Source organism: Nicotiana sylvestris, chromosome 10, assembly GCF_000393655.2.
Source record: "Nicotiana sylvestris chromosome 10, ASM39365v2, whole genome shotgun sequence".
Classification (NCBI taxonomy): domain Eukaryota; kingdom Viridiplantae; phylum Streptophyta; class Magnoliopsida; order Solanales; family Solanaceae; genus Nicotiana; species Nicotiana sylvestris.
In genome coordinates this window covers 32,617,247-32,689,335 of record NC_091066.1, presented here as the reverse complement: position 1 = coordinate 32,689,335, position 72,089 = coordinate 32,617,247, and the positions used below count along the sequence as shown (strand labels likewise).

General features: G+C 40.1%; 1 non-coding gene across 1 annotated transcript; it reads left to right on the top strand.

Moving 5' to 3' along the window:
• Positions 1-52,823: 52,823 nt before the first annotated feature.
• Positions 52,824-52,930, top strand: LOC138880597 (small nucleolar RNA R71). Its single transcript, XR_011403326.1, has one exon. It is a non-coding gene; the product is annotated as a small nucleolar RNA R71 (small nucleolar RNA).
• The last annotated feature ends 19,159 nt before the right edge of the window (positions 52,931-72,089 follow it).

The window sequence follows — 72,089 nt, the reverse complement described above, 5'->3', positions numbered from 1 at the left end:
TAGTGAAGAGCTTGGTGAAACCTATCCAACCTCCACAAAGCCTCCGAAGACGTAGCTGATCTATCACTGGTGCTGCTGTTCGGCTGAAGAAGCGGTACGTGACCTCACCATTCGCAAAAGGACAAGAGTAGAGGTTTTAATTTAGCATTGAGAGATCAAAATCGCACGACAGGAAAGAATAGATGTGAAGTTTTTCCTAACTTTATAGCCTCTTGGGGATAAATACAAACGTCTCCGTACCAATCCCTTCGACTCTAATAAGCTTGTTTGTGAATTGTGAGACCATGTAACCTAGAGCTCTGATACCAACTTGTCACGACCCGGATTGCCCACCCTCGGGAGTCGTGATAGTGCCTACTAATGTGAGCTAGGCAAGTCATTCCTTTGAACTAATTTACCTTTTTACCAATTTTATTCTATTTATCATCATATAAACAATAGCGGATAAATAGCGAAAATTTAGAATAAGCGAAAGAAAACAACAAAAATATCTGAATACGTATCTATTACAATATTTTAAGCCTTAATCACCCAAAACTGGTGTCACAGTACCACAGCCGGTCTAAGACTGCTAAATACAAGGTCTGAAAATAAAAGACACATTGTTTCTGAAGCAAAGAGATGAAACAGGAAATAAAGGATAGAGGAGACGCCAGGGCCTACGGACGCCTACAGGTGTACCTTGGATCTCCGCATGGACTGAATGTAGCCTCCAAACTACGGTCCAAGAGCTGCTCCGGGATCTGCGCATAGTGTAGAGTATAGTATCAGCACAACCAATCCCATGTGTTGGTAAGTGTCTAGCCTAACCTTGGCGAAATAGTGACGAGGCTAGGACCAGACTACCAAATAAACCTGTGCAGTTATATATTAGACAACGGAAAGTGAAGCAGGAATAAACAAGTAAAGATGGGAGGGGGAAAGCATGCTTCAGGGTATAACAGGTAAAAACAGAATATCAAGAGAATTATAAAGAAACCAAAATCCAAGTACTAACAAGGATAAGGGAAACAAATGCAGAATTCACTTTCATTTAACATCTTGTTGCAGGCGTGCAACCCGCTCCCATTTTATATATCTCGTGGCAGGCGTGACACCCGCTCCCATTTCGTTTATTTTGTGGCAAGCGTGCCACCCGCTCCCATTTCATTTATCTCGTGGAAGGCGTGCCACTCGCTCCTTTTTACAAATCAACAACAATCACAAAGAATCCCAGCAAGGGAACAAGAGCAATATAACCACATCCCGGCAAGGGAACAAGAGTAATATAACAACATCCCGAAAAAGGAACAATAATATTTTAATAACATCATGGCAAGGGAACAGTAATATTTTAATAACATCCCGACAAGGGAACAATAATATTTCAATAACATGTGAAGTGCAATAATTTACAACGGAGTTATAACAATTACAATACAAGACTCACGGGCATGCTTGACACCTACGTATAGATACTCATCACCATGCTTATTCGTCGTACTCCACAATTAACACTTAGCAAATAAGACACAACTCCTAATCCCTCAAGCTAAGGTTACACCAAACACTTACCTCAAAGCCACGAGCACAATTCAAGTCTCTACTATTGCTTTACCTCTTGATTCCACGACCAATTTGCTCATATCTAGCCACAAGTTACTTAATTACATCAATAAATGTTAAATGAATCAGTTCTAATGCATGAAAATGAGTTATCTAAAGTTTTACCCAAAAAGTCAAAAATCACCCCGGGCCCACATGGTCAAAACCCGAGGTTCGAACCAAAACCCGATTACCCATTCCCCCACGAACTCAAATATATAATTTGTTTTGAAATCGGACCTCAAATCGAGGTCCAAATCCCAAATTTTTTAAAAACCTAGGTTCTACCCAAAACACCCAATTTTTCACATGAAAATCATTGATTTTGAGTTGAAATCATGTGAAAAGATGTTAAAGATTGAAGAAAACTAGTTACAAATCATTTACAATCGATTTGGAAGAAGAGTTGTCTTTGAAAAATCGCCTCTTATGTTTTTGGATTTTTGAAAAATGAAAAATAACTGAAAAATCCCGTTTTAATATACCCCTCTCAGACCCTCTGTGCGGACCGCACAAAATCGAGTGTGGCCGCACAGCTCTCATGTGGACTGCAGTGACATACTTTAGTAGTTTAGCCATAACTTTCTCTACAGATGTCCAAATTGTGATTTCTTTACTTTTCTGGAAACTAGACACGAAGGGATACAACTTTTGTTTTTGAATCATCTCGCAATTCCTTGTATATCAAACGATATAGGCTTCCGAAGTCAGACCAGTAAACTTGTGCGGACCACACAAAATCGAGTGCGGCGGCACAACTCCCACCGCGAACAGTACCAAAACCAATGCGGTCAGCACTGGCGGGTTCAGAGATTTGCACTTCTCTGAACTTGCAACATCCATGTTTTAAGCCTAATACATCCTGGAACCTACCCGAAACTCACCCGAGACCTCGGAACTCCAAACCAAGTGTGCATACTAACTCAAAGACATCATATGGACCTACTCGTGCGATCACATCACCAAAATAACATGTAAAATCATGAATTGAACCTCAAAACTCAACATTTTCATCAAGAACTCTCAAAGTTCATAACTCTTCAACCAGAAGTCCAACTCACGTCAAATAAACTCCGTTTTCACCAAATTTTACAGTTATCTTTCAAATACCATAATAAGCTTGTACCGGGATCTGGAACCAAAATACGGGCCCGATAACAATGGTTTCAAATATTAATTCTTTTCTTCATTTCTTAGATAATTCAGTAACATAATTTCTTTCAAAAATTGATTTCTATGGCTTGGGACCTCGGAATTCATTTCCGGGCATACACCCAAGTCCCATATTTTACTGCGGACCTCCCGGGATTGTCGGAATACGGATCCGGGTCCGTTTGCTCAAAATGTTGACCAAAGTCAACCATTTAACTCTAAAAATTTAATTTCTCATATTTTCACATAGAAGACTTTCCGGATATATAGGTCCGGACCACGCACGTAAATCAATGTGAGGTAAAAATGAGGTTTTTAGGCCATGGAACACTGAATTCACTTGCAACACAAGTGATGACCCAAAGGTCATCACATAAGCTAATCAATCGTTAACATTTCTTACTGATATTACAAATACACTTCTACTTAGTGTAATTCTCAATGCATAAGCTAATTAATCAGTAATAGTTCTTAAGACTATACTAATACACTTATACTTAATTAGTATAATTATCAATGTATAGGCTAATGAATCACTAGAATTACTTCAGGATAGCACTAATATTACTTAACGATACCACTAATAAACCTCTACTTACTTTAGTTATCAAACTAAAGATAAACAATCACAAACATTTCTCACAAATAGCATTAATACACTTCTATTTAGTATATAATTATCAATATATAGGCTAATCAATCTCTAGCGTTACTTATATAAGGATGTCACTAGTTCACTAATACTTAGTGCTATTATCAATGTATATAGGCTAATCAATCACCAACATTATTTACAGATATATTTTTAATACACCTATATTCGCGTAATTATCAATCTACAAGCTAAATACAACTAATACACTTTTGCTTAGTATATTATCAATGTGTATGATAATCAATTTTTAACATTACTTAAGGACACCATTAATACACTTCTACGTACAATAATTATCAATTTATAAGAAAAATCATCACTAATACTCCCTCTGTTTCAATTTACGTGAACTCATTTGACTGGGCACGGAGTTTAAGGAAAAAGAGAAGACTTTTGATCTTGTGGTCTAAAATGAGGCACATATATTATGTGTGGCTATAAATCTTTGTGTAAAGGTAAATTGTTTCCAAATAAGAAAAGTGGTCATTCTTTATGGCACGGACTAAAAAGGAAATAGGTTCATATAAATTGAAATGGAGGAAGTATTTCTTATGAAAACGACTAATACACTTCTTCTTAGTATGTAATTATTAATGTATAGGTTAATCAATGTAGTTAAGCATACTACAAATTCACTTTTATTTTGTGTAATTATAAATTACTAAGCTAATTACCACTAACATATTTTTAAGTAGTGTAATTACCTCCACCTAGTGTAAATTTCAATAAATAGGCTAATCAACCACTAAGATAATTAAGTAAATACTTACCAAGGGACTTACCGACGGCATCCTTCGGTATTGTATGATAAAAAATAAAAAAAATAACTATGTATAAGATTATATATTTAAATTACCGACGGAAGACTATCAGTACTGTAAGAACAAAATTCAAAATATTATGTAAATGCAATAGCGATTTAGTACGTCGACAACTTTATTTTCTTTTTCATTTTTTTAAAGCACCAAGAGACACCGTCGATACCTAAAAAGATAATTCAAAAAAATAAATATCATTATTTACCGATGGAAGTCCGTCGGTTCTTTTTTAAAAAAATTAGAAATTAAAAAAGTTCAAAAGCATCGAGAGACTCCGTCGGAAAGTCCTTCGGAATACCGACGGAAAAAAGTCCGCCAGTACTGTTATGTCGGTAAACAGATATTTTTTAGTAGTGCCACTGTATAGATATATGATAAAATATGCAACTTTATTTATCATTTCTTAACAGGAGTACGATGTCTATTGTGGACAACTAAAATGACACAAAGGGAGTACATAATATGTTAACACCTTAGATTTTTCATGCGCAATCATGCATGGAATTTAAGAGTCAATTTAATTAATTTTTTCAGAGTAATGCACTATCTTTCAAGCATATAGACAGCTAGGTGTTGCAGAGAGGTCCTTGCTTCTCAAAACAACAAAGCAAAATGATACATTGATAGGTGTTACAATAGCTTTACACTACGTACATCTCAATAAAAGGTACTCCCTCTGTTCAGTTTATGCAAGCTTGTTCATTTTTTAAGAGTCAATTTAATTAATTTTTGAAGCTAAATAGAATCAGATTAACTCAATACTTTAAAGTTAAAGTTTAGTTATTCAGAAACTATACAAAAATTATATAAGTTGCAATAATTCGTCCCATGCCGATATGATGAAAATATTTATTTCAAAATTAATCAAAGTTTACATAGTTTAAATCTCGAAAAGCGAAAAGATTCACATAAACTAAAACAGTGAAAGTATATATCAACTTTACCAGATCTTTTCTTTGTGTTACACTAATATCATTTCCGTTTAATCGGTTTGTAGACAATAAATTTGCGTCAAGAAAATAAAATCAAGACCGAAAGATATTGCAACAATCATAGTATTTTATTTCGAATATTTGAGTGTTACAAACTCTATGAATCCTCTGATTCTACTTTTCAACAGTAAATACAAGAGCCTTCGAGCTTAATCTTGAATTTTATTTTATTTTAATCCAAATGCTTGTGGCCTGATCTTGATCTTGACGTATTTTTAATCCAAGGGATTTCATCTTGTTCTTGAATCTTCGTCTTGATCTTTTAAACCTTAGAACACTTGAATGCTTGTAGCTTTTAGAGAAATCGGCAGCATTTGATCCACGACGTCTCTCTTGCTTCTTGTTATAACTTCTGGTGTCTTTTCTGAGTTATGAAGACCCCTATTTATAGTTGTGGGAGGGAAGAGTTATGATAAGAACAAACTCTTTTCGACCAATCAAATTGAAGTGTGACAAGGCTGCATTTGATTAGCCAGAACATGTCACTTGCACACGTGGCGCGATTTCATTGGCCCTTTAATTTGACTTGGCATGCCTTGTCATTTTGACAAGTGGCACGATCCTATTGGCTCTTCTGTTTGACTTGGCGCGCCACGTCATTTGACACATGACACCAAATTGGGCCTCTAGGAAGATGACATCTTGGGCTTAATGAAGCGGGCTCATCACTTTATCCCAATTAAATGGGCTAATCCAATGGATTAAGACTTATTTATTTAAGGAATTTTTACCTCCTATAGCAAAGGTTAACACCTTATTTATTTTAAATAAATACTATTTAAAAAAATTATAGCAGATACTTACCCATTTCAGTTTTTTAATAGTTAAACCATAAGAAATAAGTCTAAAGCATAATAAATAAAATCTCAATGTAGCAGATAATAGCATAATTTGCGGAACACAATCCAACACAGCCTGATACAAAGGTGTCACTAGTCATGAGCATCTATCAATCTAATACAAGTCTGAAAGTCTATAAGCTATTACAAAATATATGATATATAGATAGAAATGATAAAGAGGGAGAAACACGGGACTACGGACACCAAGCAGCTACCTCGTGGACTCCGAAGTTTGTCGGGAGCTCTCAACTCGCACTTGCAGGATCGCCTAAATCTGCACACGTGGTGCAGCGAGTAAAGTGAGTACTCCAACTCAGTGAGTAATAATCATAAATAAAGACTGAAAACAGAAAATCACGTAAGGCACATTACAGGCTATAATGAAGCAATAAAACTAGTAAAAACAATAAATCAGTAAAATATATGCGAAAGTCATTTAAGTTTAGTTTAAACTTTAGGAAATTCCTTTTCAATAATTAAACAGGTAATGACAGACAAATAAGAAAGATAAACACATAAAGGCTCACCCCTCGGGCACAATGTCAACAACTCCGCCCCTCGGGCAATATATCAGAACAATACCAGCCCCTCGGGCTACATCTCACATCACAATGGGTACCCGCGCTCACTGGGGGTGTGCAGACTCCTGGAGGGGCCCCTTACGGCCCAAGCGCAATATCTAGCCATCTCGTGGCATCATCACTAGGCTCTCGGCCTCATATCAACAAGCCACCTCGTGGCGTACATATCTCAGGCCCTCCGCCTCAAATCATGATCAATGTTTCCTCACAACCTAGGCCCTCAGCCTTACTCAGTCTAAAATCCTCACAAGCCATCCGGCGGTAGTAAAACATGATTCTCAGCCCAATTACCATTTAAAATATCATTTAAGTATTGAAACATAGCAAACATGCCTGAGTATGAAAACAGTGAAATATAACATGACTGAGTTAAACTATAAAATCAAAACAGTGAGGATGTATCAATAAAAATCCCCAAAGGGTTCAAATAGTTGGCACGAGGCCCAAATATAACATTCAGCCCAAAATCATGATGATAGCAAATAGATTTCAGTCAAATACGCGGAAAAATAGTCATTCGAGACAGACTAAGTCTCAATCCCCAACAGTGCATGACCCCACGCTCGTTATCAAGCGTGTGCTTCACCTCAATATAACACAACAATGTGCAATCCAGGGTTTCATACCCTCAGGACATCATTTACAATCATTAGTCACCTTAATCCGGTCAAATCTCTAGCCCCCGGATGCCTTTCCCCTCGAATCGGCCTCCACTCGCATCGAATCTATCCAAAATCAAAATCATGACGTCAAAATATGTTAAGGGAACGAAGCCCAAGCGAAAATAATCAATATACGACACAAATCCTGAAATTGTCAAAACCCCGACCCTCGAGCCCACGTCTCGAAATTTGATAAAATCCACATCAATAGATTCCTTATCTCTCCCACGAGTTCATACATATCAAAAGCACCAAAATCAGACCACAAAATGGTCCCTCAAATCTCAAGTCTAGGTCTCCAATATCAAGCCCCAGTTTCTCCAATTTTAACCTTTAAATTCCATTAATTATAGCTCTAATCCGTGAAATAGTACCATAGGAACGAGTTTCAGGTCCAAAATCTTACCTCAATGAAGTTCCATTGAAATCCCTCTTCAAAATCATCCAGAAAGCTCCAAAGCCGACTTAGAAATGGTGAAATAGCTCAAAAATCGTGAAGGAAACAATTTATACCTTCTGGCCCAGGCATTTTCACATCTGTGGCCATATTCCCGCTTCTGCGAAACCGTATTTGCGGCCAAAGAACTGTTTCTGCGGTTTTCACTTATTTTGCCCCGATCCGCATCTGCGATGCACTAGCCGCACCTACGTCATCACAGGTGCAGTCCACTAACCGCTTCTGCGGTTTCCTGCCTCCATAGCTCCATTCCTCTTCTGCAGCTCCCTTCCACGCATCTGTGAGATCGCACCTATGGTCCCCAATCCGCAGGTGCGGAAATACTAGAAGCAGCAAAAATCTGCAGTTCACCAAAATTCCAAACTTCTCCGTCAACCATCCGAAATCATCCCGAGGCCCGCGGGACCTCAACCAAAAGCACCAATATATCCCAAAACCTTAATCAAACTTATACCAATCCTCAAAACACCTCAAACAACATCGAATCAACAAAAACACATCAGATTCAAGCCTAAGTTTCTAAAAATCTTCCGAATTCCGCTTTTTTATAAAAAAAACCAACCAAACCACGTCCGAATGACCTGAAAGTTTGCACACACATCCCAAATGATACAGCGGAACTAATGCAACTTTCGAAATTCCATTCCGACCCCTATATCAAAATCTCACCTACCAACCGGAAATCGCCAAAATATCACTTCGCCAATTCAAGCCTAAACCTACACCGAACCTCCAAAAAGCATTCCAATCACACTTCTTAGACTCAAATCACTTTCCGGAGCTATCAGAACCATCAAAACTCACATCTGAGCCCTCTAACACACAAGTCAACATCCAGTTGACTTTTTTTTTTCCAACTTAAGCTTCCTTAAAAGAGACTAAGTGTCTCAAACCTTACCAAATCCTTTTCGAACCTAAGCCAACCAAACCGATCACGTATAGAACCGATAGACAAAGAAACAAGAAGTAGAAATGGGGGAAACAGAGTAGAAACCCATGAAACGACTGGCCGGGTCATCACATCCTCCCCAACTTAAACAAACATTCGTCCTCGAACGAGTCAAGAAACATACCTGAAGCCTCAAACAGGTGAGGATATCTGCTCCGCATCTCCCGCTCGGTCTCCCAGGTAGCCTCCTCCACGGGCTGACCTCTCCATTGCACTTTCACTGAAGCTATATCCTTTGACCTCAACTTTCGAACCTGACGACCCAAAATAACTACTGGCTCCAAATTATAGGTCAAATCATCATCCAACTAAACAGTGCTGAAATCCAGAACATGAGACGGATCCCCAATATACTTCTGGAGTATAGAAATATGAAATACCGGATGTACACTCGACAAGATGGGTGGTAAAACAAGCTCATAAGCCACCTCCCCAATCCTCCGAAGCACCTCAAAATGCCCAATGAACCGAGGACTCAACTTACCTTTCTTCCCAAATCTCATGACACCCTTCATGGGCGAAACCTTCTGCAGAACCTTCTCGCCAACCATGTAGGACACATCTTGAACCTTCCTGTCAGCATAACTCTTTTGCCTCGACTGCGATGTACGAAGCCTCTCCTGAATCACCTTAACCTTTTCTAAAGCATCCTGCACCAAGTCTGTCCCCAATAGCCTAGCCTCACCTGGCTCAAACCAACCAACTGGAGATCTACACTGTCTCCCATACAAAGCCTCATATGGAGCCATCTGAATACTCGACTGGTAGCTGTTGTTGTAAAAAAACTCTGCAAGCGGTGGAAACTGATCCCATGACCCTCCGAAATCAATGACATAAGCACGCAACATGTCCTCCAATATCTGAATAGTGCGCTTAGACTACCCGTTTGTCTGAGGGTGAAAAGTTGTGCTCAACTCAACTTGAGTACCCAACTCTCGCTGCACAGACCTCTAAAACAACAAGTAAATTGAGTGCCCCTATCTGAAATGATGGAAGCTGGGATACCATGCAAACGAACAATCTTCTGGATATAGATCTCTGCCAACCGCTCTGAAGAATAGGTAGTACACACAGGAATGAAGTGCGCGGACTTGGTCAGCCTATCCACAATCACCCAAATAGAATCTAACTTCTTCAAAGTTCGTGGAAGTCTAACTACAAAGTCCATAGTGATCCTCTCCCACTTCCATTCTAGAATATCCATCCGCTGAAGTAAACCACCCGGTCTCTAATGCTCATATTTCACTTGCTGGCAATTGAGACACCGAGCTAAAAACCCCACAATGTCCTTCTTCATTCTTCTCCACCAATAATGTTGCCTCAAATCCTATTACATCTTTGCGGCACCTGGATGAATGGAATACCATGAGCTATGGGCCTCCTCCAGAATCAACTCCCGAAGCCCATCCATATTGGGCACGCATATCCGGCCCTACATCCTCAACACCCCATCATCACCAATGGTCACATCTCTGGCATCGTCATGCTGAACTCTGTCCTTAAGGATAAGCAAATTTGGATCATCATACTGGCGCTCTCTGATTCAATCATATAAGGAAGACCGAGAAACCACACAAGCCAATACCCGACTAGGCTCCGAAATATCCAACCTCACAAACCGATTGGCCAAGGCCTGAACATCAACTGTAAAAGGTCTCTCCCCAACTAGAATATATGCCAAACTCCCCATACTCACTGCATTTCGGCTCAAAGCATCGACCACCACATTGGCCTTTCCCAGATGGTACAATATAGTGATACCATATTCCTTAAGCAACTCCAACCACCTCCGTTGCCTAAAATTGAGATCCTTCTGCTTGAACAAGTGCTGGAGACTACGATGATCAGTAAACACCTCACAAGACACACCATACAAGTAATGCCTCCAAATCTTCAACAGGTGAACTATGGCAGCCAACTCCAAATTATGAATGGGGTAGTTCTTCTCATGGGGCTTCAACTGACGAGAAGCATAAGCAATAACTCTACCCTCCTGCATCAAAACACATCCAATAACAACTCTCGAAGCATCATAATACACGGTATATGAACCTGAAGCTGATAGCAAAACTAGCATTAGAGTTGTGCTCAAAACTATCTTGAGCTTCTGAGAGCTCTCCTAACACTCGTCCGACCATACAAATGAAGTACCCTTCTGAGTCAACTTGGTCAAGGGCGATGCGATAGACAAAAATCCCTGAACAAACCGGCGATAATAGCCTACCAAACCAAGAAAGCTGCGAATCTCTGTGGCTGAGGACGGTCTGAGCCAACTCTAAACTACCTCTATCTTTTTCAGATCAACCTGAATACCCTCGCTGGACACCACGTGCCCTAAGAAATCCACTGAACTGAGCCAAAAACTCACACTTGGAGAATTTTACATAAATCTTGTCCTCCCTCAACCTCTGCAACACATCTCTCAAATGCTCCGCATGCTCCTCCTGACTACGCGAATACACCAGAATATCATCAATGAAGACTATGACAAACGAGTCGAGATAAGGCAGAACGCGTTGTTCATCAAATGTACTAACGCTGCTGGGGCATTGGTCAGCCCAAAAGACATAGCCAAGAACTAATAATGACCATATCGAGTCATGAAAGCCGTCTTAAGAATATCCGAGTCCCTGATCTTTAATTGATGATAACCTGAACAGAGATCAATCTTGGAGAACACTCTCGCTTCCTAAAGCTTGTCGAATAAATAATCAATCCGAGGCAAAGGATACTTGTTCTTAACTGTTACCTTGTTCAATTGCCTATAATCAATGCACATCCTCATAGTGCCATCCTTCTTCTTCACAAATAGAACCGGCGCACCCCAAGGTGACATACTAGGCCGAATGAACCCTTTTTAAGGAGTTCCTGAAGCTTCTCCTTTAACTCCTTCAACTCTGCTGGTGCCATACGATACGATGGAATAGAAATGGGATAAGTGTCGGGCACCGGGTCAATACCAAAATCAGTATCCCTATCCAGTGGCATGCCCGACAGGTCTGCAGGAAATACATCGAGAAAATTCCTCACAACTGGAATAGAATCAATATTAGGAGTCTTAGCAACGACATCTCTCACAAAGGCTAGATATGAAAGACTACCCTTCCCAGCCATACGCTGGGCCTTCAGGAATGAGATCACTCTACTAGGAACATAATCAGTCATACCTCGCCACTCAATCTGTGGCACACCTGGTATAGCCATTGTGACTGTCTTGGCATGACAGTCCAGAATAGCACGACACGGAGATAGCCAATCCATACCTAAAATGACATTGAAATCCACCATACACAATAATAAAAGATCCACTCGGGGCTCCAGACCACCAATAGTCACCACACACGATTGGTACACACAATCTACAACAACAGTATCGCCCACCAAGGTAGATATGGACAGGTGAAGCAAGAGAGTCACGGGGCATACCCAAATAACGAGCAAAATATGATGACATATAAGAAAAGGTGGAACCGGGATCAAATAATACAGAGGCATCTTTGTGGCAGACTGAAACAATACCTGTAATAACAGCATCTAAAGCAATAACATCGGGTCTAGGTGGAAGTGCATAGAAATGGGCCTAACCGCCACCTGATCAACCTCCCCCTCTAGGGCAACCTCTAGCTAACTGACCTCCACCCCTAGCTGGGTGGGTGGGTGGTGATGAAGTAACTGGGGCTGAAGCTGATGATTGATCCCTCTGCTGAGATGAACTCGCAAGATTACGAGGGCACTGCCTCCATATATGACCCATCTCTCCACACTCATAACAACTCTCGGGTGATGAAGAAGGGGACTAAAGGGAACCTCTCGCACCGAAGTGACTAGCAGATGCACCTGGCATAGAAGAGCACTGAACTGATAGAGCACAGGACGAACTCTAAGCTGGAAGGGCACTAAGTGATTACTGGCCCTGATTAGAACTGTGAGAACCATGACCCGATGACGCCCCATGATAACCTGGGCAAGCTGGCTGAGCATGCCTGAATGGACTGCATCTGCCGTGCTGAAACTGACCTCTCGAAGGAGTACCACTATAACTACCAGATCCTCGAGGCCTCTTGGCCTCCCTTTCCTCTCACTCCTGGCAACTAACAGACTCAATCTCACGGGCAATATCCACAACCTCCTCGAAAGCAGCACCAATCACCCTCTACCTAGTCATGAGAATACGAAGCTGATAAGTGAGGCCATCAACAAACCTCCTAATCCTCTCTCTATCTGTCAGAACCAACTAAATGGCATGACGAGCTAACTCAGAGTACCCCAACTCATATTGCGACACGGTTATCTCGCCCTGATGCAACCACTCAAACTGCCTACACAGCTCCTCTCTGTGAGACTACGACACATACTTCTCCAAGAAGAGAACGGAGAACTGCTTCCAGGTAAGGGGTGCTGCTCCAACAACCCTACGCCTCTCAAAATCTTCCCAACAAGTGAAGGCAGCTCCAGAAAACTGATAGGTAGTGAAAGTGACCCCGCTGGTCTCCAGAATACCTGTTGTACGAAGCATCCTCTGACACTTATCCAAGAAACCCTGAGCATCCTTGCCCTCTGCACCAGTGAAGGTCGGAGGCTGAAGTCTACCAAGCCTCTCCAACCTATGGTGCTCATCCTCTGGCATGGCAGGAACTAAATAGTCCTGAGCAACTACAACCGGCTGGGCTGGATGTGCCCCCGGTGTTTGAAGTTCCTGCACGACCTGCTTAGGTGTGCAAGCGGTGGGAGTCTGATTGCCTACCCTGGCATGAGAAGTAGCTGCGGCTGTAATGGCTGAGATCGCCTGAGCTAGGCCAGTGCAAACTAATAGAATCTGAGCCAAGGCCTCTGAAGACCCGGAATCACAATATGCACAACTGGAGCATCCATAACTGGGACCTGATCCTGGACTAGGGTAGCTAGTGGATTTGCAGGTGCTGCCCTAGCTGCTATGCGGGCCACAGCTCTGCCCCTACCGCAACCACGACCGCGTCCTCGACCTCTAGTGGACACAGCTGGTGGTACTGGTGGTTGTCCATCCTAACCGGTAGCGCGCGTCCTCACCATGTATGAGAGAATAGAATAACATAAGTTTAGTACTCGGATCAACAAATTTGCACGATAAGAATTTCAAGAATATGAAGTTTTCCTAAAGGTTCTGCAGTCACACGAGGATAAATACAGACGTCTCTGTACCGATCCGCGAGACTCTACTAAACCTGCTCATTACTCGTGAGACCTATGTAACCTAGGCTCTGATACCAACTTGTCACGACCCTAAATCCGAACCCGGTCGTGATCGCGCCTCTCGTGAAGACAAGGCCACCTGACACTTACCCATTTCAGTTTTTAACAGTTAAACCATAAGAAAATAAGTCTAAAGCATAATAAATAAAATCTCAAAGTAGCAGATAATAGCACAATTTGCAAAACTCAACCCAACACAGCCCGATACCGGGGTGTCACTAGTCATGAGCATCTATCAATCCTAATACAAGTCTGAAAGTCTATAAGCTATTGCAAAATGTCTGATAAAGAGATAGAAATGATAAAAGGGGGAGAAACACGGGACTACGGATGCCAAGCAGCTATCTCGTGGACTCCAAAATCTGCCGGGAGCTCTCAACTCGCACTGGCAGGATCAACAATGCCTGAATCTGCACACGGGGTGCAGGGAGTAAAGTGAGTACTCCAACTCAGTTAGTAATAATCATAAATAAAAACTGAAAGCAGGAAATCACGTAAGGCACATTACAGGCTATAATGAACTAGTAAAACCAGTAGAAACAGTAAATTAGTGAAAGATATGCGAAAGTCATTTAAGTCCAGTTTAAACTTCAGGAAATTCCTTTTCAACAATTAAACAGGTAATGACAGAAAAATATGAAAAATAAACACATAAAGGCTTGCCCCTCGGGCACAATGTCAACAACTCCGCCCCTCGGGCAATATCTCAGAACAATACCATCCCCTCACTGGGGGTGTGCAGACTCCTAGAGGGGCCCTTACGGCCCAAGTGCAATATCAAGCCATCTCGTGGCATCATCACTAGGCTCTCGACCTCATATCAACAAGCCACCCCGTGGCGTATATATCTCAGGCCCTCAACCTCAAATCATGATCAGTGTTTCCTCACAACCTAGGCCCTCGGCCTTACTTCGTCAAAAATCCTCACAAGCCACTCGGCAATAGTAAAACATGATTCTCAACCCAATTACCATGTAAAAGATCATTTAAGTGTTGAAACATAGCAAACATGGCTGAGTATGAAAATAGTGAAATATAATATGACTGAAGTCAACTATAAAATCAAAACAGTGAGGATATATCAATAAAAATCCCCATAGAATTCAAATAGTTGGCACGAGGCCCAAATATGGGAGTCAACCCAAATCATGATGATAGCAAATAGATTTCAGTCAAATACGTAGTAAAATAATCATTCGGGACGGATTAAGTCTCAATCCCCAACAGTGCACGACCCCACACTCGTCATCAAGCATGTGTGTCACCTCAATATAGCACAATAATGTGCAATCTCGGGTTTCATATCCTCAAGACATCATTTACAATCATTACTCACCTCAATCCGGTCAAAGCTCTAGCCCGCAACGCCTTTGCCCCTCGAATCAGCCTCCACTCGCGTCGAATCTATCCAAAATCAGAATCACAGCGTCAAAATATGCTAAGGGAACGAAGCCCAAGCGAAAATAATCAATATAAGACACAAATCCCGAAATTACCAAAATTCGACCCCCGGGCCCATGTCTCGAAATTCGATAAAATTCACATCAATAGATTCCTTATCTCCCCACGAGTTCATACATATCAAAAGCACCAAAATCCGACCACAAATGGTCCCTCAAATCCTCAAGTCTTGGTCTCAAATACCAAGCCCTAGTTTCCCCAATTTTAGCGTTTAAATTCCATTAATTATAGCTCTAATCCATGAAATAGTACCATAGGAACGAGTTTTAGGTCCAAAATCCTTACTTCAATGAAGTTCCCTTGAAATTGCTCTTCAAAATCATCTAAAAAGCTCCATAGCCGACTTAGAAATGGTGAAATAACTCAAAAATCGCGAAGGAAACAATTTATACCTTCTAGCCCAGGCATTTTCGCATCTGCGGTCATATTCTCACTTCTGTGGTACCACATTTGCGGCCAAAGAACCATTTCTGCGGTTTTCACTTATTCTGCCCCGATCCGCATCTGCGATGCACCAGCCGCACCTGCGCCATTGCAGGTGCGGTCCACTAACCACTTCTGCGGTTTCCTGCCTCCCTAGCTCCATTCCTCTTCTGCGGCTCCCTTCCATGCATCTGTGAGATCGCACCTACGGTCCCCAATGTGCAGGTGCGGAAATACCAGAAGCAGCAAAAATCTGCAGCTCACCAAAATTCTAAACTTCTCCGTCAACCTTCCGAAATCACCCCGAAGCCCCCGTGACCTCAACCAAAAGCACCAATATATCCCAAAACCTTATTCAAACTTATACCAATCCTCAAAACACCTCAAACAACATCGAATCAACCAAAACACATTGGATTCAAGCCTAAGTTTCCAGAAATCTTCCGAATTCCGCTTTTGATAAAAAACCCAACCAAACCACGACCGAATGACCTAAAATTTTGCACACAGATCCCAAATGACACAACGGAACTACTGCAACTCTCGGGATTCCATTCTGACCCCTATATCAAAATCTCACCTACCAACCGCAAATCGCCAAAATATCAATTTCGCCAATTCAAGCCTAAATCTACTCCAAACCTCCAAAACTCATTATGATCACACTCCTAAGTCCCAAATTACCTCCCGAAGCTATCCGAACCATCAGAACTCACATCCGAGCCCTCTAACACACAAGTCAACATCCGGTTGACTTTTTTTTCCCAACTTAAGCTTTCTCAAAAGAGACTAATTGTCTTAAACCTTACCAAATCCTTTTCGAACCCGTGCCAACCAACCCGATCACATATAGAACCGATAGACAAAGAAATAAGAAGCAGAAATGGGGAAACAGAGCGGTAGCCTATGAGATGACTGGCCAGGTCGTCATATCAGTTACACTATTTTCTTTCTCTCTCTACTTTGATACATGTCATTCTCTTCCCCCATTCCCTGAAAACACTACTAAGGGCTTCGCTCGTAGCCAACTTCCTCTGTTTCTGTTTGTTAAGTCTCCACAATGCTCTCTCGTTTCATCTCCAAATCCTCTCACCTCCGACTCTTAACCCTGCTTTCTTCCAAAACCCACTTCTTAAACCCTAAACCCATTTCCACTATACCCTCTTTTCCCATTCACAAGCCATGTTTCTTCCCCAACAACTCTCATTTCTTCTCCATGGGTAACAACAACAATGGCAAAGATTCAGAGCCATCATCTTCTGATTTGTGGAAACTTTCTTCTGAAACTGTTCAATCACTGTTCAATGAAGACATAGAAAGTGTTGAGGGTATACAAACTTAAGTTCTTGATGATGGGTCTTATTCTAAACAAGAACAAGAAGAGAGTGGTGATGTGTTTAAAGAAAATAAGGGTGTTGGTAGAAGTGGGGAGGATGAGATTCGCCGAAAATTAGGGTTTGTTCTTGAACAAAGACGACGGAGCTTGGGGCCGATCAACTTGATTATCTATTAATATATTTCAATGTATTTTCAACGTATCACACTGTATTTTCATGTGTTTCATTATACTCATTGTCTTTTTTTTCATTGTAATTCAATGTATCTAGTTGTATTCCATGTATTTCATTATATTCACTATCTTTTTTTCATTGTATTTCAAGGTATCTCGTTGTATTCTATGTATTTTATTGTATTCACTGTCTCGCTATATGCAATGAATGTATTCATATGTTTTTTTTAATTAATATAATTTATGTATTCAGATGTATTATATAATTTCTCTGAAGATTGCTATGTTTTGGGGGTATTTTTCGGTTGAGAATCTTTTTTATACAAGGAAATACAAAATTTGTGTGTTATAATTGAGTTTGTTGAGTTGTATTAGGAGTCTATCATGTTAATTGATTCACTTTCCGTTTAAAAATAGTGTAATCCCCTGTTTCACGCCGTGAATACAGTCGAATACAATAATCTGTCCAGCTGTAATCCCATGTTTCACGCCATGAATACAGTCGAATACACTCGAATACAACAACTGATTAGCCGGACTTCCCTGATTCAGGCCTATTTTTGCTACTGTATTCATGAATACAATAGCTTAAATACATCTAATACATCTTATAACAACAAAAAACCGTATCTACAATCCGTAATATAGTAAATAGTATCTATAGATAGCTAATTACCACTAAAAGATAGTGCTTTATGAAAATTTCTCAATATTTAATCCATATATGTTGGACTTATATAACTAATCCAATTATATTAGCCCAAACTAATATATCTTAAATTTAAAATATAGTCCAAATTATTTTACGGATTTAATTCCAATAAAATTTATATGCGTACACGGTTATAACATGTAATTGACTTACCATATTATTCAGATTTTCAACTTACACTTGTTACATATGACAGTTATCATTAATTAGCTTTAAACATATCTAATAGTGTAGAATTACCACTGCAATGCATAAAAGTTACAGTACTCTTATAATATTTGTATACGTGTATATAAGATGAGGCCACTTCTTATGCATTTTTTAATGTGACTAATGAAGCTTAATCACTTATGTAGTTGATCAATAATTACCTTTTGATGAAATAGATTCTTTAATAATCCTGTAAATTATAAACACATGAATCTTGATGATGTGCGTTATCAGCGCTCTGTCGTTGACAATTATACGTTGCAGCTCTACTAACAGACAAGCCAACGTACTCAGACCGTAATATAAAATATAATAAGCATCAAAGTTTATAGATTAAGTAAGTAGGTAGACAAGTTTTAGACACTCTTAAATTACGCTAGATATTTCAAATGATTTTCTTAAATTAAAATTGCCTTTACTAGCAGGTTAGGCAGACCCCTATGTGTATACTAAAAGGGGAAGAATATTAGGGTGAAATCCAAAAATAGCCAAATCTACAAGTGATAATTGAAAAATAGATACAGTTTCAGAAGTAATAGAAATTTAGTCAGTTTTCATATAAAAATAAATCTGAACGAAAATACTGTTTAAAATCCAGAAAATATTCCGGCATAATATGCTGGAAGTTCATACACATGTGCTCCAATCTCTAGTATATTATGCTGGAACTTTCTGTATGTTGGAGTTCCAGCATAATATGCTGGAAGTTCATACACGGGTGCACCAATCTCCAGTATATTATGCTGGAACTTTTCATGTAGCAAAATAGTGACTATTTTTTTAATGACTTTGCAAACGCTGGCTATTTTTCAATTACCAGTCCGAAGATTGGCTAGCCCGTGCTATTTCCACTCTCAGGAGAAATTCAAAAATAGCCAAATTTACAAGTGGTCATTCAAAAATAGCTATAGTTTCAAAAGTAATCGAAATTTAGCCACTTTTCATGTAAAGATAAATCTGAACGAAAACAATGTTTAAAATCCGGAAAATACTTCACCATAATATACTGGAGTTTCAACATAAGTATACTGGAACTCCAACAAACTATAATGGAGTTCCAGTGTAAGTATAATGGAATTTCAGCATATTATAATGGAGTTCCAGCATACGTATACTGGAAGTCCAGCATAATATGTTAGAATTCCAGCATAATATACCGGTCCAGTATAATATGCTGGAAGTTCATACACAGGTGCTCCAATCTCCAGTATATTATGTTGGACTTTTCGCATGTTGGAGTTCCAGCATAATATGCTAGAAATTCATACACATGTGCACCGATCTCCTATATATTATGTTGGACCGATCCCTGTTGCAACAAAATAGTGACTTTTTTTTAATGACTTTGCAAACGCTGGCTATTTTTGAATGACCAGTCCGAAAACTGACTAGCCCGTGCTATTTTAACCTCAATTTTGGAACATGACTTCTAAATTAGATTTCAAACTAAAGGATGTCCTTTTGGCACAACTAGTGGTTGGGGCACGATAATAAATTGAAGAAAACTGCTTATTTATTGGGAAAATGACATTGTATAGCCGCATGAGCATAATCTATTTTCTAGTTAAATACATTACGAGATGTTTTTCCATACTTTCCGCATTCAGTTCTAGCTATTTCTGCACCTTCTAATCGACCTGAACAACATATACGGATCCCCTCCATTCTCAAAATAATAGTCGAAAAAATATAATATTGTTTTGTATATATATACATTCTCTATGTTATATATAAAAATTTGTACACTTTTTCCACTACCGAATGTAAATAGTTTCTGGCGTGGGCTAAAAATAAAAATAAAAACATTATTTATTTACAAATTAGCTCTCAATGTATATCCCACATAGGTCACAGATTCGAATCCTGGCGCCTTGGAGCATCGGTGAAGTTATTTCTGTGTGACCCATAAGTCACGGGTTCGAGCCATGGAAGCAACCATTAATACTTGTATTAGGGTAGGATGTCTACATCATACCCTGAGGTGCTGCTCTTCTTCGAATCCTGCGTGAATGTGAGATGCCTTGTGCTCCGAGCTGCCATGTCTTCTCAATATATATTTGCACGTTCACTAATTTTACGTGTAATCAACTGTCCCGCATAAGTTTGCTATATTATAACCGGGAAAGTGCAACAGACTTGTATGTCCAATGCTACATACTTATTACTTGGCGTGATTATCTACCTTGATTGTGCAAAGTCTTTTTTAGCATTATTACCTGGCTTAATTGTGAAAAGTGTTTACTTTATAACTTGCACTAAATAAATGTGCTCAGTTTTAATCTTTTCAATATTACCGGCCTTACGGGCTCACATATATTTTGGTGTGATCTTATGATTTTCAAGGGCAAATAAAGACCTTTTTTTTATAGATAAATAGGGATAATATATATTAAACTTACGGAATATCGTCATTTACAACATTCAAAATAGAACAGGCCTTAAGGACACTGGTATTGCCCAGGTCGGCTAACATACAACATGCATCAAAACTAATATTCTTAACAAGATAAACCTAGGTCACCCTATCTGTTTCCAGATTATTTATAACAAAAAGGGGGTGGTGTAGCTAGTAGTTGATAAGCAACTGCTTGATTGAGTGCATGTCGTGCCAGTTTATGTGCCACTTTGTTCCCTTCCCTGAAGTTATGGATGATCAATGGCTCCTTCAGCTGGTGCATTAACCACCTGCATAATTGGATGATAGAATTATGAGGAACAACATTTGACATCAGAAGCTTAATTACCTCAGTTACATCCGTTTCTACGACTAGTGGAGTTAGTCTATGAGTTAGAGCTAACTTGAGACCTTCCTTGAGAGCCTCCAGTTCAACTTGTAATGGGGAGCTAGCTGGGACAGTGTTTTGGAAACCCAAAATTCAATTTCCTGCCTGATTCCTAAATACCCCTCCAATACCCCCAAGGTTAAAATTATTCTTGAATGCACCATCAATATTAAGTTTTAAGAAAGATTGATGAGGTTTATGACATACAACACTTATTGCATGGAAATGAACAGTGGCTTTTTTCCCATGAGTGAGAAGCTTATATTCTGTCGCTACATTCAGAGCCTGTTTTGGATTATAAAATGAAGATAGCTTTTCATGGTTGTTTTTATTTCTGTTTAGACAAATCCCCCAGAGAATAAAAGGGTAGAGTTCATCCCAATTAAGGTGTGTAGAATGACTGGGGTTGCCTAGTTTCTTTATCTTATCAAGCCAATGTGAGTCATTATTTAGGGAGGACCTATTCAATCCACTCAAATTCCAAAAATTGAGGACAACTTTGCAATTTAAGAAGATATGGACTATGATTTCATTTCTTTTTTACACACATGGCAAATAGGATCAATGTTAAGGCCAATTTGATGAAGGTAGGACCGCGTTGGTACTCTATTGTGGTAGCATTTTCAAAGTAAGAATTTAAATTTGTTAGGGCATTGTAAAGACCAGATCCAATTGAAATCAGTTAAGCTCATTGAACTAGTTCTAATTAAATTATAGCAGTTTTTTGAGGAGAAGTTTTGTCACGACCCAATCCCGGAACCGTTCGTGATGGCGTCTCTCGTGAAGACAAGGCCAGCCAGACCAAAACGGAACACCTCTTTTAAACAGTTAATCATCATAACAGTAATAACATATAATATAATACTCATAAATTGCGGAATTTTAACGTTAACAACAGCAGGAACCATCCTGACACAGCCCAAACCGGGGTGTCACAAGTCATGAGCAACTAAGAATTCCGGATACAAGTCTACTGAACACAAAATCCGATATAATAATTCAGAAAAAAAACATGGAAATGATAGGATAAGGGAGGCACGGGGCTGCGAACGCCAACAGCTACCTCGTAGTGTCCAAATCACTACCTGGACTGGGAGAAATCAGCACTCAAGAGCGGACTCTGCGATGCCTGAATCTGCACACATGGTGCAGGGCGTAATGTGAGTACTCTGACTCAGTGAGTAACAATTATAAATAATGGCTGAAAGTATGAAAACACGTAAAGACACAAAGCAATTCCATATTAAGTAGTAAAATCACTTAAAGCAGTAAATCAGTGAAGAATCAAATGATATTCCTTTTTAAAACAAGTAAAACAGGTAATTTAACAGGTAAATAACAAGTAAAAATCCGCCTCTCGGGCACAGTATCAATCGCTCAGCATAGTATCAGCCCCTCGGGCTCACTCTCAGTACAGTATCAGCCCCTCGGGCCCACTCTCGGAATAGTATCAGCCCCTCGGGCTACCTCACAATCACTCATATCAGCCCCTCGGGCATAGCATCAATCACTCAGAACAATGGGTACTCGCACTCACTGTGGGTATGCAGACTCTGGATGGGCCCCTTACGGCCTAAGCGCTATATCAAGCCACCTCGTGGCATCATCACTCAGCATATCCTCACATCACTCAAGCCACCGCGTGGCATATAAAGTATCTCAGGCCCTCGGCCTCATATCACTCGGCCTCACATCACTCAAGCCACCGCGTGGCATAAATAACTCAGGCTCTCGGCCTCATATCACTCAGCATATCCTCACTTATGGCCCTCGACCTCACTCAGTCCGAAAATCATCATAAGCCCCTTGGGCATTAGTAAAACAGTAGTCCTCAGCCCAAAACATGATGTAGAAATATCATTTTAGTTTCAAAACTGAGTAAAAGTGGCTGAGTTGGTAAAACAGTAGATATCAACAGGACTGAGTTCAAATAATAAGTCAAGTAGTGAGGAAACAGTGATAAAAATCAGCCCAAATATGATATTCAAATAAAAATCTCTGAAGGGTTCAAATAGTTGGCACGAAGCCCAAATATGGCAATCAACCCAAATCATGATGATAACAAATGAATTTCAGTCAAATATTCGGTAAAATCATCAATCGGGATGGACCAAGTCACAATCCCCAGTAGTGAAAGACCCCACGCTCATCATCCAGCATGTATCTTGCCTCAATATAGCACTACGATGTGCAATCCGGGGTTTCAAACCCTCAGGACATCATTTACAACCATTACTCACCTCGAACTGACTAATTCTCTAGCTCGTGACATCTTTGCCCCTCGAATTGGCCTCCACGCGTGTCGAATCTATCCAAAATCAGAACGAATACATCACAATATACTAAGGGAACAAAGCCCAAGCAAAAACATTCGAAAAATATCAAAAATCTCGAAATTAGCAAAACCTGAGCCCCGGGCCCACGTCTCGGAATCGGGTAAAATTTATATTTACAGAATCCTCATACCCTCACGAGTCTAACCATACCGAAATTATCTAATTCCGATACCATTTGGTCCTTCAAATCATCATTTTACATATTTGAAAGGTTTCACAATTTTCTTCCCAAATTCCATCTCAAATCACGAATTAAATGATGAATTTAGTGATAGATTCATGTATTCTAGCCAAATCTGAATTAAAATCATTACCCCGATGAATTTCTTGAAAAACCTTCGAAAAACGCCAAAATCTGAGCTCTCTAGGTTAAAATATTAAATAAAACCCGAGACCTCGTATTTATAGGTACCCCTCAGGTTTCAGCTACCGCGGTCCGCGCAAGCTAGTGCGGTCCGCGCAAACGCCTACCACGGCCGCGCCCGCTTTTGTGCGGTCCACGTGACGCCTACCGCGGCCGCGCCCACTTTTGTGCGGTCCACACAGCACTCAACGCGGGCGCACTTATTTTTGTGCGGACCGCGTGAGTGAGTTCCGGGGCCTGCAACCCCTGTAGACCTGCTACAACTATGATTTTTGCACTAAAACATCCCGGAACCTACCCGGAACTCCCAGAGTTTCAAACCAATTGCACCAACACATCCCATGACATTGTTCAAACCTGCTCAAAATTTCGGAACGTTCACAACAACGTAAAATCACCAATTTAACATAGGAGTCAAGTCTATGAACTCCAAGAACTCTTAAATTATGCTTTCGATCAAAAGGTCTATCAAATCTCGTCTGAATGGCCTGAAATTTTGCACACACATCCCAAATGACACAATGAAGCTACTGCAACTCTCGGAATTTTATTCCGACCCCTATATCAAAATCTCGCCTATCAACCGGAATTTGCCGAAATATCAATTTCGCCAATTCAAGCATAAATCTTCTCTACAACTCCAAAACCCATTCCGATTGCGCTCCTAGGTCACAAATCACCTCCCGAAGCTAACCGATCCATCGGAACTCACTTCCGAGCCTTCTAACACATAAGTCAACACCCAGTTGACTTTTCCAACTTAATCCTTCTTAAAAGAGAGTAAGTAACTCATTTCTTACCAAATCCTCTTCGAACTCGAACTAATCAACTCGATCACATAAAACACGGATAACGAAGCGTAAAGAAGCTGAAATGGGGGAAACGGAGTGGTAACTCATGAAACGACTGGCCGGGTCATCACATCCTCCCCAACTTAAACAAACATTTGTCCTCGAATAAGTCAAGAAACATACCTGAAGCCTCAAACAGATGAGGGTATCTGCTCCGTATCTCCCACTCGGTCTCCCAGGTAGCCTCCTCCACGGGCCGACCTCTCCACTGCACTTTCACTAAAGTTATATTCTTTGACCTCAACTTTCGAACCTGGCGACCCAAAATAGCTACTAGCTCCACATCAAAGTTCAAATCATCATCCAACTTAACCGTGCTGAAGTCCAAAACATGAGACGGTCCCCAATATACTTCCGGAGCGTAGAAACACAAAATACCGGATGCACACTCGACAGGCTAGGTGGCAAGCAAGCTCATAAGCCACCTCCCCAATCCTCCGAAGCACCTCAAAAGGCCCAATGAACCGAGGACTCAACTTGCCTTTCTTCCCAAACCTTATAACACCCTTCATGGGCGAAACCTTCAGCAAGACCTTCTCACCGACCACGTAGGACACATCTCGAACCTTCCGGTCTGCATAACTCTTCTGACGCGACTAAGCTGTACGAAGCCTCTCCTGAATCACCTTCACCTTCTCTAAGGCATCCTGAACCAAATTTGTCACCAATAGTCTAGCCTCGCTGGGCTCGAACCAACCAACCGGAGATCTATACCGCCTCCCGTACAAAGCGTCATATGGAGCCATCTGAATACTCGACTGGTAGCTGTTTTTGTAAGCAAACTCTACAAGTGGTAGAAACTTATCCCATGAACCTCCAAAGTCAATAACACAAGTACGCAACATGTCCTCCAATATCTGAATAGTACGCTCGGACAGTCCGTCCATCTGAGGATGAAACGTTGTGCTCAACTCTACTTGAGTACCCAACTCTCTCTACACGGCTCTCCAAAACTGCGAAGTAAACTGAGTACCTCTATCTGAGATGATGGAGACCGGAACACCATGCAACTGAACAATCTCCCGGATATAAATCCCTGCCAACCGCTCTGAAGAATAGGTAGTACACAGGGATGAAGTGCGCAGACTTGGTCAGTTGATCCACAATCACCCAAATAGCATCGAACTTCTTCAAAGTCTGAGGAATACCACTCACAAAATCCATGGTGACCCTCTCCCACTTCCACTCGGGAATAACCATCTGCTGAAGCAAGCCACCCGGTCTCTGATGCTCATATTTCACCTGCTGACAATTGAGACACCGAGCTACAAATCCCACGATATCTTTCTTCATTATTCTCCACTAATAGTGCTTCCTCAAATCCTGATACATATTCGCGGCACCCGGATGAATGGAATACCGCGAGCGATGGGCCTCCTCCAGAATCAACTCTCTAAGCCCATCCACATTGGGCACACAAATTCGGCCCTACATCCTCAACACACCATCATCACCGACGGTCACATCTCTGGCATCATCATGCTGGACTCTGTCCTTAAGGACAAGAAAATATGGATCATCATACTGGCGCTCTCTGATACGATCATATAAGGAAGACCGAGAAACCACACATGCCAACACCCGACTAGGCTCCGAAATATCCAATCTCACGAACCGATTGGCCAAGGCCTGAACATCAACTGCAAGGGGTCTCTCCCCAACTAGAATATATTCCAAACTCCCTATACTCACTGCCTTTCGGCTCAATGCATCGGCCACCACGTTGGCTTTTCCAGGATGGTACAGAATAGTGATATCATAATCCTTAAGCAACTCCAACCATCTCCGCTGCCTCAAATTAAGATCCTTTTGCTTGAACAAATGCTGAAGACTGCGATGATCAGTGAACACCTCACAAGATACGCCATACAAGTAATGCCTCCAAATCTTCAATGCATGAACTATGGCAGCCAACTCCAAATCATGAACGGGGTAGTTCTTCTCATGGGGCTTCAGCTGACGAGAAGCATAAGCAATAACTTTACCCTCCTTCATCAACACACAACCAATCTCAACTCTCGAAGCATCACAATACACAATATATGAACCTGAAGCTAATGGCAAAACCAATACTGAAGATGTGGTCAAGACTGTCTTGAGCTTCTGAAAGCTCTCCTCACACTCGTCTGACCATACAAATGGAGCACCCTTCTAAGTCAACTTGGTCAAGGGTGATGCAATGGATGAAAATCCCTGAACAAACCGGCAATAATAGCCTGCCAACCCAAGAAAGCTATGAATCTCTATGGGTGAGGACGGTCTGAGCCAACTCTGAACCGCCTCTATCTTCTTCGGATCAACTTGTATACCCTCGCTGGACACCACGTGCCCCAAGAAAGCCACTGAACTAAGCCAAAACTCACACTTGAAGAATTTTGCATAAAGCTTCTCCTCCCTCAATCTCTGCAACACAACCCTCAAATGCTCTGCGTGCTCCTCCTGACCACGCGAGTATACCAGAATATCATCAATGAATACTATAACAAAAGATTCAAGATAAGGCCGAAACACGCTGTTCATCAAATGCTTGAATGCTGTTGGGGCATTGGTTAGCCCGAATGACATAACAAGAAACTCATAATGACCATATCTGGTCCTGGAAGCAGTCTTAAGAATATCTGAATCTCTGATCTTCAACTGGTAATAACCCGGACGGAGATCAATCTTGGAGAATACCCTCGCTCCCTGAAGCTGATCAAATAAATCATCAATGCGAGGCAAAAAATACTTGTTCTTAATTGTTACTTTGGTTAATTGCCTATAATCAATGCACATTCTCATCGTGTCATCCTTCTTCTTCACAAATAAAACCGGTGCCTCCAAGGGGACACACTAGGCCGAATGAACCCCTTATCTAGGAGTTCCTGAAGTTGTTCTTTCAATTCTTCCAACTCTGCTGGTGCCATACGATATGGCGGAATAGAAATGGGCTGAGTGCCCGGCACCAGGTCAATACCAAAATCAATGTCCCTATCCGGTGGCATGCCCGACAGGTCTGCAGGAAACACATCGGGAAAATCCCTCACAACTGGGACAGAATCGATACTAGGATTCTCAGCTCCAACATCCCTTACAAATGCTAGATATGAAAGGTAACCCTTCCCAACCATACGTCGGGCCTTTAAGAAAGAGATCACTCTACTAGGGATATAATCAGTCATACCACGCCACTCGATCCCCGGTACACCTGGAATAGCCAAAGTGACTGTCTTAGCATGGCAGTCTAGAATAGCACGACATGGATATAGCCAATCCATGCCCAAAATGACATCAAAATCCATCATGCTCAATAGAAATAGATCCACTCGGGTCTTCAGACCCCCAATAGTCACCACATATGACTGGTATACACGGTCTACAACAACAGTATTGCCCACTGGGGTAGATACATGAACAGGTAAAGCAAGAAACTCACGGGGCGTACCCAAATAATGAGCAAAGTATGATGACACATAAGAAAAGGTGGAACCGGGATCAAATAATACAAAGGCATCTCTGTGGCAGACTGAAAAAATACATGTAATGACAGCATCCGAAGCAATGGCGTCGGTCTGCCCGGGAGTGCATAGAAATGGGCCTGACCGCCCCCTGATCGACCTCCCCCTCTAGGGCGACCCCTGGCTACTTGACCTCTACCCCTAGCTGGCTGGGCGGGTGGTGAAGTAACTGGAGCAGAAGTCGAGGGCTGACCCCTCTGCTGGGATGAACTAGCAACACGACGAGGACACTGCCTCCACACATGTCCAAACTCTCCACACTCAAAAAAACTCCCAGGTGCTGGAGAAGGGGACTGAAGGGAACCCCTCGCACCGGAGTGACCAGCTGATGTACTCGGCATAGAAGAACCCAGAGCTGACGGGGCACGAGATGAACTCTGGGATGGAAGGGCACTGAGTGATGACTGGCCCCGCCGAGATCCATGATGACCATGACCCGAAGATGCCCCGCGATAGTCTGGGTGGGCTGACTGAGCAGGCCTGAAAGAACGGCCTCTACCATGCTGAAACTGGCTCCTCCAAGAAGCACCATTATAACTGCCAGATCCTCGAGGCTTCTTGGCCTCCCTCTCCTCTCGATCCTGACGGCGAACCGTCTCAATCTCGCGAGCGATATCGACCACCTCCTTGAACGTAGCACCCAACACCCTCTCTCGGGTCATAAGAATACGGAGGTGATAGTTAATTCCATCAACAAATCTACCGATCCTCTCACGATCTGTCGGAACCATCCAAATGGCATGACGAGACAACTCAAAAAACCTTGACTCATACTGTGACACAGTCATATCCCCCTGTCGCAACCACTCAAACTATCTACACAGCTCCTCTCTGTGGGACTGCGACACATACTTCTCCAAGAAGAGAGTGGAGAACTACTGCCAAGTAAGGGGTGTTGCTCCAACCGGCCTACGCCTCTCATAAGCCTTCTACCATGTGAAGGCAGCCCCAGTAAACTAAAAGGTGGTAAATGCCACACCACTAGTCTCAAGAATCCATGTTGTACGGAGCATCTGCTAACACTTATCAAGAAAACCCTGGGCATCCTCGCCCTCGGCACCACTGAATGATGGAGGCTGGAGTCTACCAAACCTCTCAAGACGACACTGCTCATCATCCGACATAACTGGCACAACAAACTCTTGAGCTGGTGTAACCGGCTGAGCTGGAGGTGCCCCCGGTGTCTATTTGCGTCCCCGGCCTGTGAAGTAGCTGCTACTGTAGTGGCTGAAACTGCCTGAGCCAGGCCAGTGCAAACTCATAAGATCTGTGCCAAGGCCTCCTGAAGACCCGGAACCATGATAGGCACAGCTGGTGCCTGAACTGGTGCTGTTGGAGCATCCATAGCTGGAGCTTGATCCGGAGTCGGGGTAGCTGGTGGGTCAACAGGTGCTGCTCTTGCTACTCTGCCTCTGCCACATCCATGACCACGTCCACGACCTCTAGTGGCCTCAGCGAGTGGCACTGGTGGTCGTCCACTTCGTCCGGTAGCGCGAGTCGTCGCCATTTGCGAGAGAATCGAATAATAGAAGTTTAGCGTTCAAATCAACAAGTTCGCACGACAGGAGTTTCAAGAATATGAAGTTTTTTCCTATAGGTTCTGCAGCCTCTCGAGGATAAATACAGACGTCTCCGTACCGATCCGCAAGACTCTACTAAACCTGCTCATGACTCGTGAGACCTATGTAACCTAGGCTCTGATACCAACTTGTCACGACCCAATCCCCGAACCCGGTCGTGATGGCGCCTCTCGTGAAGACAAGGCCAGCCAGACCAAAACAGAACACCTCTTTTAAATAGTTAATCATTATAAACAGTAATAATATATAATATAATACTCATAAATTGCGGAATTTTAACATTAACAATAGCAAGAACCATCCCGACACAGCCCAAACCGGGGTGTCACAAGTCATGAGCAACAAAGAAGTCCGGATACAAGTCTACTGAACACAAAATCCGATACAATAGTTCAGAAAAAATGGAAATGCTAGGATAAGAGAGGCACGAGGCTGCGAACGTCAACAGCTACCTCGTAGTCTCCAAATCACTATCTGGATTGGGAGAAATCAACACTCAGGAGCGGACTCTGCGATGCCTGAATCTGCACACATGTTGCAGGGAGTAATGTGAGTACTCCGACTTGGTGAGTAACAATTATAAATAATGGCTAAAAGTATGAAAACACGTAAAGACACAAAGCAATTCCATATTAAGCAGTAAAATCACTTAAAGCAGTAAATCAGTGAAGAATCAAATAATATTCCTTTTTAAAACAAGTAAAACAGGTAATTTAACAGGTAAATAACAAGTAGAAATCCGCCCCTCGGGCATAGTATCAATCGCTCAGCATAGTATCAGCCTCTTGGGCTCACTCTCAGTACAGTATCAGCCCCTCGGGCTCACTCTCGAAATAGTATCAGCCCCTCGGGCTACCTCACAATCACTCCTATTAGCCCCTCGGGCATAGCATCAATCACTCAGAACAATGGGTACCCGCGCTCACTGTGGGTGTGCAGACTCCGGAGGGGCCTCTTACGGCCCAAGTGCTATATCAAGCCACCTCATGGCATCATCACTCAGCATATCCTCACATCACTCAAGCCACCGCGTGGCATATAAAGTATTTCAGGCACTCAGCCTCACATCACTCAGCCTCACATCACTCAAGCCACTGCGTGGCATAAACAGTAACCCAGGCCCTCGACCTCATATCACTCAGCATATCCTCACTTATGGCCCTCGGCCTCACTCAGTCCGGAAATTATCATAAGCCCCTTGGGCATTAGTAAAACAGTAGTCCTCAGCCCAAAACATGATGTTGAAATATCACTTTAAATTCAAAACTGAGTAAAAGTGGTTGAGTTTGTAAAACAGTAGATATCAACAGGACTGAGTTCAAATAATAAGTCAAGTAGTGAGGAAATAGTGATAAAAATCTCCGAAGGGTTTAAATAGTTGGCACGAAGCCTAAATATGGCAATCAGCCCAAATCATGATGATAACAAATGAATTTTAGTCAAATATTCGGTAAAATCATCAATCGGGATGGACCAAGTCACAATCCCCAGTAGTGAAAGACCCCACGCTCATCATCCAGCACGTATCTTGCCTCAATATAGCACTACGATGTGCAATCCGGGGTTTCAAACCCTCAGGACATCATTTAAAACCATTACATACCTCGAACTAGCTAATTCTCTAGCTCGCGACGCCTTTGCCCCTCGAATTGGCCTCCACGCGCGTCGAATCTATCCAAAATCAGAATGAATACGTCACAATATGCTAAGGGAACAAAGCCCAAGCGAAAACATTCGAAAATATCAAAAATCTCGAAATTAGTAAAACCCGAGCCCCGGGCCCACATCTCAAAATCGGGTAAAATTTACATTTTCAGAATCCTCATACCCTCACGAGTCTAACCATACCAAAATTATCCAATTTCGATACCATTTGGTCCTTCAAATCATCATTTTACATTTTTGAAAGGTTTCACAATTTTCTTCCCAAATTTCATCTCAAATCACGAATTAAATGATGAATTTAGTGATAGATTCATGTATTCTAGCCAAATCTGAGTTAAAATCACTTACCCCGATGAATTTCTTGAAAACCCTTTGAAAATTTGCCAAAATCTGAGCTCTCTAGGTTAAAATATTAAATAAAACCCAAGACCTCGTATTTATAGGTACCCCTCAGGTTTCAGCTACCGCGGTCCGCGCAAGCCAGTGCAGTCCGCGCAAATGCCTACCGCGGCCGCGACCGCTTTTGTGCGGTCTGCGCGACGCCTACCGCGGCCGCGCCCGCTTTTGTGCGGTCCGCGCGACGCCTACCGCGGCCGCGCCCGCTTTTGTGCGGTCCGCACAGCACTCAACGCGGGCGCACTTATTTTTGTGCGGACCGCGTGAGTGAGTTCCAGGGCCTGCAACCCCTGTAGACCTACTACAACTATGATTTTTACACTAAAACATCTCGGAACCTACCCGGAACTCCCAGAACTTCAAACCAATTGCACCAACACATCCCATGACATCGTTCAAACTTGCTCAAAACTTCGGAATGCTCACAACAACATCAAATCACCAATTTAACATAGGAGTCAAGCCTAAGAACTCCAAAAACTCTTAAATTATGCTTTCGATCAAAAGGTCTATCAAATCTCGTCCGAATGGCCTGAAATTTTGCACACACATCCCAAATGACACAATGAAGCTAGTGCAACTCTCGGAATTCTATTCCGACCCCTATATCAAAATATCGCCTATCAACCGGAATTTGCCGAAATATCAATTTCGCCAATTCAAGCCTAAATCTTCTCTACAACTCCAAACCCATTACGATCGCGCTCCTAGGTCACAACTCACCTCCCGAAGCTAACCGAACCATCAGAACTCACTTCTGAGCCTTCTAACACATAAGTCAACACCCGGTTGACTTTTTCAACTTAATCCTTCTTAAAAGAGACTAAGTGTCTCATTTCTTACCAAATCCTCTCCGAACTCGAACTAATCAACTCGATCACATAAAACACGGATAACGACGCATAAATAAGCTGAAATGGGAGAAACAGAGCAGTAACTCATGAGACGACTGGCCGGGTCGTCACAAGTTTCCATCCTATGTTAGATCCCAAAACATTAAATCTTGTGAGTAGTTGCTAGGGTGAATAGATAGGATACTATTTTTGATATCTATGGGGAGGTCAAAGGATTAAGATGCGAGTCATTGTTATGCCAAATATCAATGATGGTGAGGTCGTTACTGGATGAGGGGAGGGGACCTTCCACTAATTGTCTAAGATTTTTGGATTTTGGGTTCCAGTTTGAATCCCATATATTCATGGTGGAGTGAGTGTGAGGGATCCATTTAGTGCCCTTGGAATATACTTCCCATCCTTTAATAACACTTTTCCAAATGAAAGAAGTGTTCTTTAGATTTAAGGAGGAATTGTAAATGGAAGAGAGCGTTTTTGACCAGGGTTTATTTGGATTTTGAACTAGCCTCCAAACAAGGTTAGCTAAGTTGACTAAATTTTGTCCTTAGCTGAGTGGATGTCAAGGCCTCCATTATGCCCATTCTTGGTTAGGGTATCCCAAGAAAATAGATGAATTTTTTTGGATGTGTTAGTAGTCCCCTAAATGAAATTTCTTTGTATTTTGTCAATGTGTTTTGTAACTTTTATTGGGAGGAGATTATATTGCATGGCATAATTTGGGATACTGTTTAGGGCAGATGAGGCAAGGGTGGTTCTACCTACAATGCTTAGAAAGTTTGATTTCCAAGATGCTAGTTTCATAGTCATATTATCTATGATAAATTGGTAATCGGAGGACTTAGGCTTTATATTTGTAATTAGAAAGCCTAAATATTTTCCAAAATTGTTGCTAATAGTAATGTTGAAGAGTCTAGCTATGACCCTGGAAATGTGCTTTGGACAGTTTTTGAAGACAATAATTTTTGATTTGGAAAAATTATTATTTTGTCTGGATAAAGTACAGAAAGAATTAAGGTACTGAACAATAGTGTTAGGGGATTTCTTATCAATTTTACACATTAGGATAAGATCATCTGCATAGAAAATGTGAGAAAGATAACAATGTTTGTTACCCATTTTAATGGGAGCCCAATCTCCAATATCTACATTGTGGTTTATTTGGGTTGATAGCATCTCCATGCAGAGGATAAAGATGTATGGAGATAAGAGGTCTCCTTGTTTGATTCCTCTACTAGGGGAGGAAAAATTACTTTTGCTACCATTCACTAGTACAAATGTCCTGCTTGTGGTAACACAATTCATAATGAGAGAAGTGATTTTTGGAGGAAACTTGAAATGTCTAAGAGTTCTGTAAATGAAGGACCATTCCAAACGGTCAAATGCCTTTTCAAGATCTATTTTGAGGACCATGTTAGTAGTTGAACCTAGTTGTTTGTGCATTTTAAGCATTAATTCCTGTATAATTATAGCGTTATCACTAGCACGTCTACCTTTTAAAAAGCTAGCTTGATAATGACTAATAATTTTATTCAGGAAAGGCTTTAATCTGTTGGTAATTATTTTTGTAATAATTTTATAAATAGTGTTACATAAACCAATTGACCTAAATTTTTTTAGATTGGTCGCATTTTGAATTATAGGAATAAGACAGAGGTAGGTGTCATTAATGCCAATTAGGAGTTTGCCAGTTTCAAAAGCTATTTGACATGAAGATGTCAGAGAGGTTCTAAGAGAATTTCAATACTCTTGAAAGAAAAAGGGATGAAGACTATCTGGTCCTGGGAATTTAAATGGTTTGAATGAAAATATAGTATTTTTAATTTTTGAGAAAGAAATGGAATTGTCTAAGGAAAATAAACTATAATCTTTGAAAGAAGGGGGTCTGTCTTAATGCAAGTCAAGTCAGTAGAATTATGGCTTGTGGTAAAGACTTCTTCAAAGTAGGAGATGGTATGATCCATGATTTTTGATGGATCGTTTATCCAATTCCCTTCTAAATCTTTGAAAAAAACTATCTTGTTTTTTCTTCTATTATTTGTGGCATATGTGTGATTTTTTTTTTTTTGAGTTAGTATCACCATCATTTAGCCAATTGATTCTAGATCGGAGATTTCAATAGTCTTCCTCTAATCTTAGAAGATTGTTATAATCATGTTTAAGGGAAATTTCTAAATCATAGAGGTAGGAGCTAAAACCATAAGAGGAAGATCTTTGGATGCCATTAAGTCTAGCAACAATGCGTTTTTTTTAAAGAGGTCTTTAAAAGTATTGTTCTTCCCGTAAATAACGCGACTCTGGAAACCCTTGAAGCCTCCACAAATGGCTTATTGTGCCAGCTTTCCTTAACTATATTACCAAACTTTGGATAGCCACACGAAAAGGTTTCACTTCTAAAGGGTTTAGGAAGGGAGTTAATATTTTTAGGAATTAATTCTAATAGAATAGGATTATGATCCGAGTGGGTTTTAGGTAAGTGAATTACTGAGGCTTTAAGAAAAAGATTTATCCAAGATTCATTAGCTAACAATTTGTTTAGCCTTTCGATAATGCGGTTACTATTGACCTTATTGTGGTTTGACCTAGTGAATTTGCATCCTTTATACCCTAAATCCATTAACTTGCAGTAGTTAATGTTATTTCAAACTTTTGCAGCTCTTCTACGATTAATAGGATTTCCACCCATTTTTTGATTAGCTACCATAACATCATTGAAGTCCCCCCAGTAACCATGCACCATCATAATTATCAAAGATGTCACAATTATTATCCCACATAATATTTCTATTGGATATTTTTGGCAAATAGAGACCTTACATAGCTAGAGTCCCCATTTATTAACTCCAAAAAATTGCAATTTCTACACTTTAATGTGCATGTATACTATTCTTGCCTTTGTGATATATCACTCCCTTTATTTTAATTTACACGATATTTTTCATTTTAGGACATGTCAAGATATGTGAAATCATCATATTATTACGCCATATTTACGATTTTAATACTTAAAAGATTTTGCTGTGATTTTCTTTTTCAATATCGAATTAACTTTCAACTAGTGTTGTAATATTTTTTATTATCTATATCTATATCTATATTTATACTATATTAAAAGCACGAATGTCGTTCGTCTTTTTTACCCTCTAAAAATAAAATTTACATTAGACAAAAAAGTCTTTTAGTTATTTTTCTAATATTTAGGACTTTTAAACCAACTATAATCTTTACTATTGAATCTATTTCCTTATTTAAATTATGTAAGAATCCTAAATATTTAAGAATTTAAAATCAACCAAACTTTTCCGTATTAAACTTTTACTTATTCCAACTATGCACAAACACGCTTTGGCTTAAGTATTCTCATACCAAATAGAAAATTTTCACTCTTTCTTCCGTTTCCATTTGAAATGCTTGGACTAAAATAAATTAAAAGATAAATTAAAATTAAAGAATTTATTTAATAACCAATAAAATAAAGGTAGACATTACTTTTCAATGGAAAGGAACATATTTTACTCCATAATAGTATGAAGGTTTACGTTTATTTTTTAAAATATAATAATCAAGTAACATGATATCTTATTTATTGAATCTATACAGACGATATATTATTTTTAATTGTTAATGATTATGTAAAGTCAATCAAGATATTATTATAGTTTGAAGACGTGCATACCGAAATTGTTTTCAACTGTTTTCTTACTTATATGTTAATTAAAATTAAGAAAATAATTTAAAAGGAAGAAGTTTAGCATTTTGATACCAAATATTCAAATGTGATAAAACGTTAGCATAATTGCGGTAATTTTTTTCTAATATCTATAACTTTCAAATCAATAAAAATTTATTTATTATGTCTTTTCTTACTCAAACTATGCAGGATATTATAATATTTAAAATTTCAAAGTCAATTAAAAGTTTATTTTACTAAGTTATTCTCTTTAATTTGTAACAATAAATTCGTGATAAATATCGGTATCAACATTACGATTGTGACAACGCCAATTCATGTTATAAAAGAGAACATCAATCTTCTTTTTAATTAAGTAAGATTCAATCAGTTGAACTCAAGTACAATGTCAGTGTATAATATTACTAACAAATAATTTTAATTAATTAACTGTAATTTTATATCATAACTCAATAAAATATCTTAAAATATGTATACAAATAAAAATAAATATTTTAAACACTATTGTAATGATTATAAACTTTTACACCTTTTGAGAATTATATTACACTACAAAATACTTCATGTTAGATAAAATAGTAATCAACGTTAATTCTTTACCTTAATTTTTTTTGACAATCATTGTTTTCTTTCAAGAAAAACCTTAGTTAGATACAGACAGTACCCATTCAATTGATTTTTTTGGTACGATAACTAAATCTAATAATATATCTCATTGTTTTCCGTATTTTTCAATTTGAGTTTCACTAGAAATAAGATGAAATTCATACTATTAGGTATTTAAACTAACATAATTAATTTTTAAGAGCATGGTTGTTGCATAATATTTGAATACAAGTAGACATATTATTCAACTACTAAAGCAAATGCATAACTCATATATGTTAAAGTTATGATAAGACATTAAAATACTCTTACATGACATAATTTTTGTTATTACATCGGGTAAATATGACAATATTCATTATTATTAAGAGCTTGTGATTTTTTAAAAATTTTATTTTATAATTCAGTCACATAGTTTAATAATATTTGTGTGATTTTAAAATTCATTTTACATTGGACAAAATAGTAATATTATTGTTTTCCTAATATATAGGATTCTAAAACCCTATAATTTTAGTTATTAAATCTTTCCTTGTTTGAATTATGTAAGAATTTCTAATATTTAGGAACTTGTATGTGAATCTTTATTGCTCCCAAACGCACACGTAAGTATACGTGGTCGACAAGTAATATAATGATAAGTTGAGTGTCGAACCCACAAAGACTTGTATAAACTACACACTAAATCACTAAAATTGTTATTCAATCTAGCTAAAATCAAAGTCCACTAATATGATTATATTATACTACGATTCTAAATAATAATTAAATTATCAAGTAGCGAGTTGATTATTGTGTATTCAGTAGAGACAAGTATTCCAGGGTTGTGATCGATTCACCATTCGTGTTGTGTTCTAATTAACTCTCCCTTTCATATAATTCACTCATGGTTGCTAATAAATCGATAAATGTTCTCATAGCCTTCTTCCGAAGTACTACTCACTTATTCTCAATATATTAACGCATATATTCCTATGAAATCAATCTATTCAGAACGCATTAAGATCACGATATTTAATTAAGCATGGTGACTAGGTATATTCCTATCCTAACCACAAATCCGCTCCCCCTAAGGGTTAAGATCATGCTCTCTTCAATTCTTCTCTAATCTAAATACGACTTTCCCAAGCATAGCATAGATAGTAAATAGAACCTAACTGCTGGCCACACAATTAAGCAATTGAACACAAAATTGAAGAAACAACCATATATTTGTGAATTATAATCAAGGTCAAGCTAATATCAAACAACAATATTCATGGCTAAATCACAACCCCAGAACAATGGGTGTTTAGCCGCTCATGATGTAATCAAACAATTGTATACGTTTTGATTAATTGAAAATACTGGAAAAGATGAAGAATTCTGAGATGTTCTTGCTCCTCAATGTATCTTGTGTGTATTTTTGCTCCAAAGTGCGTCTCCCTTCCCAAAATTAGGCTTAGTCTTCCTTTTATACGTGTTGGATAGGTCTAGGGCCGAATAAACCGTGTTCCGGGAAAAATAAGACACAATCCGCGTCAACGGCGCCCAGCTCGGCGCCAGGTGCCCACCAGGGCACTACCCAAATTGTGCATACTATTTTCAGCGCCATAGGTGGCGCCAGGCGCTGCCTGTGGCGCCCAAATGGCTTCTTTTTCCGATTTTGTTCGTTTTAGCTCAAATCTTACACGTTTCGCCCCTACTTGCTCCCGAATCATTCCTACAAGTAAAAACACTTCAAATTAATATAAATCATAGCATTTAACATCCAAAATTCACGAAACAAGAGTAAAATATGAGGCTATATACATAGAAATATATATACTTTAAGCTAAACATCAACACCCCACACTTAGACTCTTGCTCGTCCTCGAGCAATTGGACAATCTAATAAACCCCCAACTACGTACAAAGTTCAATCATAGAGGAGAACCTTAACTTTTAACCACACAATATACCCTTGACTACGATCAATACCGGCACACAAGCATGAACACACAAAATTTCACATTCTTCCCATTTAAGCATGCCCAAATATAATATTTCAATTCAATAATTTCCAATAACCTATTTGTCACCACCCAACCTCAAAAGCCAACTTGCAACCACTAAGCACCCTCAATTCATGCACTTACCCAACAAGAAAGTTTACGACATTGCCAATCATTCATGAGATCATGTTCCTTCACCAACAAACAAAAGAGTGAATATAAATTGGTCCACACATTCAAATATACTTTTGAATATAGACTAAGGGCATCACACAATTGAACAAAATTCGCTCACTCTCACAAAAAATTCATATGTGTGATGACCCGGCCCGTCGTCTCATGAGTTATCGCCCCGTTTCCCCCATTTTTATGCTTCTTCATGTTTCGTTATCGGTATTCGGTGTTAGAGTTAAATCAGATTAGCTTTGATAGGAAATGAGACACTTAGTCTCATTAAGGAAGACTTGCTTTGGAAAAAATTCAACCGGATGTTGACTATGGAGTTAGAGGGATCAGATGTGATTTCTGGTGATTCGGTTAGCTTCGGGGGATGATATGTGTCTTAGGAGTGTGATCGGAATTTATTTTGGAGGTCCGGAGTAGAATTAGGCTTGAATTGGCGAAATTAGTATTTTGGCGAATTCCGGTTGGCAGGTGAGATTTTGATACAGGGGTCGGAATAGAATTTCGAGAGTTGTAGTAGCTTCGTTAGGTGATTTTGGATGTGTGTGCAAGATTTCAGATCATTCAGAGGTGTTTTGTCGGGTTTTTGATCAAATGCGTATTTCGGAAGCTTTTAAGAAATTAGGCTTGAATTCGATGAGTTTTGGGTAATTTAATGTTGTTTGAGGTGTTTTGATGATTGGAAGAGGTTTGAATAATACTATGAATTATGTTGGCATGTTTGGTCGGGGTCCCATGAGGCTCGGATAAGTTTTGGAAGAGTGTTTGGAAGATTTTTGTCGTTTGAGCATAAGCATGTAATGATCCAAAGGTCCATTTTTAGTTCTAGAGATCGAAATTTTATTTCGAGATTTCCAGAATTTAAATAATGAATTATAGGAGTGATCTAGAAAGTTTGGTGTAATTTCATCAAGTCGCGATTGGGTTTTTGACACGAAATATGAGTTAATTGTTTAACGAGAAAAATGGGTATTGAACTGAGCAAAATAGCTCCGAATTGAGTTCCGATTGATGGTCTACGTTCGTACTATTATTTTTGACTCATAGGAATAAGAATCATCGAATTCCGAGTTCGTATGATGGAGTTAGAACCATTTTAGTGAAAAGAAAAGTGCTGCAATTTCTTTGGCTACTGCTGTATTTTTTTTAGCAGCGTGAACAGTAACCCCCGCGCGTGAACAGTAACCGTGCGAGTGAACAGTGACCACGCGCATGAACAGTAACCGCACGCGTGAACAGTACTTCCGAAAACTTCTGGGCACTGAGTTTATAAAACACTTCATCCGTGATTTTGGGTCATTTTTCCTCCATGATTGATCATTTTGAGAGCTTCTTGGTGGAGATTAAAGAGGGATTCAAGGGGGAACGACTTGAGGTAAGTTTCTTGGACTTAGAACTCATTTTTATTGTGAATTCCACCAAGAGATTCATGAAATATAAGCCTACAAATCAAGAACTAGGGCTTGAATTCTGAAACCAAACAATTAGGATTTGATGGGTCATTTGAACTCGGATTTGGGAGTTCTTGGTATGTATAGACTCGTGGCGAGACAAGGAATCCGGTGATGGTAATTTTCTGAGTTTTCGAGACGTGGTCCCGGTGCTCGGGTTTTGTCAAATTCGTGAATTTTGATATTTTTTGATTGCTTTCGATTGGGTATTGTCTCTTTAGCATAATGCGACATATTCGTTGTGATTTTGGGCAGATTCGTCATACGAGGAGGGTAATTTGAGAGGCAAGGGCATATCGAGCTAGACTTTGACCGTCTTGAGGTGAGTAATTGATGTAAATAATGTCCTGAGGGTAGAGCACCATTGGGGATTGTGACTTGGTCCGTCCCGAGAGATGTTTGTATCGTATTTTCTACTTGAACTAAATTGAGAATCATCCTTACTTAGATTTAATTGTTACATTTGGGCTTCTTGCCAATTATTTGAATCCTTCAGGGATTGATATCACTGCTTTCGTATATTATTTGACCTTAGTCCAAGGTTTTAAATACTGTTTAGCAAACTCAGCCATCTTTCTAAGATTTAAAAACTTAAATGATATTTCTAAATGATATTTCGGGTTGAGAACTACTGTTTTACAAATGCCCAAGGGGTTTATGATGGTTTCTGGACTGAGCATGAATCGGGTTGCGCGCCGCAGCAGTATTACATTGATATTGAGGCCGAGAGCCTGATTGAGTACATTGATATTGAGGCCGAGAGCCTGATTGATTATACTGAGATTGATATGAGGTCGAGGGCCTAGATTTGATGCCACGAGATTGCTTGATATTGCGCTTGGGCTGTAGGAGCCCCTCCGGAGTCTGTACACACCCCAGTGAGCGCCGTCGACGATAAATAAATGGATGGCTCGGGCTGCACGCCGCAGTGGGTACTAGAGGGTACCATCATATGCCTTGCATTGCACTCATGCATTTGTTTTTATCGGTTATACCTGTCTCAGTATTTGGTACTCTGATTTAATTGACTTGTTGCTTCACTATTTGTTATTCTAAACTGCCAGTTATAGTTTACTTTGTATTTTTCCATGATTTCTTATTCTCAGCCTTTATTTATGTTTATTACTCACTGAGTCGGGGTACTCACATTACTCCCTGCACCTTGCTTGCAGATCCAGGTACACCACAGGCTGAGTGAGGATTTGTTTAGCTGAACAGCAGTATCCGGGAGTATTGAGGTAGCTGCATGGCATTCGCAGCCTTGATCTCTCCCCTATATCTCTATATTTTATTCCGCTTTTTTCCTAGACAGACTTGTAATAAGTGGATATTCTGTATTAGAGGCTCATATTCGTGACACAGGATTCTATTGGGCTATGGTGTGGTATTTTAATTGAACTTCCGCAGATTTTATTATTAATTATACACTTGAATGTAATGACTTAGTAAATTCTCTGTGATATTTATCTATAATCTGAATAAGAATTTGGGATAATGTTGTTGAATGGTCAGGCTTGCCTAGCTATGTGTTGGGCACCATCATGACCGGGGTTGGGGTCGTGACAAGTTGGTATCAGAGCATAGGTTAATTGGTCTCGTGAGTTATAAGTCGGTTTAGTACAGTCTCGCGGATCAGTACAGAGACGTCTGTATTTATCCTCGAGAGACTGCAGAACCTTTAGGAAAACTTCATATTCTTGAAATTCTTGTCATGCGACTTTGTTGATCCGAACACTAAAAATTTCTATCATTCTATTCTCTCGCAGATGGCGAGGACTCGTGTTATTGGACGAGGCAGATGACCACCAGTGCCACCCACTGTTGCCACCAGAGGCCGTGGACGCGGTTGTGGGCACGGCAGAGGTAGAGTAGCACGGGCAGCACCTGTTAATCCACCAGCTGCCCCAGTTCCAGATCAGGCTCCAGCAGCTGTACCAGTTCAAGCACCAGCTATGCCTATTGTGATTCCGGGTCTTCAAGAGACCTTGGCTCAGATTTTGACAGTTTGCACTGGCCTAGCTCAGGCGGTCTCAGCCACTACAGCCGCAGCTACTTCACAAGCCAGGGAAGGCACCCAGACTCTTGTTAATCGTACAACTGAGCAGGTTGTGCAGGGATTGCAGACACCGGAAGCTGTTCCAGCTCAGCCGGTTGCTCCAGTTCATAACCTTGTGGTCCCAGCTATGCCAGACGATGAGCAGCGTCATCTCGAGAGATTTTTGTAGGCTCCAGCCTCCGACATTCTGTGGTGCAGAGGGCGAGGCTGCCCAGGGTTTTCTCGACAAGTGTCAGCGTATGCTTCGCACCGTAGGGATTTTGGAGTCGAGTGGTGTATCTTTTACTACATTTCAGTTCCAGGGAGCTGCATTTACCTGGTGGGAAGATTTTGAGAGGCGTAGACCTGTTGGTGCAGCGCCCCTTACTTGGCAGCAGTTCTCCACTCTATTTCTGGAGAAGTATGTACCTCAGTCCCGCAGAGAGGAGCTACGTAGGCAGTTTGAGTGGTTGACTTAGGGAGATATGTCCGTGACCCGGTACGAGATGAGATTTTCACAGTTGGTTCGTCATGCTACTTGGATGATTCCGACGTATCGTGAGAGGATCCGGAGATTCGTGGATGGTCTTAACTACTCTCTCCGTATTTTGATGACTAGAGAGAGAGTATTGGGTGTTTCGTTCGGGTGTGGTTGACATTGCTCGTGATATTGAGACAGTTCGCTGTAGAGAGAGAGAGGAGAAGGAGGCCAAGAGGCCTAGAGGTTCAGGTAGTTTCAGTGGTGCTCCGTCTAGGGGCCAGTTCCAGCGTGGTAGAGGTCGTTCCTTTAGACCTCCTCAGCCGGCCCGTCCAGAGTATAGTAGGACAACTTCAGACCGTGGTCATCAGGGATTTTATCAGGGCCAGTCTTTACTTAACGCTCTCCCATCTTAGAGCTCATCCTATGCCCCTTGAGTTCAGGGTTCATCTGCGCCGAGTGCATCAGCTGGTCATTCAGGTGCGAGAGGTTCCCTCCAGTTCCCTTCTCCAGTACCTGGTAGTTGCTACGAGTGCGGAGAGATTGGTCATATAAAGAGGCAGTGTCCTCGACTTCGTGGTGGTCAGTTTCAGCAGAGGGGCCAACCTTCGTCTTCTGCTCCAGTTTCTTTAGCACCCGCCCAGTCAGCTAGGGGTGGAGGTTAGGCATCTAGGGGTTGCCCCAAAGGGGGAGGTCGATCAGGCGGTGGCCAGGCTCGTTTCTATGTTATTCCAGGCAGGACAAATGCTATTACTTCAGATGCTGTCATTACAAGTATTGTTCCAGTCTGCCACAGAGATGCCTTTGTATTATTCGATCCCGGATCCACCTATTCTTATGCGTCCTCATATTTTGCTCATCATTCGGGTATGACCCGAGGGTGTCTTGCTTTACCTGTGCACGTATCTACCCCGGTGGGCGATACTATTATTGTAGACCATATGTATCAGTCTTGTATTGTGACTATTGGGGGTCCGGAGACCCGAGTTGATTTATTGCTATTGAGCATGGTAGATTTTGATGTTATTCTGGGCATGGATTGGCTATCTCCGTGTCATGCTATTCTAGACTGTCATGCTAAGACAGTTACTTTGGCTATTCCGGGTGTTCCGAGGATCGAGTGGCATGGTATGACTGATTATGTTCCTAGCAGAGTAATTTCCTTCTTGAAAGCCCAGTGTATGGTTGGGAAGGGTTGTCTATCATATCTAGCTTTTGTGCGAGATGTTGGAGCTGAGACTCCTAGTATTGATTCTGTCCCAGTTGAGAGGGATTTTCCTGATGTATTTTCTGCAGACCTGTCGGGCATGCCGCCGGACAGGGATATCGATTTTGGCATTGACTTGGTGCCGGGCACCCAGCCCATTTCTATTCCGCCATATCGGATGACACTAGCAGAGTTGAAAGAATTGAAGGAGCAGCTTTAGGAGTTCCCAAACAAGGGGTTTATTCGGCCTAGTGTGTCACCGTGGGGTGAGCCGGTTCTATTTGTGAAGAATAAAGATGGCACAATGAGAATGTGCATTGACTACAGGCAGTTAAATAAGGTAACAAAGAAGAACAAGTATTATTTGCCTCGCATTGATGACTTATTTGATCAGCTTCAGGGAGCGAGGGTGTTTTCAAAAATTGATCTTCGTTCGGGCTATCACCAGTTAAAAATCAGGGACTCAGATATTCTTAAGGCAGCTTTCAGGACTAGATATGGTCACTATGAGTTTTTAGTCATGTCTTTCGGGCTGACCAATGCCCCAGCAGCGTTCATGCGTTTGATGAATAGTGTATTTCGGCCTTATCTAGATTCTTTTGTTATTGTATTTATTTATGACATTCTGGTGTACTCGCGTAGCCAGGAGGAGCACGCCAAGCATTTGCGTGTAGTGTTGCAAAGATTGAGGGAGGAGAAGCTTTATGCAAAATTCTCCAAGTGTGAATTTTGGCTAAGTTCTGTGGCATTCTTGGGACATATAGTGTCCAGCGAGGGTATTCAGGTTGATCCAAATAAGATAGAAGCAGCGCAGAGTTGATCTCGACCGTCCTCAGCCACAAAGATCCGTAGTTTTCTCGGATTAGCAGGCTATTATCGCCGGTTTGTTCAGGGGTTTTCATCCATTGCATCGCCCTTGACCAAGTTGACTCAGAAAGGTGCTCCATTTGTATGGTCAGACGAGTGTGAGGAGAGCTTTTAGAAGCTCAAGACAGTTTTGACCACAACACTAGCATTAGTTTTACCATCAGCTACAGATTCATATACTGTATATTGTGATGCTTCGAGAGTTGGGATTGGCTGTGTGTTGATGCAGGAAGGTAGAGTTATTGCTTATGCTTCTCGTCAGTTAAAGCCCTATGAGAAGAACTACCCTGTTCATGACCTAGAGTTGGATGCTATAGTTCATGCCTTGAAGATTTGGAGGCACTATTTATATGGCGTATCTTGCGAGGTATTCACTGATCATTGCAGTCTTCAGCATTTGTTTAAGCAGAAAGACCTTAATTTGAGGCAGCGGAGGTGTCTTGAGTTGCTAAAAGATTATGACAACACTATTTTGTATCATCCGGGAAAGGCCAATGTAGTGGCAGATGCCTTGAGCCGAAAGGCAGTCAGTATGGGGAGTTTGGCGTACATTCCAGTTGGGGAGAGGCCCTTTGCAGTTGATGTTCAAACCTTGGCTAATCGGTTTGTGAGACTGGACATTTCTGAGCCCAGTCGGGTGATGGCTTGTGTGGTTTCTCGGTCTTCCTTATATGATTGCATCAGAGAACGCCAGTATGATGATCCGCATTTGCTTGTCCTTAAGGACAGAGTTTAGCATGATGATGCTAGGGATGTGACTATAGATGATGATGGCGTATTGAGGATGCAGGGCCATATATGTGTGCCCAATGTAGATGGGCTTAGAGAGTTAATTCTGGAGGAGGCCCACAACTCGCGGTATTCTATTCATCCGGGTGCCGCGAAGATGTATCAGGACTTGAGACAGTACTATTGGTGGAGAAGAATGAAGAAAGAAATTGTAGGTTATGTAGCTCGGTGTCTCAATGTCAGCAGGTGAAATATGAGCATCAGAGACCGGGTGGTTTGCTTCAGCGGATGATTATCCCAGAATGGAAGTGGGAGAGAGTTACCATGGATTTTGTGAGTGGTCTTCCTCGGACTTTGAAGAAATTTGATTCTATTTGGGTGATTGTGGATTTGCTGACCAAGTCCGCGCACTTCATTCCGGTGTGTACTACTTATTCTTCAGAGCGGTTGGCAGGGATATTTATCCGAGAGATTGTGCGATTGCACGGTGTTCCAATTTCCATTATCTCAGATAGAGGTACTCAGTTTACTTCCCAGTTTTGGAGGACTTTTCAGCGAGAGTTGGGTACCCAGGTGGAGTTGAGCACAACATTTCATCCTCAGACGGACGGACAGTCCGAACGTACTATTCAGATATTGGAGGATATGTTGTGTGCCTGTATGATTGATTTCAAAGGTTATTGGGATGAGTTTTTGCCGCTTGCAGAGTTTGCCTACAACAACAGCTATCAGTCCAGCATTCAGATGGTATCGTATGAGGCTTTGTATGGGAGGCGGTGTAGATCTCTAGTTGGTTGGTTCGAGCCTGGCGAGGCTAGGCTATTGGGGACAGATTTGGTTCATGATGCCTTAGAGAAGGTGAAGGTGATTCAGGAGAGGCTTCGTACAGCGCAGTCGCGTCAGAAGAGTTATGCGGACCGGAAAGTTCGAGATGTGTCCTACATGGTTGGTGAGAAGGTCTTGCTGAAGGTTTCGCCCATGAAGGGTGTTATGAGATTTGGAAAGAAAGGAAAGTTGAGTCCACGATTCATTGGACCTTTTGAGGTACTTAGGAGGATTGGGGAGGTGGCCTATATGCTTGCTTTGCCACCCAGCTTGTCGAGTGTGCATCTGGTATTTCATGTTTCTATGCTCCAGAAGTATGTTAGGGACCCGTCCCATGTTTTGGATTTCAGCACGGTTCAGTTGGATGGTGATTTGACCTTTGATGTGGAGCCAGTGGCTATTTTGGGTCGTCAGGTTCGGAAATTGAGGTCAAAGGATATATCTTTTGTAAAAGTGCAGTGGAGAGGTCGGCCCGTGGAGGAAGCTACCTGGGAGACCGAGCGGGAGATGCGGAGCAGATATCCTCACCTGTTTGAGGCTTCAGGTATGTTTCTTGAATCGCTCGAGGACGAGCGTTTGTTTAAGTTGGGGAGGATGTGACGACCCGACCCGTCATCTTATGAGTTACCGCCCTGTTTCCCCCATTTTTATGCTTCTTCATGTTTCGTTATCGGTATTCGGTGTTAGAGTTAAATCAGATTGGCTTTGATAGGAAATGAGACACTTAGTCTCTTTAAGGAAGGCTTGTTTTGGAAAAAAGTCAACCGGATGTTGACTATGGAGTTAGAAGGCTCGGATGTGATTTTCGGTGATTCGGTTAGCTTCGGGGGATGATATGTGTATTAGGAGTGTGATCGGAATTTATTTTGGAGGTCCGGAGTAGAATTAGGCTTGAATTGGCGAAGTTAGTATTTTGGCGAATTCCGGTTGGCAGGTGAGATTTTGATACGGGGGTCGGAATGGAATTTCGAGAGTTGCAGTAGCTTCGTTAGGTGATTTTGGATGTGTTTGCAAAATTTCAGATCATTCGGAGGTGTTTTGGTCGGGGTTTTGATCAAATGTGTATTTCGGAAGTTTTTAAGAAATTAGGCTTGAATTCGATGAGTTTTGGGTAATTTAATGTTGTTTGAGGTGTTTTGATGATTGGAAGAGGTTTGAATAATGTTATGAATTATGTTGGCATGTTTGGTCGGGGTCCCATGAGGCTCGAATAAGTTTTGGAAGAGTTTTTGGAAAATTTTTGCCGTTTGAGCATAAGCATGTAATGATCCAAAGGTCCATTTTTAGTTCTAGAGATCGAAATTTTATTTCAAGATTTCCAAAATTTAAATAATGAATTATAGGAGTGATCTGGAAAGTTTGGTCTAATTTTATCAAGTCGCGATTGGGTTTTTGACACGAAACATGAGTTAATTGTTTAACGAGAAAAATGGGTATTAACCTGAGCAAAAGAGCTCCGAATTGAGTTCTGATTGAAGGTCTATGTTCGTACTATTATTTTTGACTCATAGGAATAAGAATCATCGAATTCCGAGTTCGTATGATAGAGTTAGAGCCATTTTAGTGAAAAGAAAAGTGTTGCAATTTCTTTGGCTACTGCTGTATTTTTTTTAGCAGCGTGAACAGTAACCCCCGCGCGTGAACAGTAACCGTGCGGGTGAATAGTGACCATGTGCGTGAACAGTAACCGCACGCGTGAACAGTACTTCTGAAAACTTCTGGGCAGTGAGTTTATAAAACACTTCATCCGTGATTTTGGGTCATTTTTCCTCCATGGTTGATCATTTTGAGAGCTTCTTGGTGGAGATTAAAGAGGGATTCAAGGGGAGAACGACTTGAGGTAAGTTTCTTGGACTTAGAACTCGTTTTTATTGTGAATTCCACCTAGAGATTCATGAAATATAAGCCTACAAATCAAGAACTAGGGCTTGAATTCTGAAACCAAACAATTAGGATTTGATGGGTCATTTGAACTCGGATTTGGGAGTTCTTGGTATGTATAGACTCGTGCCGAGACAAGGAATCCGGTGATGGTAATTTTCTAAGTTTTCGAGATGTGGGCCCGGGGCTCGGATTTTGTCAAATTCGTGAATTTTGATATTTTTCGATTGCTTTCGATTGGGTATTGTCTCTTTAGCATAATGCGACATATTCGTTGTGATTTTGGGCAGATTCGTCGCACGAGGAGGGTAATTTGAGAAGAAAGGGCATAGCAATCTAGACTTTGACCGTCTTGAGGTGAGTAATTGATGTAAATGATGTCCTGAGGGTTTGAAACCCCGGAATTTCACATCGTAACGCTATATTGAGGTGACTTGCATGCCGGATAACGGGCGTGGGGTAGAGCACCATTGGGGATTGTGACTTGGTCCGTCCCGAGAGATGTTTGTACCGTGTTTTCTACTTGAATTAAATTGAAATCATCCTTACTTAGATTTAATTGTTACATTTGGGCTTCTTGCCAATTATTTGAATCCTTCAAGGATTGATATCACTGCTTTCGCATATTTTGCATATCATTTGACCTCAGTCCAAGGTTTTAAATACTGTTTAGCAAACTCAACCATCTTTCTAATATTTAAAAAATTAAATGATATTTCTAAATGATATTTCGGGCTGAGAACTACTGTTTTACAAATGCCCAAGGGGCTTATGATGGTTTCTGGACTGAGCATGGATCGGGCTGCGCGCCGCAGTAGTATTACATTGATATTGAGGCCGAGAGCCTGGTTGAGTACATTGATATTGAGGCCGAGAGCCTGGTTGATTATACTGAGATTGATATGAGGCCAAGGGCCTAGATTTGATTCCACGAGATGGCTTGATATTGCGCTTGAGTTGTAGGAGCCCCTCCGGAGTCTGTACACACCCCCAGTGAGCGCCGTCAATGATAAATAAATGGATGGCTCGGGCTGCACTCCACAGTGGGTACTAGAGGGTACCATCATATGCATTGCATTGCACTCATGCATTTGTTTTTATCGGTTATACCTGTCTCAGTATTTGGTACTCTGATTTAATTGACTTGTTGCTTCACTATTTGTTGTTCTAAACTGCCAGTTATAGTTTACTTTGTATTTTTCCATGATTTCTTATTCTCAACCTTTATTTATGTTTATTACTCACTAGGTCGGAGTACTCACATTACTCCCTGCACCTTGCGTGCAGATCCAGGTACACCACAAGCTGAGTGAGGATTTGTTTAGCTGAACAGCAGTATCCGGGAGTATTGAGGTAGATGCATGGCATTCGCAGCCTTGATCTCTCCCCTCTATCTCTATCTTTTATTCTGCATTTTTCCTAGACAGACTTGTAAAAGGTGGATATTTCTGTATTAGAGGCTCATATTCGTGACACCGGATTCTATTGGGCTATGATGTGGTATTTTAATTGAACTTCCGCAGATTTTATTATTAATTATACAGTTGAATGTAATGACTTAGTAAATTATCTGTGATATTTATCTATAATCTGAATAAGAATTTGGGATAATGTTGTTGAATGGTCGGGCTTGCCTAGCAGTGTGTTGGACGCCATCATGACCGGGGTTGGGGTCGTGACAATATGCATCCTGTGGTCGTACCATAAGCTTGCCCGTAGTGTATATCTCTACTAATTTAAGCTCGCCAAATCTAGGATCGATTAGGTCTTTAAGGTTGTAATGTAGGCTAAGGGACGAGTATGATATATTTAGAAATAGTGGCTAACCCTCCTAAGCACTTTAATATACTACATTTACAATTCGAGCACATACTCTTCTCAACCAAATCACTTGCCATATACAACATAGCCCTCTTTTCAATTAAGCACTTATCTATTTTTCACTAGCACAAATCAATAAGAATTGGAGATGTTTATTTTTCTACATACTTTCACTATCATTTTTTTTTCTTTTTTTTTTCTTTAAATTTTTATTTTTCTTTTTTTTCTTTTTCGCACACTCCATACAATAAATTTCGTCGACTAGTGACCCTTAATTTCAACTTTAGTGCATCAACGGGCCCTTCCATGGTTCCACTCAAAAGATGCTCCCCAATTTCTAACCTTACTTATTTTGGCGCCTAAGTGCCTTAGGAGGTAAAGGTTCAATCAATATCAAATTAAGAATAATGGGGGATGACTTGTAATGTGGGTGCCAAAAGAATGGTCTATAGGCTCAAAGAGGCTAGCAACGGAAAATTTTATTTCTATGTGACAAGCAAATCCCTGATCAAGCAACAAAATGCCTACGTCATCTCCTAGATTAGCACAACTTACAATTTCGCTTCAATTAACACACGGGGCAAGTTCTAGACTACACAGGAAAGCACAGAAAATCACAAATCCTCACACACACATTGCACATGACTCAATCAAAATGGTTCTGTTCAACTCTCAAGTCAAGCAATCACACATAATTGAGAAATTTAAGTAATATGGCACTATGTGGCATACGAGTCAAACAACTGAAAAAAGGCGTCACAAAATAGGCTATTTACTTTACTTAGGCTTCAAAATTCAAACCAAATACACGAAAAAATAGAATGCATGTCATAGCCTAATGTGCCAGCATCAACCATGTCAATGAGTATCTTAGAGCGACTCAGTTTCTTCCTAAACTACTCCTAAAAAAAATAAAGTACCCGGTTCGAGCTACACCCTTGGAAAAGAACCGACGCCCAAATAAAAACCAAGGGATACTACCTAACTATCCTAAAAATGAAAAATCTTTTTGGTGTTTTTGATCGGACCTTTTCCCTCAAGAAAATTGTCCAAAAGATCTATCGTCGGGAAAAATCTGAACTTTTTCAATTTTTTTTTCAATTTTCGTTATATTTTATTTTTTAACCTAGACTATGTCTACTACGAGTTCTAAATGAAAAACTAAATAAAAAAATAATTTTATACAATTACACTTCAGAAAGTAGTTTCCCCATCTCATACTTATATTATGCATAGTCCTCGATGCATGATCATAGAAACAAATATTAAAACAAGGGTGAGAAATACTCCCTGAGGCTCTCTCAGGCCTAGCTCGGACATAATCCTCAATACTAAGGTTCGGGACGACCCCACACTTAGGCTCAAACATGCTCCTCAGCGTCAACTTTGGGTACTCAGACTTCCCCTACTCTGCAAAATAAAAACAACACAAAACTTGACACTAAAAAAATAATCAATAAATAAAAGATATACAGGTTGGGTTGCCTCCCAACAAACGCCTTATTTATAGTTGCAGCATGACTCTGCTACTCTGATCAGGTTGGGCGCTTTCTCTTCTTCTTTCTCCCATGAAGTGTAGCCTTTTTGCATGCTCTCGGAAGGTCTCCTCTTTCATCTCTGGCTCTTTTCTCAATCATCTTTACACGCTCAGCTGGAAACACCACCTCCTCTAACTCAGCTGTCCTATCTGGATCACTATAATTCACATGCTGACTCTGCTCTATTCCCTTCAATTCGACCACAGTAATCATGCACAAGTCCTCATAATGCTTAGGGAGCTTAAGTGCCTTGTACACATTAAAAGTGACCTCCTCATTGTCAACTCTCATTTTTAACTTCCCTGCCCTCACATCAATAATTGCTCCACCGGTAGCTAAGAATGGTCACCCCAAAATAATGGGCACTTCCTCATCTGCCTCGTAATCAAGAACAATTAAATCAGCAGGAAGAATAAACTTTCCCATTCGAACTAACACATCCTCAATAATTCCTCCTGGCATGACTAGTTCTTGAGGCCTGTATTGATTCTGAGTACCTTGGTTTCCACCCCAAGAGAAGTTTGGGTGGTTACTCTAGTTGGGATTGTAAGTGTTCCCATATTGGTTTGTTTGGCCCCTATTTGAATTACCCATAAAGTAGACAGACTCTGGGTTTGCGGGGCATATGTCGCTTGTGTGCCCCTCTCCACATATTTCACAAAAAGCTTGAACCTGTTGTATAGGTTATACTTGTTGCTTGTTGATACTCAAGTTCATATGATTTGATTGGTCAGTGTAGAAATTTGCGCTGATAATGCTGAGATGACATCTAACTCAAGAACCCCTGCAGACTTTTGTACTGTGTGTCTGCCCATCTCTCCTTGCCAATCCGGATTGCTCTTGGAGAATTTGTTCAGTAATGCATATATCTCATCAAAACCTTTCTCCAACACTTAACCCCCAGCTGCAGCATCTACCACGATCTTTGTTTTAGAATGTAGCTCTTCTATGAAAGTGTGAGCTAACACTTCATTCGTCTGATTGTGATGAGGACAGTCTATGAGTAGCCCCTTGAACCTTTCCCAAGCTGAGTATAAAGATTCTCCCGCTTTTTGTTTGAAGGAAACTATCTCACTTCTGATTTTTGCAGTTTTGTCTGAAGGGAAGAACCTTGCCAGAAATTTTCTCGCCAGATCATTCCATGTTGTAATGGAATTAGCTGGTTCTGCCTTTAGCCATCGTTTAGCCTCGCCCAACAAAGAGAATGGAAAAAGTGTGAGCCTCACATAATCTGGAGTGACCCCGTTAGTGATATAAGTATCACTAATCTCCAAGAAGTTCAGAATATGCTGTTGTGGATCCTCGTGTGGAAGACCCATAAATTGCCCGTTTGCATGAAGTAGCTGGATCATGCCCTATTTCAGCTCAAAGTACCCAGTGATCCTGGGCTTCACTATACTGGAGGTGACATTAGCAATTCTGGGCATCGCCACCTCCTGAACAGCCATGGGTTGCTCCTCTGCCATGTTCACAGGAAATTGAACAAGTGCCTGAATATTATTCGTGTCCCTTGCTTCCCTCAACCTCCTATGAAATGTTCTCTCAGGTTCAGGATCAAAGCCTTAAAGTCGGTCCTGGCTTCTGACCCTACGCATTCAATAAAAATTCCTCAGATCCGAGCAACAATCACGTAACATTAGACTTGATGAAATAAACAATTAAAGCAAAAACTAGCAAGTAGCTAATATTCAAGTCCCCGGCAGCGGCGCCAAAAACTTGTTGCTCCCAAACGCACAAGCAAGTATACGTGGTCGACAAGTAATATAATGATAAGTTGAGTGTCGAACCCACGGAGACTTGTATAAACTACTCACTAAATCACTAAAATTGTTATTCAATCCAGCTAAAATCAAAGTCCACTAATATGATTATATTATACTACGATTCTACATAATAACTAAATTATCAAGTAGCGAGTTGATTGTTGTGTATTTAGTAGAGACAAGTATTTCAGGGTTGTGATCGATTCACCATTCGTGTTGTGTGCTAATTAACTCTCCCTTTTATATAATTCACTCATGTCTATTAATTAATCGATAAATATTCTCATAGCCTTCTCCCGAGGTACTACTCACCTATTCTCAATAGATTAACACATATATTCCTATGAAATCAATCTATTCAGAACGCATTAAGATCACGATATTTAATTAGCACGGTGACTAGGTATATTCCTATCCTAACCACAAATCTGCCCCCAAGGGTTAAGATCATGCTCTCTTCAATTCTTCTCTAATCTAAACACGACTTTCCCAAGCATATCATAGATAGTAAATAGAACCTAACTATTGGCCAGACAATTAAGCAAATGAACACAGAATTGAAGAAACATCCATATATTGATGAATTATAATCAAGGTCAAGCTAATATCAAACAACAATATTCATGGCTAATCACAACCCCAGAACAATGGGTGTTTAGCCACTCATGATGTAATCAAACAATTGCATAAGTTTTGATTAATTGAAAATACTGAAAAAGATGAAGAATTCTTCAATGTTCTTGCTCCTCAATGTTTCTTGTGTGTATTTTTGCTCCAAAGTGCGTCTCCCTCCCTAAAATTAGGCTTAGTCTTCCTTTTATACGTGTTGGATAGGTATAGGGCCGAATAAACCGTGTCCCGGGTAAAATAGGACACAATCCGCATCAACAGCGCCCAGCCCGGCGCCAGGCGCCCACCAGGGCGCTGCCCAAGTTGTGCATACTGTTTTCAGCGCCACAGGTGGCGCCAGGCGCTGCCTTTGGTGCCCAAATGGCTTCTTTTTCCGATTTTGTTCGTTTTAGCTCAAATCTTACACGTTTCACCCCTACTTGCTCCTGAATCATTCCTACAAGTAAAAACACTTCAAATTAATATAAATCATAGTATTTAACATCCAAAATTCACGAAACAAGAGTAAAATATGAGGCGATATCTATACTATATTAAAAGCATGAAGCCCCTATCGAAATATCGTTCGCCTTTTTTTATCCTTCTTAAGTGTATTTTACATTGAATATAATTGTAATTGTATCTAAAAATATTTTTTTTGGGGAAAATTCAAAAGCTGCCGTATATTGTCATTTTCTTTTTTTAGGATTCTTTACGAGAATCGTAGTGTATTACCTTTTCTTTTGTTTAGCATTCTAGATTTAGAATTCTCTTATACCAATGTTACTTATGGTGTGTCTTGTCTTTGTTTAAGTTTAGGATTCAAATTAGGTTTATGTTATCAAAGGTGTCGTAGGTTTAGGATTCTTTTATTATCAATCTTAATTGCTCTATAAAAAGAGTGTAATCAAGACATTACTACAAAGTTTCAACAGCTTGAGTTTTATCAGAAGATATAACTTTAATAATATTTTCAACTTCTTTAGAGAGTATTCAATTAAAGTTATCTTTTGATCCGATTGCACTCTTTAAAAATATTTTTATTAATTATTGGTGCAGTAAAAGATCAACAATTGCTAATTCTTCAAACTGAAATGTCATTCGTCTTTTTTACCTTTTGTAAGTGTATTTCACGTTGGATAAAATCGTAATTATAAACAACTAATAGTTTAGTCAAAACATATGTAATTAACTTGTCGGATTTTAATTGGATCCTTTCTTTATTTTGTTTAGTATTTATTTAGGTTTTGGATTCTTTTACCAATTGATGTTACTTACATTGTCTCTTTTCTTTGTTAAGGTCTAAAATTCACTTTAGGCTTGGGATCCCTAACAGTAAATTGATCCACATTAACGTGTTAAGGTGTAAGAACTTTACCTTTCATGATATTAACATAAAGGCTCCAGCAGAAGGCATAAAGACATAAAGACAGATGGTACCCATATTGCAAGATCAAGAGGTGTCAACATTATAAAGTTACATATTAGCATTGGAGATGACTGCATATCGATTTGTGGGGAAAAGCTATGCTTAGGATTCAGCAAATAATATCGAGGTCTGTGAAAATTTAAGATTGAGGCAGGAAGAAGGTAAAGAATGACTTGTGATTAAAGTAAAGTACTTCAACCCTTTGGTTGTCCAAAATATGTCATTTTATATAACTTTTATATCCAATAAATTCTTTTCTATAGTTCGCACGTATATGTTTTATTGTGTAACATTATTGTGTCGTTCATCAATCTTATAGTGTCCCAAGTTTTGCTTCTAAATAAATTGCTTATACTGAAATCATCAGATGCTACTGCTTTGTTTTCTATGCTATGGGTTAATTAAGAAAATTTATACTAAATTCATTGACATGTATGATGGAGCTAAGACTCGGGTTAGGACAGTAAGTGGTGACTCCGAACATTTTCCGGTTATTACGGGATTGCACCAAGGGTCTGCGTTCAGCTCTTTCCTATTTGCCCTGGTGATGGATGCACTAACTCATCATATTCAGGGGTAGGTGCCATGGTGCATGCTATTTGCTGATGACATAGTTCTAATTGACGAGAGACGAGGCGGCGTCAACGAGAGGCTAGAGGATTGGAGACATTCTCTTGAGTCTAAAGGTTTCAGGTTGAGCAGGACGAACACGGAATACCTCGAGTGCAAATTTGGGGCCGAGCCGATGAAAGCGGGAGTGGAAGTGAGGCTTGACTCTCAAGTCATTCCTAAGAGGGGTAGTTTCAAGTACCTTGGGTCAGTTATTCAGGGGATCGGAGAGATCAACGAGGATGTCACACACCGTATAGGGGTGGGGTGGATGAAGTGGAGGTTAGCGTCGGGAGTCCTGTGTGACAAGAAAGTGCCACCGTTACTAAAAGGTAAGTTTTATAGAGCAGTGGTTAGGCCGGCCATGTTGTATGTGACCGAGTGTTGGACGGTTAAGAACTCACACATCCAGAAGATGAAAGTAGCAGAGATGAGGATGTTGAGGTGGTTGTGCGGACATACAAGGATGGATAAGATTAGGAATGAAGATATTCGAGAGAAGGTGGGTGTGGCCCCCATGGAGGACAAGATGCGGGAAGCAAGACTCAGATGGTTCGGGCACATTCAGAGGAGGAGCATTGATGCACCGGTGAGGAGGTGTGAGCGACTGGCTGTGGTGGGCACGAGGAGAGGTAGAGGGAGACCTAAGAAATATTGGGAGAGGTGATCATGCAGGACATGGCGCGACTTAGGATTACTGAGGACATGGCTCTGGACAGGGAATTGTGGAGGTCGAACATTAAGGTTGTAGGTTAGGGGGAAGTTGTGAATATTTCTACAGCGCACTAGAGTGAGACTAGCCAGTTAGGAGTTAGTCTCAGGATGCTACTGGTCAGCTACTGATGCAGGGCTTTATCTGCTGGATATTATTATACCTTCCATCTTTTTCGTATTTCCTATATTTCTTATATTGCTGTTATTTTGTTATTTTATGTTATGTTATTATGAGTCTATTGATAATACTAATATATCGTCTCTTGTTGCTTTTTTGAGCCGAAGGTCTCCTGGAAACAACCTCTCTGCCTCTCGGGATAGGAGGGGTAAGGTCTGCGTACATATTACCCTCCACAGACCCCACTTGTGGGATTATACTGAGCCGTTATTGTTGTAGTTGTTATACTAAATTCATTCGGCACCTTGTGATGCCTACGACTACAGGATGGAAGATTTATGTTTTTTTCCATTTTCGTTTTTCTTTGTTTGTTCTTGTGCGTTTGCTTTGTGATTTTTTCTCCATAGATTTTAACTTCTTTTTAATCTAACTATAGCAAATAGATACTAATTATTTATGCAGTAATTGGTGGCTCTTAGAATCTTGATATATTTTCACAAAGAAGATTTATAATACAAACTGTCTTAATATAATTTGGGAAATGAGGTTAAATTTTCTATCTGCATTCAAAGGGTTTACTTCTCAATAATCTTATTAAAAAGTTAGAAAAGCATATTTAGGCAAAGAACATAGTCTAAAAGAGATATTAGGTAGATGCAATAGCATAACATATTACCATCTTGTACAATAAAATATCTATAATTAGAACTACTATATAAGAACTAAACTAAATTATCATCGTCTTTGCAGGTTTAGAAGATATCATCTTTTTTTAACACAATTGCTGCATCAATATAAGTAGTTGTGTTATTATCATCGTCAATACATGATTATTTTTTTATATATAACTTTTCTTATTGACGCGGAATATACGTGCGAAGCACGTACACTAAAACTAGTACACAAAAATATATATATTTTAAGCTAAACATCAATCTTACCTTATATAAATTGGGAAAAAATAGATTAACCCACAAAATCGTATATTTAATGCAAAAGCATTATAACAATGAACCACAAGAATTTTTTAAAATTTATATCCAAATAATAAGATTTAAACTTTAAAGCATATCAGCCACCTTTACATGGTAATATATTTATTTCAACCTCGACATGGTAATGGAATTCACCATTTCTACTTTGAAACAGTCTTTAAGCACAATTTCACGATTTTAAAAAAATAAATTATTAAACAATTTAAACTAGATCTCTTCAATTGCAGTTCAATATTTTTCTTTCATCAATATAATATCTAATTAAATTAACATATTAAGTTATGTACGAGTCAATATTGTTATATTTATCTAACATTGTCTTCTAGAATGAACTTAAGAATATACAATTTTTCAAAAAAAAAATCTTAAATGTTTAATGATTATATTTTCTTGCTTAAACTTTAAAAGAAGCATGATAACTTGTGAAATTGAAATAATTACATTATAACTAGAATCAATTTTAAGTTATATATTTACGAAGATTATTGAACACTTACATAATAGATTTTTTTTCTTCTTATTGAATAACTAAATAGGATAAATAATTATCATTTAAGGAACTTAATTATACTTTTTATTTTATTTTATAACTAAATTACAAGTTTTAATGTAATATTTTTATATTCTTATAAAAATAAATTTTATTTGAACAGTGTAGAAACTTTTAGCATTCACAATACTTTAAATAATTAAATTTTAATTACCTTATATAATTTTTTTCATATTTGAACGACACATAATTGTAATCCCTTTCATGTTACAATTAAATATCGAAAATTTGGAATGAGCTAATATTAAGAATTTGAATCAACAAGAAATAAATTAGTTCTTTTAATATCAAGGCCAAATAGCTAAGTCAAAAAATCCAATTCAATTATTTGTTAAATTCATCGTATAATTAAAATTATTTTTCAACTTGACAAAACTCTTAGGATGCCTAAATTTGTTTTCATAAGAATACTATTTGGGATGAAAAAAATAAAAATAAGATAGAAAAATTAACATGGAAAATTTTATAGATAAGCCTTTTCAACTAAAACTATATATATTTTAAGGAGTATAAAATAATTTTTATTTTATAATACAAATATACTATATTTAATAGTAAAATATAATTTTCTAAAAAATCTTATATTCACTGATTTAGATACACACGCAAAGCGCGTACCATTAACATAAAAAAATAAAGGATGCACCTCTACTTGTTAGGACACGATAGTGGTATTTGAGAAGAAATGTTGATTTGCAAATTAAGTTACGATGTATATTTGCAGTTTCACTAATTTTTCTGTAATCAGCTGTCTCGCACAGGTTTGCTTCATTATAATTGGAACAATGTAGCGTAGGAATTAAAGTAGAATCTCATTATTACTTGCCTAATGCCACTTAGCATAATTATCTGCCCTAAAGTGCAAAGCATTTATAGCATTACTAGTTTTTATATACGTGCATTACATGTAGACAAAATTATTTTTTTTTATGAAAGAGCAAAAAATTAACTATTATAGAATTATATCCAACAAGAAAAATTAGTTGTAAAGCAATTGATATAGATACATTGCAAGAATCTTTTAAATGCTAAAAATCAATATTTTTACTCCACATAATATTTGATTATAAGTGATTTGGCATTGTCTGAACCTGTAATATAATCAATTTAATTAGGTTAGAAAGTATTAGAATTTATAGTATAAAAATAGGCAATATGATCCTAATACTTCTTAATTAATTAGTGTATGATATTTTTTATGTATATTCCCTTGTGTCGCTTTGATGACTGCTCTAACATAAACATGACTATTGTTGTGGACATTGATGATACTCCTTAAAAGCATAACATATACTGTTCATATAAGAAAATATGTATGTTACAGTAAAATATAGTCCAATATGAGGGATTATATGATCATATGCTTCATTTATTATTATTTTTAAAACAAAAAAGGTCCAAATATGGCCTTCTACTATACTAATGTAACGATCTGACCGGTCGTTTTGAGCTTTTGCACTTCGTTCGCCAGTGCTCGGGCATGACTATCCCCGTATGATGTATTATGACTTATGTAAATCGTCAGTTTTGGTTTTCAGGATAATCAGAATGAATTTGGAAGAACAGTTCTCAGTTTGAAACTTAAAATTTGAAAGATTTGACCAAGTTTTGACTTGTTGGTATATGATCTTGGATTGAAATTTTTATGATTTGGTTAGCTCTGTTAGGTGATTTGGGACTTAGGAGCGCGATCGGAATGTATTTTGGAGGTCCGGAGTAGATCTAGGCTTGAATTGGCGAAATTAGAATTTTGGCGTTTTTCGGTTGTTAGGTGAGATTTTGATATCGGGTTCGGAATGAAATTCCGGAAGTTGCAATAGGTCCATTGTATCGTATGTGACGTGTGTGCAAAATTTCAGGTCATTCGGACGAGGTTTGATAGACTTTTTGATCAAAAGCGGAATTTGAAAGTTTTTGGACTTCTTAGGCTTGAATCCGTGGTTTGTTTGATGTTCCGATGTTGTTTCAGGTGTTTCGAAGATTGGTATAAGTTTGGATGGTGGTATATGACTTGTCCGTACTTTTGGTTGAGGTCCCGGGAGTCTCGGGGGTGATTTCGGATGGTTGATGAGAGGTTTGGAGTTGGAAATTGCAGCTAAAGTGCTGAAACTCTTGTCATAACCGCACCTGCGGCTTGGGGACCGCAGGTGCGGGCTCCCAGAGGTGCCAAGGGGGACACAAATGCGGAAATGGGCATGAGGAGCTGGGACCGCAGATACGCGTGTTGGAGCACACCTGCGATAGCACATGTGCGAGATTTTGATCGCAGGTGCGGTCTGGAGCGGTTAAATGAATTCCGCAGATGCGCACTTGGGACCGCAGGTGCAAGAATTTTGACTGCAAATGCGGATTTGCTGGGGCAGATCATATAAACTAAGGCCTTCGTGATTTTGAGCTATTTTTCATCACTTTTCATACGGGATAGAGCTTGGAAGAGCCAATTTGAAGAGGGAATTCAAGAAGGCTTCTTTGAGGTAAGATTTTTGAACATAAAACTCATTTATATGGTGTTATTTCACGGATTAGGCTTGTAATTTATGGAAATTAGTGGTTGAATTTGAAGAAAACTAGGGCTTGAAATTGGAGACCTAAAATTTGGAATTTGAGGGGTCATTTGTGGTCGGATTTTGGTATGATATGTATGAACTCATGAGAGGATAAGGATTCTATTGATGTAATTTTTATTGGATTCTGAGACGTGGGCCCGGGGGTCGGGTTTGGCCATTTTCGGAATTTTGATGTAAATTGGTTATTTTCGAGTGGACTTTGTTCCCTTAGCATATTTTGATGGTTATAAACTGATTTTGGTTAGATTTGGAGCATTTGGAGACCGAGTCGAGAGGCAAAGGCATCGCGGGCTAGAGTTTGGACCGGGTTGAGGTAAGTAATAATTGTAAATGTTTGTCCTGAGGGTATGAAACTCCGGATTTCACATCGTTGTGCTACTTTAAGGTGACGCATACGCTAGATGACGAGCGTGGGGTCATGCACCATTGGGGATTGTGACTTAGTCCGTCCTGTATGATTGTTTAGTCGCATATTTGATTGAAAACTGTTTGCTAACATCATGTCTTGGGCTGGATGCCATATTGGGCCTCGTGCCAACTACTTGGACCCTTAGGGGATTTTTACTACTATTCCTCACTGTTTTGACTTTGTATTTGTACTCAATCATGTTATATTCTACTGTTTTCATAACTCATTCATCTTTACTCGTTTTTGATATTTAAATGATATTTTGGGCTGAACATCATATTTTTTACTATTGCCCGAGTGGCTTATGAGATTCTGACTGAGTAAGGCTGAGGGCCTGTGTTGTGAGGATACTATGAGATCGGGCTGCGCACTGCAACAATATTATACTGATTCATGATTATGAGGCCGAGGGCCTGAGTTGTTACGCCACAAGGTGGCTTGATATGAGGTCGAGAGCCTGTTTGATTATGCCACGAGATGGCTTGTTATTGCACTTGGGCCGTAAGGGGCCCCTCCCAGAGTCTGTACACCCCCCGTGAGTGCGAGTACCCAGTGTGAGATGTGGTATAGCCCGAGGCGCTGATGTTGTTCCACGTTATTGTCCGAGGGACGGTTCTTGATTTATGTTATGACCGAGGGGCTGATTACGAGTGATTGTGAGGTAGCCCGAGGGGCTGGTTCTGTTGATATTAAGCCTGAGAGCCGGTTTATGATACATATTTTGCCCGAGGGGCTGTTTACGTTTCTATCGTTTCTACTCACTGTTTTTATCACTCATTTGAAACTATTGAAAGTTGTTTTAAAAGGGCTTTTACTGAAACTGAGCTTGATTTACGAAGAAAACGATTTCTATATTGTTTTGGAAATATACTGCATCTGCTGTAGCATTATGCTGTGTTTTACGTATTTTCTTACTTCTTAGCTTTTATTTACTTTTATTATTTACTGAGTTGGCGTACTCACATTATTCCTTACACCTAGATCCAAGTATTTCTGAACCCGATAGCGGGTGTTGATTGCTCAGTGGCAGAGTCAGCGGAGTTAGCAAGGTAGCTGCCCGGTGTTCGCAACCCTACTCTTCTCCCTCTTTTCTTCCTTACATTGTATTTAGGATATTTTTAGGCTCTTCGTTGTATTCAGACCTTAGTAGATATTAGTGACTTGTGACACCCCGATGTCAGGCTTGTGTATTTATTCTGCACTGTTCTTTTAGACTTTCATTATGAAATATTTGATTAATTAAAGACTTAAAAAATAATTTTTATTGATTAATAGTTAAATTCGGGAGTTGTGTCGGCTGGTCTAGTTTCACGATAGGCGCCATCACGACCGGGTCGGTTTTAGTTTCGTGACAACTAAATTGAGTACATTTGGCCTTCGTTAATACTTTAGCTCAAGAATGCCCTTACCGTCGCATAGTTGGTCCATATATGCTCTTACAATCACATAGTTGGTCCATATATGTCATTTTCGAAATGAAATCCATTCAAACAAATTAATTCTTTCTTTAATTATATTAAAGTGTATTACAAATACTATTTCCTTTTTATTAGTACTTTTTTCTTTACCTTTCTCTTTTCTTTCTTATTTTTTTCTTTTCTTCTCTTTTTTTCTCCCTTTTCTTTCTCCCATATCTGATTTCCTCCATTGTTGATGTCTTCTCCATTTTCGCCACCAATTTCACTTACAAAACTCATGAATTCCTACTAATTTTACTACCACAACCCCACCACGTTCTTTTTCTATTCTCATATTTTCCATCACATTCAGCAAGACCAGAACCTCCATTTTCGTCACCAATTTTACGTGATTTTATTCCTAAAAATCAAACCTACACCACCAAAAGCTTCTCGGCGAGAAGGCTCTAGTTCTTCTTAGAAGAAGGAGATGAAAATTGTTAGAGAAATGTTTCGGTGGTGTTAATTAGGTGAAGGCAGGAACTCGTGACTTTTGTCAAGTGAAATTGGTGACGAAAATAGAGAAGGCTGGCAATGGAGGACATCATATATGGGAGAAAGAAAAAGGGAAAAAAAGAGAAGAAAAAAAAGAAGAAGAAAGAAAAACGAAAGGTAAAGAAAAAAATATCAATAAAAAGGAAATAGTGTTTGTAATATACTTTAATACAATTAACGAAAGAGCTAATTAGTTTGAGTGGATTCCATTTTGAAAAGGGCATATATAGACCAATTGTGACCGTAAGGGCATATATGGACCAACTATATGATGGTAAGGGCATTCTTGAGCTAAAGTATTAACGAAGGAAAAATGTGCTCAATTTCGTATATTACAAGGGCATGTTTGGACCTTTTCCTTTTTTAAAAAATAATCATACTAAGTATTAACTTCGGATGAATGCTTTAAAGTATATTCACCGATAATAATTTCTACATGTATAATGTTGTTGTCTGACCTCTATACGTACTATTATTATACCATTACGTGAGTCATTTAAACAATCTGAAGTTGATATCAGTATCACGATATTTGTTTTTTCTTCAAAATCAAACTATATTGTAACGACTCGATCGGTCATTTTACTTTCTAGAATTTTGTTCCCCTAAATAAGACTCTTCATATGTACTTTTTCTGTTTAATGACTTAGGGTGATGGTCGGTTCGAGACTTGGAAAGGTTCGGGTTGAATTCGGAACACTTCGTTCTCTAAGGATGGCAAAAAGGGCTAAGTTTGACATTGATCAACGTTTTGAGTAAATGACCTTGGAATCGGGATTTAATGGTTCCAATTGGCTCATATGATGATTTCAAACTTGAGCGTATGTTCGGATCGGGTTTAGATGACCCGAGAGCGTTTCGGCGCCTTATAGTGAAAGTTGGCTCTTTGAAGGTTTTAAAGTTTTTTAAATATGATTTGAAGTAGGTTTTGGTGTTATCGAGGTCCAATTGGGATTCCGAGATCGGGAATAGTTTTGTATGGTGATTTAAGACTTGCACGCAAAATTTTGTGTCATTCAGGGTAGTCTAAGTATGATTCGGCGCGTTCGGAGCGATTTGAAAACTTGAAGTTCATAACTTGATTCAATTTCGTTTTGGGGTGTGACTCTTGGTTTTGTTATTATTTTACGTGCTTCGAGAGTTATAGCAGGTCCGCATTATATTTATGGACTTGTTGGTGTATTTGGATAGGGTCCGGAGTGGCTCGGGGGTATTTTGGACCGTCCGGAGCTGAGTTAGGAAAACCAAAAATTCCAGTTCTGGTTCCTTCTTCGCGAACGTGAAAGGACCCATGCATTCGCGATGAAGGATTTGGGCAGTGGGGAAATTTGCCCTTCGCGTACGTGATAAGGGGGTCGCGTTCGTAGAGAATTGAGGTCTCAGGCCTACGCATTCGCGAAGCCTCCCTGCATTCGCATAGAAGGAAGGGACCTAGGGAGGGTTAGTGTAATTGCTCTTCGCGTACGCAAAGGTACCCTCGCGTTTGCGTAGGGCAGGGCTGGTAATCCTCTGCATTCGAGAGGCCCTAGTCGTATTCGCATAGGCCAAGATGTATTAGGCCTGGGCCGTTTGCCTTCGCGAACGCGAGGCCTCTTCCGCATTTGTGAAAAAGAGGGCAGCTGGGCAGTGGGTTTTAAAATTGGGACTTAAGCCATTTTTGGGTTCATTTATTGCACCCTTGGACGGGTTCTAAAGAGGGGAATTTCAACCTAATTTTTGAAGGTAAGTAATTTTTACCTAATGTAAGTTTAATACATAGATTATGGGTAGATTTTAACATGTAAATTTGTGGAAATCATAGGTTTAGATGAAAAACCTAGGTTTTGATAAAAATGGGATTTAACCACGAAAATAGTTATGGAATTTAGTGAAAATAATATATTTGAGTTCGTGAGGTTGTGAGCAACAACTTTCTTAAAAAATTTCCAAAATCCGGGCACGTGGACCCGGGGGTGAATTTTAGGAATCCTTCAATTGGGGTTGGATAATCACTTTAATAGTTAGGATATGGACTTTTGAACATGTATTGATTATTTTATACAATATTTGACTTGTTTCGAGTCATTTGGCACCAAGTTAAGGGTTTAAAGCACATTTGTGGACCGGAAAGTAAGCTTTGAGACGAGGTAAGTCTCTTTTCTAACCTTGTAATAGGGAATTAACCCCATAGGTAAATTGAATTAATATATGCTTCTATTTGTGGGGGCTACGTATGCGCGAGGTGACGAGAGTCCGTTTGTAGCTACTAACTATGCTTATGTTCGGGTAGTTTAGGACCCAAATCATGTTATACTTGCGATGCTTGCACCCTACTTGTTAATTTAAGTGCTTAAATCATATAGGAACTTGATAAAGCAATTGTAAAAGGTCGAATTTCATTTACTTGAGTTTTGAACGTGTTACTTGACTGTTAATGATAATTGGTGTTTCTTTGAATATTAGCCTCTTAATAATCTTTGAATCGGGTGTTTATAAAGTATTTTTCTCTTCTTGAGGAGCGGGCCGAACGCCTCGACAGTAAAATAGATACATCTATGATTCGTGCCATTCGACCCTCGGTAGTGCACAATTTATATATTTGTATGTTAGATCAGGCTGTATGACCTCGTCAAAATTCGTGCGTAAAAAATTCTTGGAGCCTAATTATAATTGATATTATTTCATTGGCTTGAGAGATTAATTTGTTAATTGATAGAAATTAATTTGGGATTTACTATTAGTGAAAGAATTGTTTATTTATTTCTTGTTATCGAGTTTTCAGATATATTTATATAGCCCATGCTTAATTATAATTTCGGTATTTTATTGTTAGCCGTAGTAAGTGTCGAAGTCGATCTCTCGCCCCTACTTCTTCGAGGTTAGACTAGATACTTACTAGGTACTTGTTGTTTATGTACTCACGCTACACTTCTGCACTAATCATACAGGATCGGAGGCAGGTGCATCTTTTTATCTGTTTGACGCGCATCCTTGATTTCCACGAGACTTTGTGGTGAGCTGCCTTCTGAGCCCATTCTGCTACACCCGAAGTCTTCCTTTTGCTTTTAATTTCTGTCTATTTCACTTCAGACAATAGTGTAGTATTTTTTGTATATTCTACTAGTAGCTCATACACATGTGACACCAGATCTTGGAAATTATACTAGTAGACACGTGATGATTTTTGGATATTTACTTATCTCATTTGCTCTTCAAATTATTTATCTCTCATCTTATTTGTCACGACCCTAAACCCAGACCCGGTCGTGATGACACCTCTCGTGAAGACAAGGCCAGCCGACACAACAACCAATTCATTTAAGCAATTAAAAGGACACAATTTAAGTTTTTAACATAATTTAAACCCAAATAAGCAGTGAAATAGTATAACTTGTGGAAAAACCAACACTGGCCGACATCGGGGTGTCACCAGTCATGGGTATCTACTAACCGATTAGAAACAGGAAGAGTCTACATAGTTTATTACAAAACTAAAATAAGAGAAAATAAGATAGGGGAGAACCACTGGGCTGCGAACGCCGAGCAACTACCTAGTGAATCTCTAAACCGCTTGAGCTAGAAGAAATCAACACTCGCTAGCGGGACCTGAAGCGCCCGAATCTGCACACAGGGTGTAGGAAGTAAAGTGAGTACTCCAACTCGGTGAGTAATAACAATAAATGAAGACCGAGGGATAATAAATCACGTAAAAACACATCAACATGCTATAAAGAAGCAGTATAAAACCAATAACAAGCAATGAGACAGTGAAAACATTTAAAGACACCTTAGTTCAGAATAAGCTTCTTTAAAACACCTTTTTAACAGTCAAACAATTAAATGAAAAATACCTAGAACAGATAAACACATAAAATCTGTCCCTCGGGCACAATGTCAACAGAATCAGCCCCTGGGGCAATAACATGGAACAATACCAGCCCCTCGGGCTATATCTCATATCACAATGGGTACCCGCGCTCACTGGGGGTGTACAGACTTCGGGAGGGGCCCTTACAGTCCAAGCGCAATATCAAGCCATCTCGTGGCATAATCAATAGGCTCTCGGCCTCATATCAAGCCACCTCGTGGCGTACAACTCAGGCCCTCGGCCTCATAATCATGAATCAGCTTAATAACCTCACAACATCGGCCCTCGACCTTACTCAGTCAGAAATCTCGAAAGGCCACTCGGGCACAGTATAACATGATGCTCAGCCCAAAAATATCATTTAAGTGTTAAAACAGAGTAGACATGGCTGACTTATAAAAATAGTAGAATATAACATGACTGAGTACAGATATAAAATCAAAACAGTGAGAAAATAGCAGTAAAAATCCCCTAAGGGTCCGAAATAATTGGTACGAGGCCCAAATATGACATTCAGCCGAAACATGATGATAGCAAATAGTTTTCAATTAAATACGTAGTAAAACGGTCATTCGGGATAGATTAAGTCGTGATCCCCAACAGTGCACGACCCCACGCTCGTCATCTAGCGTGTGCGTCACCTCAATATAGCACAACGATGTGTAATCCGGGGTTTCATACCCTCAGGACAACATTTAAAATCATTACTCACCTCAATCCGATCCAACTCTAGCCCGCGATGCCTTTTCCCCTCGAATCAGCCTTAACTCGCGTCGAATCTATCCAAAATCAGAATCACGACGTCAAAATATGCTAAGGGAATGAAGCCCATGCGAAAATAATCAATTTAACATAAATCCCGAAATTAACCAAAACTTGACCCCCGGGCTCACATCTCGAAATTCGATAAATTTTACATCAATAGATTCCTTATCTCCCCACGAGTTATTACATATCAAAAGTCCCAAAATCCGACCACAAATGGCCCCTCAAATCCTCACTCAATGGTCTCCAACACAAGGCCCTAGTTTTTCAAATTTTAACCCTTAATTTCCATAAATTACAAGCCTAATGCGTGAAATAACACCATAGAAACGTGTTTAAGGTCCAAAATCCTTACCTCAATGAAATCCCCTTGAAATCCTTCTTCAAATGTCTCCCTCAAGATCAAACCCGTATGAAAAATGATGAAGAATAGCTCAAAAATCGCAAAGGAACCCTTTTATACTTTCTGGCTCAGGGATTCCGCATCTGCGACCCTAATACCGTTTCTGCGGTACCGCTTCTGCGGTCTTGACCACCGCATCTGCGGTTTTCACTTGCTTGACCATATTTTGCATCTGCGGTTAAAATATCGCACCTGCGCCATCGCAGGTGCGCCTCCTCGATCGCTTCTGCGGTTTCAGCTAGCCTTCTACTTGGCCGCATCTGCGGCTCCCTTTTCGCATATGTGAGCCCGCACCTGCCGTCCCCTAAACGCAGGTGCGGTTATGACAGCAGACTACAACTTCAGCTGCCATTTCCAATTTCCATTCTTTTCGCCAACCATCTGAAATCACCCTGAGGCCCCCAAGACCTCAACCAAAAGCACAAACACCTCATATACCACCATCCAAACTTATACCAATCTTCAAAACACCTCAAATAATATTGAATCAACCAAAATACATCGGATTCGAGCCTAAGTTTCCAAAAATTTTCGAATTACGCTCTTGATCAAAAAGTCTATCAAACCACGTCTGAAAGACCTGAAATTTTGCACACACGTCCCAAATGACATAACAGACCTACTGCAACTCCCAAAATTCCATTCTGACCCTTATATCAAAATCACCTATCAATCGGAAAATGCCAAAATTCCAACTTCGCGAATTCAAGCCTAAATCTACTTCGAACCTCCAAAACTCATTCCGATCACGCTCCTAAGTCCCAAATCACCTCCCAAAGCTATCTGAACCATCGAAACTCACATCCGAGCCCTCTAACACCTAAGTCAACGTTCAATTGACTTTTCCAACTTAAGCTTCCTCAAAAGAGACTAAGTGTCTCAAACCTTACCAAAACCTCTCTGAACCCGAACCAACCCGATAACACAGAATACAACTGAACAAGGCAATAAGAAGTAGAAATGGGGGAAACAGAGCGGTAACTCATGAGATGACTGGTCCGGTCGTCACATCCTCCCCCTCTTAAACAAACGTTCGTCCTCGAATGAGTCAAGAAACATACCTGATGCCTCAAATAGGTGAGGATATCTTCTCCCCATCTCCCGCCCGGTCTCCCAGGTAGCCTCATCCATGGGCCGACCTCTCCACTGCACCTTCACTGAAGCTATATCCTTAGACCTCAACTTTCGAACCTGATGTTCCAAAATAGTTGTTGGCTCCACATCATAAGTCAAATCACCATCTAATTGAATTGTGCTGAAATCCAGAACATGAGACGAATCCCCAATATGCTTCTGGAGCATAGAAACATGAAATACTGGATGCACACTCGACAAGATGGGTGGCAAAGCAAGCTCATAAGCCACCTCCTCAATCCTCCGAAGCACCTCGAAAGGCCCAATGAACCGAGGACTCAATTTACCCTTCTTCCCAAATCTCATAACACCCTTCATGGGTGAAACCTTCAACAGAACCTTCTCACCAACCATGTAGGACACATCCCGAACCTTACTATCAGCATAACTCTTTTGTCTCGATTGCGCTGTACGAAGCCTCTCTTGAATCACCTTCACCTTGTCTAAAGCATCCTGCACTAAGTCTGTCCCCAATAGCCTAGCCTCACCTGGCTCAAACCAACCAACTGGAGATCTACACCACCTCCCATACAAAGCCTCATATGGAGCCATCTGAATACTTGACTGGTAGCTGTTGTTATAAGCAAACTCTACAAGCAATAGAAACTGATCCCATGACCCTCCGAAATCAATAATACAAGCACGTAACATGTCCTCCAATATCTGAATAGTGCGCTTGGATTGCCCATCCGTCTGAGGGTGAAAAGTTGTGCTCAACACAACCTAAGTACCCAACTCTCTCTGCACGGCTCTCCAAAACTGCGAAGTAAACTAAGTACTTCTATCTGAAATGATGGAAATCGGAACACCATGCAAATGAACAATCTCCCAGATATAGATCCCTGCCAACCGCTCTGAAGAATAGGTAGTACACACAGGAATGAAGTGCGCGGACTTGGTCAGCCGATCCACAATTACCCATATAGCATCGAACTTCTTCAAGGTCCGTGGGAGTCCAACTACAAAATCCATAGTGATCCTCTCTCCCACTTCTACTATGGAATATCCATCTGTTAAAGCAAGCCACCCGGTCTCTGATGCTCATATTTCACCTGCTGACAATTGAGACACCGAGCTACAAATCCCACCATATTTCCCCATATACACCGCCTTTTGGCTCAAAGCATCGGCCACCACATTGGCCTTCCCCAGATGGTACAATATAGTGATATGATAATCCTTTAGCAACTCCAACCACTTCCGCTGCCTTAAATTGAGATCCTTCTATTTGAACAAGTGCTGGAGGCTATAATGATCAGTAAACACCTCACAAGACACACTATACAAATAATGCCTCCAAATCTTCAACGCGTGAACTATGGTAGCCAACTCCAAATCATGAACATGGTAGTTCTTCTCATGGGGATTCAACTGGCGAGAAGCATAAGCAATAACTCTACCCTCTTGCATCAACACATACCCAATACAGACTCTCGAAGCATCACAATACACTGTATATGAACCTGAAGCTGATGGCAAGACTAACACTGGAGCCGTGGTCAAGGTTGTCTTGAGCTTCTGAAAGCTCTTCTCACACTCATCCGACCATACAAATGAAGCACCCTTCTGAGTTAACTTGGTCAAGGGTGATGCAATAGAAGAAAATCCCTGAACAAACCGGCGGTAATAACCCGCCAAACTAAGAAAGCTGCGAATATCTGTGGCTAAGGATGGTTTGGGCCAACTCTGAACCGCCTTTATCTTCTTCGGATCAACCTGAATACCCTCGTTGGACACTATGTGCCCCAAGAAAGCCACTGAACTGAGCCAGAACTCATATTTGGAGAACTTTGCATAAAGCTTCTCCTCCCTCAACCTCTGCAACACAACTCTCAAATGCTCAGCATGTTCCTCTTGACTACGTGAGTACACCAGAATATCATCAATGAAGACAATCAAGAACGAATCAAGATAAGGCCGAAATACGTTGTTCATCAAGTGCATGAACGCTGCTAGGGCATTGGTCAGCCCAAAAGACATAACAAGGAACTCATAATGAATGTATCTGGTCCTAAAGTTTGTCTTAAGAATATCCGAGCCCCTGATCTTCAACTGGTGATTACCTGAACAGAGATCAATCTTGGAGAACACTTTCACTCCCTAAAGCTGGTCAAATAAATCATTGATACGAGGCAAATGATACTTGTTCTTAATTGTTACTTTGTTCAACTACTTGTAATCAATGCACATCCTCATTGCGCCATCCTTCTTCTTCATAAATAAAATAGACGCATCCCAAGGCGACACACTAGGCCGAATGAATCCCTTATCAAGGAGCTCCTAAAGTTGCTCCTTCAACTCCTTCAACTCCGCTGGTGCCATACGATATGACAGAATAGAAATGGGATGAGTGCCCGGCACCAGATCAATACCAAAATCA